Source organism: Oncorhynchus kisutch, linkage group LG24, assembly GCF_002021735.2.
Source record: "Oncorhynchus kisutch isolate 150728-3 linkage group LG24, Okis_V2, whole genome shotgun sequence".
Classification (NCBI taxonomy): Eukaryota; Metazoa; Chordata; class Actinopteri; order Salmoniformes; family Salmonidae; genus Oncorhynchus; species Oncorhynchus kisutch.
In genome coordinates, this window is record NC_034197.2 from 20,757,387 (window position 1) to 20,824,766 (window position 67,380).

The following is a 67,380-nucleotide window of genomic DNA, read 5'->3' on the forward strand; positions in this document are numbered from 1 at the left end:
AAATTACAGAAAGATGGAGGTGGTTGAGCAAGCATGAAGGACGCATAACTTTTTTCCTTCGTACTCTTCCTGCTGCTGCTTCCCCATCTCCTTTGTCATAGGCTAGGTCTGTAATTTCAGAGAGCAGGGTAGGAGGGGGGGACAAAGTGAGGAGAGGAACAGCATCTTGAGTTTCCCCTTTGCTCTCTGTGTTCTCTCTTCACACTGTGTTCCACCATCTCTGCTTCTTCTCATGCTGGGCCTCAATTAACATTCCTTGTCTTAGCCTGTCGAGGCACTATAAATCGCTTGCCCTCTTTTCCATGGTCACACTCCCTTCTTCCTCCTGTAATGAAAAGAGAAGGAGAGGAGAGGCGTGATGTGTCTTTGATGAGTTCCAGCATGATCCTCTTTCCCTCCCTCAGATATCCAGTGGCCTCGCAGTTTGAAAACCTTTATTTTCACAACTTCTCTTTGTAGCTGTTTTCTCTCTGATATAAATACTGTTATGAAAAATGCTACATTATTGCATTAAGCATGTGGGATGAGTGTTTAAATAAGCGAAAACCACAGTTGACATTTCAGGAAGAAGCCACCATTTTGGAACTCTAGAACATCCTTTGATGGCTGAAATTGAGGGTTATAAAACCATAATGTACAGTTGGGGTACTTGGGGTCTCTTCGCTGCAGGCAGTCCCCGTTTGAGGACATTCATTTTAGCCTTTTCAGTACCTCCAAATGTGATGAGAATCCACACAGGCTTGTCCGCCAAACATTCCTCACCAATAGAGGATTCTTCGGTGTGCTTTTGAATGTAACAGGAGCAGCAGGACACCCTAATGTTCAGGCATTAGTCTTAACATTTTTAAACTATAGAGCCCTATAGCCTCGGGGAGGATAAGTACAAAAGTGCAACTTTAATTGCCCTTCCCTTGTGCCGATCCCAGTTTTAGACATACTTCTCCATAGTCACTTATCTTCAGACTGCTTCACATAAATGCAAAATATGGGCACATACTATCAGATAAATGTCTGACTTTCTTTGGAAGACCAACAATGCAAGGCCATTGTTGGAGAAATCAACTTCTCTTCTCTTTGGATTTTCACTGCAGTTGCTATGTTTATGAATTAGTGGTATTTTTTCCAAAACTCATGAGAGCTATTTGTCTACATAAACTAGGATTGTCAACTAATAGTGCAGTTAGAGGACTCTGTAACTCAAAAAATAAAAACATAAAATGAGCATGGTAGCCATCAGACTGTTAAACAGCCACCACTAACATTGAGTGGATGCTGCCAACACACTGACTCAACTCCAGCCACTTTAATAATGGGAATTGATGGAAATTGATGTAAAATATATCACTAGCCACTCTAAACAATGCTACTTAATATGTTTACATACCCTACATTACTCATCTCATATGTATATGTATATACTGTACCCTATATCATCTACTGCATCTTTATGTAATACATGTATCACTAGCCACTTTAAACTGTGCCACTTTGTTTACATACCCTACATTACTCATCTCATATGTATATACTGTACTCGATACCATCTACTGCATCTTGCCTGTGCCGTTCTGTACCATCACTCATTCATATATCTTTATGTACACATTTTTTTATCCCTTTACACTTGTGTGTATAAGGTAGTAGTTTTGGAATTGTTAGGTTACTCGTTGGTTATTACTGCATTGTCGGAACTAGAAGCACAAGCATTTCGCTACACTCACATTAACATCTGCTAACCATGTGTATGTGACAAACACATTTGATTTGATTTGTAAGCTTTAGGCTACAGGCACTTATAGAAGTACAAACAGAAATTTAAAACAACAACAATTGTGTAATGACATTAAATTAATTTGGAAAACTGATTGGATTTGCAAAAGTCATCAACGTAAAGGAGTTGTCTTTTCACCCAATGTTAAACCTAAATCCAATGACAGGTTGATTACATGTTTAATTCACATTAGTTGATAACTCAGAAAAATGGAAATCAAAACTAAACATTGAACTGATGTCTGTGCCCAGTGGGTATTATCCTATGCTGACATCTTGTGACTTCAAGGTGAACTGCAACATATTTCATAACAAGTAGTAACCTGAAGACGCTGGATATTTTCACAACAAGTAGTAACCTGAAAACAATGTTCTGCATAATCGGAGTAACAACTAGATAATACTGTTGGTAATATATCATACAGTAATGTATCTGCAGTGGAACAAGGCATACCAAGACAACGGGCAAAAGCAAGCAAACACAAATCAAGAGTGACGGACCATTTAATGATCTGTAGATGTTAAACAACCATTTATTTTACAGTTTAAAAATGTCCTCATGGAGGAACAGCAAAATACACTGAAAATTATGAAATAAGATTGATCAAAAGACAGTTTAAGATAAATAATTTTGTTTTTGGGGTATTTTCTTGTAATTTGTATACAAAAATTATAAGTGCCTTCAACATCACCATGAAAGTATTCAGCCTGCAGTCATAGAAATATTTACACCACAAAAACTGAGAATCAGGGTTTACTTCCTGCATCGGTTCACAACTAGCTTCGTCTTTCGGACTGCTTTGTTTTGTCACACAAACATGAGGACCCTGAACAGAGACAGTAATAAGGGAAAGTACACAAGAGCACATATTGAGAACATGAGTATTTACAAAATTGGCTCAGGGAGACACTAGTTCAGGGAAAGGAAAGAGACAGTTTACACATCCATTCCCAGCATTGTTTAAAGTTTTAGTCACATTCGTTGCCTTACGGATTCTATTTACCCTTTACTTATTCAAGTTATGCATGCTACAGCTGTCATTGAGTAATTTGCTTTTTGACTTTGGGAGCACATATTGGTATCCAGGATTATTTTCAGAGGAATGGTAGAGGGCAGTGGAGGACACAAGGAGAGAGACAGAAGGACTATGTTCACCATCATCAAATAGAACAGTTTATGGCACTCCATGGAAATGAGGACAGGATTTCACAATGGAGTAGTAGTATGTATGCTGTAACAGGTTGGGCTGATGACGAAAATATATTTAAAAAATATATTTAAAAAACCAAGTACAAACAGAGGCTGGTACAGTAGATCTGAGTGACAAATACAAAATCAAGTATGAAAATAGGTTCTGGGGGTTCATTGAAAGAGATTTTGGCACAGAATCAATTCTAATAACAAAAGTTTGTAAATGTCACTCCTAGGAGTTTTGTAGGGGTCCTTGCCAGTTGCCACCCCCAAAAGGTTGATAGTGATGAGTTGTCATATAATCCACTTGGCCTCCTTACATATTTTTAATCTTTAAATATTTATAATATTTACAGTTTTGCAATTGTCTACGACACCTTGACTTGTAAATAAGACAAACAAAAATAAACAAATGATATATATATATATATATATATATATATAGGTCGCCTGTTGAGGCATTAAGTGCAAACTGTACAACTCAAATAGTAACCTCTGAGGATAGAGTTGACTCTGGAAATGAAGTAGAAGGAAATCAAGTTGGCCGATGGTAGAAGAGTAAAAGCAGTACAGAAGATTGATGAAGCAGACATTATTCCTTTTCTATTTTTCTCTTGCACAAGTAAAGCTGGTCACTGGTGCATGTCTATTATAATAGGTAGCATTTTATTCTCTAATCGGTACAAAGATAATGTTTTTTTTTCTCAACATAGTGCAATGACTGATTTGATCTGTTTTCTAAGAAAATTCCCAAAAGATGTAAATAAAATCACAATCATTATTTCAATGAGAGTAGAAACATCCCTTAGCAGTCTTTCTCTTTTCATTCCTTCGTCTCATCGAATGCTTTCAAAATCAAGACACAATCCGGTTTACTTCCAACGATTGCAAAAGTGAAACGTATGATCATAGAATTGATCATGAAACCCCCAATCCACCCTTCCGTATGCTCTCCGTAAAGACAGGGAGTTGCGGAATAAGAGGTGGAAGGATGACTTAAGGACTTGGTGAAGAGAAGTAAGAGTGAGTGCATGTTTTAAAAACAACAAAAAGAGGTCAAACCCATCCAAACTGAGGCATTTCCAGTTTTCTAACCTGGATGAAAGTCCAAAAAGGCTGGTGTTGGCTTGATTCTGTTGGGTTCTAGAGAATGGAGTTTTTCTATTGGAGGTATTACACGGAGGCAATGACAATCATGATGTGAGGGGAGATGCTGGAGATACTGTTGAGAAGGTCGGGGGCGAGCCGCGACAGGTGGCTCTCAGAGAAATCACATGGCGGAAAAATCTGCACCACGTATGCCGGCTGGGGAAGGAAGAGACCAGACACGTGTCAGTTGGGTTTCCAACCTCATTGTTTGAAATCAGTTCAGTACCATACTCCCATCTCCACCTAATATTTACTTGAATACAGAAGGGCCATCATTACAGGTCCATTTGAAATGGATGCTGATATGGCTTAACAGTCAGAACGCACCACATACCTGATTGGAGCCGGGGTTGGGGACATTGATGATCCCAGCTGCCTGTTTTTGCTGTAGGTAGGTGATGAAGCCTCCTTTCAGGAGAAGGGTCTGACTGAGAACATCCTCCTGATCCCGTCCACATGGCAGAGCTAGCAGGAGGCAGTAGTCACTCTCCACCTATAAACAACAATCATCAAATCGGTTGTGCTTTCACCTGAAATGTTACTGAAATATTAAGCATGTTTACATTCAACTAGTTGCCTGCAAAGAAAACATTACCAAAGAGTGTCTTAGTTTGAAAACATTCTACAAGAACCGTGCTAAAATGCATAATTTCAATGATAGACAATTAGCAACTCACCATCATCCTGCGAGCCACGCCCTCAAGCTGGGATGCTTCCAACCTCATCCTCTGTGCGATGCGGAGCGGGGCCCCTCCCTCCAATGGCGGCAGTGAACGGTGGGCCAGAACGTTGTTGCCAGAGACAAAGTGGAGCTGCACGGCAGCCAAGTCATTCTTCAGTGCCAGCAGGCCTTGCCATATGATGGGGTATTTCTGCACAAACAAAAGTGGAGCAAAGACAGATCAGAGAAATATTATCTAAACTGATTTCGAATTCTAATCTATCCTTACTAATGATGACTTAAAGTCTTCAGGATTGTTTTAATTCCCATGATCAGCTTCCTTACCATTAAAAGCTGCACCATATCGACGGACCGGTATCCTGAGTGCCCCAGTTTACTCTCAGGGTGCCACTGTGAGGAACTTGCGAGGGGTGCTACTGGAGGGCTCGGCATGAAGACTGGTGGTGGGCCCTTCTGCAGAGCTAGCTCTTGCTTGTGGGAGAGAGCCATGGGAGAAGTATAAGAGGGTGAAATGGTGTCCCTCTGCATCCGGGGCATGTGGGATACGTCCATGGAGGCTGTGTGACGGAGGTGGGAGTTGTCCGATTTGGTTTCACTTCCTCCACCAAGTGACCCAGCAGAGAGTGACTGAGATAGCTTGCCCCTGTGGCTGAGATCACCATCCTGAGGAAATAAATAAGACTTCAGTGCTATCTACATAGAAGTAATGTACTGTAGGAGAGAAACACGAAAATAATTGTCAAAGTCAATATCAACTGAAAACACTGGCAAAACCACTAAAAAGCTGATAAACTAATGAACTAAATGTAAACATGAATGCATAGTTCTCTGACCTGTGAAGGTGTGATGCCGCGGGGAGCCAAGTTCAATCCCATCGAAGAGTGACGGGAAAACTGGGAGTGGAAGCCCTGCATATCCCGGTACAATGGGAAGGAGCCAGTGCCACCTGGATGAATCATCTGAACACCTTGAGGATGATGAGGAGACACCATAACAGGGACAGATGGATGGACCCCCATGATCCTGCTGCTCTCAGTATGAGGTGGGTGAGACATCTTTGCCTCCAATGTTTTAGGAATCTCCTTCCGGATCTGCGTCATTCCTTTTGGACTCTTGGAGGCAGCAGAGAGGTTGGTGATTGAGGTTGCTCCTGCCTCAGGAGTTTGTGACCGACGTCCCTCTGCAATGGTGTGCTCTCCTAGTTGATGGTGCATCAGGATGCGCATGTCCCGTATGTCGCGCATGTCTCTGATGTCTCGGGAGGCCATGCTGTACTGGTCCAGACGTAGGCCTGCATGATGCAGCCCTCTGTGCTGCTCTGCCTGCATCATCATCACATCTGACTGGAGCTGGGGTGCAGAGGGTCTGCACAGCCCCTGGTGGTAGTTCTTCATGTTCTCTTCAGCACAGCTGTCTGAGGCTCCCCGAGTGGGGCCTGCATGTGACTGCAGCACCATTTCTCTGATGGTGTTGGCGTGCTGAGGAGGTCCAGTGCGGGGAGATGGCAGGGAATTCGCCCGTCTTCCATGACTCATTCCAGAGAGCTGTGGGGTATTCATCCTGACATCACTGTGCGAGAGGTGACATATAGACACTGACTGGGTGACGCTGTGTGACACCGGGGTCATTATAACAGACTGCTCTGGGTGGGGGTGGTGCATACTGGCAACATATGGAGACATCTCAGGCATGCCAGGATGCAAAACCATAGAGCCGGCATGGGGGGACATTGAGTTTCTGGGAGAGCAAACTTTCGCAAAGGGTAAAGGTGAGTGGCCCGTTGCTCGAGGGGAATGAGGCTCTTGCTTGAGGTGTGGGACTGACCGATCAGAAGGGGTACTGGGACTAGGACTCATGCGGTTTCCAGTCAAAGATGGGTAATGTGGATTCATGATTGGGCTGAGGTTGGATGTCTGGTGTGCCTTTGCCATATCCACCATCATTGGTTTGGATTCTGCTCCAGGCTCTTTCTTTACATGCTGCTGCATCACAGCCCGATTGTACATCAATATTTGAGGACTAGTGACTGGTTGTTGAAACATCTTTACTGCGCTACCCTGGGGTCCAGTGTGATATGACGACTCTGACTTTTCAGAACCAGGACTCTCCTGCTTAATGGTGGAGATGACAGGCTGAGAATTGTATGTATGGCCAGTTAAGAGTACCCCCGGGTGTCCGTACCCTGTGGGTGTCAGGGGTCCCTTGGGGGTGCAAAGCTGGGATGGGGCAAATGGTTCTTGCTTAATCTGAGATTTAGACACAGACTGCTGAAACTCTATGTCAACTGCACTGGCCGGTGGGATCTGGCTAATTTTGGCGCTGATCCGTTGAGGTCCCTCTGTTTTTTGCCCTGAGTAACTTAGTACTACCACACCCTCTGATGTATTTACCCTGAGGCCACGACTGGAGCCTGTGATGTAGGGTGTGCTCTCAACTACAGACCGTCCTCTGCAGTTTACATCTTCTGCCACATCCACTCCATGGTAACAGTTGTTCTCGTTCATACTTGATCTGGATTTCTGTTTGGTTAGAGATAGGCCAGCATTACGGTTACTTAGGGAGATTCGAGGTGCTTCCTCAGTGTCAAAGGGCATTGGAATCCGGCTGATGACAGAGGTAGTAGGAGAAGAAATGACTGAATGCACCATCTTCTCTCCAAAGTTCTGCTGGGTCTCGGTGAGCGGGGACGGTTTTTGAAGAGTGAAAGGCAAGGGTCTGTCTTCAGGATGCATGTGCCGAGCAGCCATTGTGTCAGATGAGTTTTCATTCTCTGACATGCGAGGATCTGCCTGCGTTGTGGTTAGCACTGTAGTAGGAATGGCATTGCTGTTTGATGCCGACACATATTTGGGATCCATGAGGATCTTTCTGAGAGTGCTGGAGCTAGGGTCAATATCCGATGCCTTAGTATCAGGAGGCATAAGTGGATTTTCCGACTGGCTTCCAAGCGCTGTTACTGCTGGTGCAGAGGGAGTCAATACAGAAACTAGAGTTGCAGGAGTAGCATGTATTATACTTTCTTCAGATCTGTGAAGCCAGTCTGGTGAAACAGGCATCTTGCCTTGGCAGGGTAGAGGGACATTCAATTGGGTTGGAGAAGGTGTGAGAGCAGGGGATGGAGAGAGAGCAGGGGCTACTGCGGATATTTGAAACTTTTTGAAATGAGGAAGTCTCTTGGTGCTAGAGTGAAAGGCTGATTCTTCAGGTACGGGTTGTTCCACAGCAGGTTGTTCTGCCTCCTTGGGAGTGTTCACAGTCATGGTGCATGTGATATCACATTTGCAGGTAGCAGCTGAGGTGACAACAGTGGCTGTTGCTGTAGCAGTAGCTGCCTTAGAGTTGATGACTTCAATTTCTTCAGGAATGGACTCTGGTAGCTTGAAGGGGGAGGTCTCAGCTTCTGATACCTCTTCAGCAGTCTCTCCCTTCCGGTTGACAGCCTTTCGTCCTCTGGACCTCTTTGGAGTCTTAAGTCTGACTGCTTTCCCTTTTTTTGTGTGTGTTTCTGATGGAAGAGACTCATCTTCGGCAGAGGCCCCAGAGACTGTTGATTCAGAGGCTTTAGCATCTGTCATCAGGGGTTTGGCACTGGGAATCAAAACTCCCATCTCTGGGTCTGGGTCAATAATGTTGCTGATAGCCATGTGTGTTTCTGGTTCCAAGACATCATTGGCAGAGGGTAAGACCAGAGGCTCTGGGGTAGGAACAATTGCAGTATAAGTGGAAGGAGCTGTGAAACCATCTGTATCAGTAGATACGTCTTCCGCAGTAATGGAATCTATAGCAGCAGCTAGTTCGGTTTCACTGGCAGGAATAGCTGACTTCACCCCCTCCATTTCATTCTCTGGTTCTATAGTGACAGGGGGCAGCAGGGTAGGTGGCTCTGCAGGTGGTTCCTTATAGGGTTGAAGAGGTTGCACAACTGTAAGTTTGGCAATATTCTCCACTGCCCGTTCCAGTTCCATCTGACGTGCCAAAATAGCGGCTGCTGGGTCTACCGTTTGTTCAGGGTCTAACAGAGCATCTTCCCTTTCCTCTGGGCTGAACTCTGCAGCATCTTTCAGATAACACTGAGTCCTTGCTTCTTCTTTATCTGGTACTCCTGGTTTGGCATTTTTAGCAGTGGTCTCAAAAGATACAGCCTCATCCTCCTCAGAGCAAAGCAACCCTTTCACATCATCTAAGCTTACACGAATCTCAAGGTTTCTCAAGCCAAGCGATTTATCCTCCGTCACCAATTTGGCATTTCGTGTAAACCTTGGTGCTTTTACTTTCCCACTCTTTTCAGATTGTTGTCTTTTCTCCACATGGGTAGATTCTAGCCTCTCAATGTCCCCTTCAGAATACTTTTTCTCAATTTGATCAGTTAGCACTTTGTCTCCTTCGTCTTTCTGTGTTGGCAAGCATTGCATTGCTTCCTCTAATAATTTCCCTGCTTCTTCGGACTCATCTTTTATTTTGGGCTCAGGCTCTTCAGTAGTTGTACTATCAACTGACTTCTCTCCTGATGATGTTTCACTCTTGGATTGTTTGTCTAGTCTACTTGCTTTCCTACCAATTGAAGCCCCAGTAAGTGAAGACACTTTAGCTGTCTGCACGTTCTGCATAAGGGGTGAACACCACCCCTCAGACATTCTAGAACCCTGTCCAGTGTTCGCAGGCTCTTTTATGTCACCGTCTTCCTCTGATGATTTTTGCGAGTCCCCTTTCACTGGTGACACATCTTGCCCTCGCCTGCGTGACTTGGGTGGGCGACCTCGCCTTGTGTAGGTAGATGTGTTCAATGCATCCTGCTGCAGCACTAGATCCTTATCGACACCACACTTACGGGTGGAGCAGGAGGACTCCACCACCTCTTTACATGGTGGCTGGGCATCCCCTTCAGACTGTGTGGCATAAACTGACCGAATATTTCGTCGTCTGCTCCTTCCGTGGATTAGGATTGATTCATTCTCAGAGTCAGGGACATTAACTGGTGACTTGGCTGTGGTTTTAGGTTCTGATGATGCCTTTAATACTTCTCCTCGTGGAGATGAAGACCTTTTCAGCTTCTCTCTGTCAATTCGCTCACTCTTTCGAGTTACTGGTTTCTCAGAGACAGCGGTTTTGGGGGGCTCCAGGATTTGTGTTACTGACACATTTGGCTTAGCTCTTTTACTCTTGGGTTGTTTGCGAATTGGCTTTGCTGGTTTGATTCCAGCCTCTGAAACTGGTACGTGAACCTCTTGGGAATCGTCAGATTTCTGAGGTTTGTCAAAGTCCTTCGAATATGGTTTCTCTGGTTGGGTCTCTATCTTTACCATTTCTATATTTTCGTCAACCTTGGGGGAAGCAGAACTGGTGAATTCAGCAGCATTTGCCTCAAAACTACTTAATGAGGCACCAGGAGTGGGAGGCATATTATCAAGGAAAGATGTATGATCCACTGTAAGATTGCCTTCAGTTGTAACTCTGGGTTCACATAATACCTCTTTAGGTTCAACTTTAACCTCAGCATCTGAAAGGAAAGGTGATAAGGGTGTGATTAAAATTGAGGCAGGGGGTTGGATCTCTACTAGAGGAGATTGGGGTGGGAAAACTTCCAGATTATGTTCTACTTTTTCCTCTTCAATCAGTGAAAGAGTCTGTTCAGAGGATGAAGTAGTTAAAACAACCTCTTTCTCCTGCTGTGGAGAAATCTCTCTGGGTGAAGAAAGAAACTGTGAAATTGGCAAGATGAGAGCAGGGCTGACTGATTTAATATCGGCCTTCTGCAGGAACTCTAAAACCTTGGGAGACACTTCTTGTTCACTCTCATCAACACTTTCAATTTCTTGTGGAAAGTGGCCCCATGAGGTCTCCTTCTGTTGTTGAAGCTCCAGAAAGCGGCTATGAAAAAGAACTATGGGCTCTTGAAGGTCCCCTCCCCATGGCCCAGGTTGTCCTTTGACAGCATCCTGTTTGGCAGGATGTCTGCCAACTCCCAACTCAGGATCTTTGCGCTCAAGATGTTGTAGACGCCGTGAATCTTGCTCAAAGATTGAACTATGAAGAAAACGAGATGCAAACAGCTCCTGCCGTTCCAGATCCTCTGCTTTGGGGTCTTTCTTATTGTCATCCAGTTTACCTTCAGAGTCAGTACGAATCTTCTTCTTTTTCATGTACCAAGACGGGATAGGTCGTGGTACAGACTCTACCTTTTCTTTGTCTGAGCCACCGCGAAGACTGGCAAAGCGAGAGTCTCTGTCAAGAAAAGACCAATTATCCTCCCTTGCGGAGGACAATGACTTGGCTCGCTCAAGAAGTGCTTGTGTGTCTGGAGTGATAGTCTTGTCTAATGCAAAAGAATAGAACTTGTTCTTCTCCAGGGAGCATGAGAGCTTGAGGCCTGTCAACCTTTCTTCACGTTCCCCGAGGATAGAGGACAGTGAGGTGTTGGGCTTAGGGGAGTGGTTTTTGTTCTCACCATCATCATCTGAATCTGACGATACTTCTCCAGGCTCTAGTTCACACACAAGACGTTTGCAAATGCTTTCTTGTTTCACAATGCTACTGGGGAAGGTCATGTCCATTCTGAGGCAGTCAGATTTGATTCTACTCTCCCATCGTTGAAGTAACTGCTCGTTACACCCAAGCAATGCTGTTTTAAGCTTAGGAAATTCTGTGATAGGGGAACGGAAACAATTAGGTGTCATGTCCAAGCTGTATTTCAATGAATCTACATGCGAGTAGACTTTGTCCTCTTCTTTTGGAGAGTCTTTAATCTCTTTATTGGCAACTGATTGTGCTAACCGGGAGGCACACTCTTCTTCATTTGAAGGAAAGGAAGACCTGTAGTTGCGGTCTCTCTTACCACTTAGCAAGTCAAAGTCAAAACTCTCGGATTTCTTACGTTTGCTAGATGGATAATCGTCTGTAACATCTTGAGGTGTTTTTCCTACCTCATGCACCAGACTGCACCGTTCAAAGTCCTCTGTGTCGCCATCTTGTGGGCTTTCTGATTTATGTGATTTGTCAGGCTCTTGTCGGCTCTGTTCCATTTGTTTTCTGCAGGTCTGAGAGAGGTCAAGGTCAGACTTAAGTCGTTCCTCAGTCTCCCCTCTACTTTTATATAGTCCTACACCCTGCTCGCCATTGTCTTGTTGCGGCAGTTGTGTGAATGCGTCCTGGTCAAGACTCCCATCAGAGATTTTCGTGAGACTTGATCCCCAAAACTGAATTTTCAGACAGGTTGGGTCTAATGGATCTGTTGCCTCTTCTGTTGGTTCTCCAAGTCGTGACTGAAGTTCCAAACTGAGTCCAAGCCCCATTCCCATGGAGACTATTTCAGACTCTTGTTCATCTTTAGGACTGCAAACAGTAACAAGTCTCTCAGATTTAGCCTTGCAATGCTCCATCTTATGCACCACTTTGCGCAATAGGCTCTTTTCACCCTCATTCTCCTTTGCCATAGCACTGTCAGGTGTCTTCCTAAGTCCCAGTCTACTGACCTCTTCCGGACTCTCCCTCTTCAGTTGATCGGTCTTCCCCATGGAGTCTTCAAAACGCCTCTTTCGTGCAGCTAGACGGTCAACATCCACAGAGTTAGAACCATCATACCTAGGGTCAGCTTTCATATGTTTTTTGGCTTTCATTTTACCATCCTTGTCAACAACTTCAAGGTGGTTGTCTTTTGGCACCTTCCCATGCTTGACTATATCTCCTTTTTGGTGATCTATGCGGAAGGGAGGACTTTTCTGATCCCTTGAAGGTGATGCAAGCCGGATACTGTCATTCCCACCTCTAACTCTTTGTTTTTCTAGGACAGCATGACCAAGCAAGTTCACTTCCTTCTCCTTCACACGTGTTAGCTGCACCACACAAGGTGGTAGGTCTAGCCGTCCTTTGCCTGAGCCTTCTTTTTCCTTAAGGGGAAACTTGCTAACTTTGCTTCGAAGGACTGCATCTGGACTAACTTCTCTTTCCAGTTTAGGCACCGTCTCAGGCGATGGAACGCTGGGAGATTGCAATTTAAGCTTTCGCAGCCTCTGTTTCTCACCCTTCTCCTTGCGCCCAGACCACTTTTCCTTATCACCCCCAGTACCATGTTCAGTTTCAAATGGTCTATCCTTCTCTGGCTTATCACTCTTATTATACCGATCAGTTCGTGCCTTGTCAAATCTTGGAGGTGAGAGTGAACTGCAGCTGGCACTTCGCTCTGAGGATCTACAGCAAATGCGGCGATCAGAGTCATTTGGTAGACGCTCAGAGAGGGAGTGGGACGCTGTAGGACTGGCAGGGCGATGAGGGTGAGAAGGGCTCTGGCTGTGTTCCATTGTTCTCCGCCCATGGTCACGGTCTGTTTCAAAGCGCTCACGCTCACGTTCCCTCTGCAAGTAACTGTATTTGCGGATGTCCTGCTCATAGGGGTCTCTGTAATCTCTGTACTCACGCGGGTCATCAAAGTAACGCGGGTCATAGAAATCCCCCTGGTATGAGTCCCATTCTGTGTAGAACTCGCGGCCTCTGTCAGGTAACTTGCGACGGGGATCTTCTGTGAAGGTTCCTCCAGGTGTTCGTACACTATTGTCAAAGAATGGCCGTTCAGCTGTAAACTCAAATTGCGGCCTGCGCTCATCCCTGATAAACACAAAAAAAAGAGGAACCAAATTCATATTATTCAATGTCATTGGAATTTTGCAAATGGGGATATGTGACAAAATTCACCTAGAAAAAATGATCCAAACCTTCGCTCAGATAGGATTTCATAGAAGTCGCGAATGTCCTGCCCAGATGCCTGCATTGAGTGATAGAAAGCCATCTGACTTTCCTGATTGGCAAAGTCCACCTGCAAGCAAAAACACATGGAAGTTGATAAATCAGAGACAAATATCATTGTTTGGACTATGGTCTTCAATCACCCGGCCTATTTCCCCAACCAACAGGGATTCTAATTCATAAGACATTTTTTTGCTACCTTAATTTTGTTGCCACCAATCTTCCACCCCTTGGTCTCCTTAACAGCTGCCTGTGCATATTCTATGTTATTATACAGTATAAGGGCCATTCCTTTGGGTCTGTCAAATACAACCTGTGGTGGGAGGGGAGAGAAGAGAAGAAAGAAACATATTTAGTAAAAACCAAAATTATCTTTCTTATATACAGTGCATTCGGAAAGTATTTGACCCCTTGAATTATTCCACATTTGGTTAAATTACAGCCTTATTCTAAAATGGATTAAATAGTCCCCTCCACACAATACCACATAACTACTAAGGGAAAAACAGAACATTTACTGTAAGTATTCAGATCCTCTCAAGCTCTGTCAGGTTGGATGGGGAGCATCACAACACAGCTATTTTCCAGTCAGGTTCAAGTCCAGGCTCAGGCTAGGCCACTCAAGGACATTCGTAGACTTGTCCCGAAGCCATTCCTGTGTTGTCTTGGCTCTGTGCTTAGGGTCATTGTCCTGTTGGAAGGTGAACCTTTGCCTCAGTCTGAGCAGGTTTTCATCAAGGATCTCTGTACTTCGCTCCGTTAATCTTTCCCTTCATCTTGACTAGTCTCCCAGTCCCTGCTGCTGAAAACCATCACCGCAGCATGATGCTGCCACCATGCTTCACCATAGGGATGGTGGCAGGTTTCTTTCAGACGTGATACTTGGCATGCAGGCCAAATAGTTCAATCTTGGTTTCATCAGGCCAGAGAATCTTGTTTCTCATGGGCTGACAGCCAAAAGGAACCTAAAGGACTAACTCCAATGTGCCTTTTACTGAGGAGTGGCTTCCGTCTGGCCACTCTACCGTAAATGACCTGAATGGTGGAGTGCTGCAGAAATGGTGATCCTTCTAGAAGGTTCTCCCATCTCTGCAGAGGAACTCTGGAGCGCGGTCAGAGTGACCATCGGGTTCTTTGTCAGGGAGGTGACCAAGATCATTCTCCCCCGATTGCCGAGTATGGCTGAGCAGCCAGCTCTAGGAACAGGATCGGTAGTGCCAAACTTTTTCCATTTAAGAATGATGGAGGCCACTGTGTTCTTGGGGACCTTCATTACTGCAGAAATGTTTTGGTACCCTTATCCAGATATGTGCCTCGATACAATCCTGTCTAGGAGCTCTACGGACAATTCCTTCGACCTCTTGGCTTGGTTTTTGCTCTGACATGCACAGTCAACTGTGGGACCTTCTTGTAGATAGGCGTGTGCCGTTGCAAATCATGTCCAATCAATTGAATTTACCACAGGTGGACTCCAATCAAGTTGTAGATACATCAAGGATGATCAATGGAAACTGGATGAACCGGAGCTCAATTTTGAGTCAGTATTACAACTGAATGCATTACATTGAAATGTGTCTTCTGCATTTAACTCAACCCCTCTGAATATGAGATGTGCGGGGAGCTGCCCTAAATCAACATCTATGTCATCGGTGCACGGGGAACAGTGGGCTGACTGCCTTGCTCATGGGCAGAACGGGGCATTCAGTTGTAACCTTGTCAGCTTGGGGATTTGATTCAGCAACCTTTCGGTTATTGGCCCAGGGTCTGAATACTTAAGTAAATACGATGTTTTTAATCATTGGTAGTAAATTTACAAAAATTTCTAAAAACCTTTTTTTGTTTTGTCATTATAGGGTATTGAGTGCAGGTTGAGATAAAAAAAAAAGAGTAATCCATTTTACAATAAGGCTGTAAACTTAACAAAAAAATGAAAGCGGAATGGGTCTGACAACATTCTGAAGCCACTGTACGAATACACACACACACACAGTACCAGTGAAAAGTTAGGACACCTACTCATTCAAGGGTTTTAATTTATTTATTTAAATTTTCTACATTTTAGAATAGTGAAGACATCAAAACTATGAAATAACACTTATGGAATCATCTAGTAACCGAAAAAGTGTTAAAGAAATCCAAATGTATTTTATATTTGAGATTCCTCAAAGTAGCCTCCCTTTGCCTTGACAGCTTTGCACATGCTTGGCATTTTCTCAACCAGCTTCATGAGGTAGTCACCTGGAATGCATTTCAATTAAGAGGTATGTCTTGTTAAAAGTTAATTTGTGGAATTTATTTCATTTGATCCAATCATTTGTGCTGTGAAAAGTTAGGGGTGGTATACAGAAGATTCTTTTTCCAAATAGGGCTAAGTACATAGTGTGGCAAAAACACCTCAAATAAGCAAAGAGAAATGACAGTCCATCATTACTTTAAGACATGAAGGTCAGTCAATGCGGAAAATTAAAATAACTTTCAATAAAAAAAGTTTCCTCATGTACAGTCGGAAAAACCATCAAATGCTATGATGAAACTGGCACTCATGAGGAGCGCCACAGGAAAGGAAGACCCAGAGTTACCTCTGCTGCAGAGGATAAGTTCATTAGAGTTAACAGCTTCAGAAATTGCAGCCCAAATAAATGCTTCACAGTTCAAATAACAGACACATCTCAACATCAACTGTTCAGAGGAGACTGCATACATTAGGCCTTCATGGTCAAATTGCTACAAAGAAACCACTACTAAAGGACACCAATAAGAAGAGATCTGCTTGGGCCAAGAAACACAAGCAATTAACATTAGAACGGTGGAAATCGGTCCTCTGGTCTGATGAGTCCAAATATGAGATTTTTGGTAACAACGGATGACCTCCGTTGTTACTCCGGTGGTTCCCATCGTGAAGCATGGAGGAGTTGTGGGGTTGTTTTGCTGGGTGACACAGTCTGTGACTTATTTAAAATTCAAGGCACACTTAACCAGCATGGCTACCACCTTTAGTCTGACTATAATTTGTTTTCAACAGGACAATCATTTGTTTTCAACAGGACAATAAATCAACACACCTCCAGGCTGTGTAAGGGTTATGGAATGCTGCATCAGACAACCACAATCACCCGACCTCAACCCAATTGAGATGTTTTGGGATGAGTTGGACTGCAGAGTGAAGGAAAAGCAGCCAACAAGTGCTCAGCATATGTGGGAACTCCTAGACTGTTGGAAAAGCATTCCAGGTGAAGCTGGTTGACAGAATGCCAAGAGTGTGCAAAGCTGACAGCAAGGCAGAGGAGCTACTTTGAAGTATCTAAGTTTGTTTTACTCACTGCTTTAGCACACTCTTTAGCACACTCTGCTAACCCTGATGTCCTTGCTGTGTCTGAATCCTGGCTCAGGAAGGCCACCAACAATTCAGAGATTTCCATACCCAACTATAACATCTTCCGTCAAGATAGAACTGCCAAAGGGGGCGGAGTTGCAGTTTACTGCAGAGATAGCCTGCAAAGTAATGTCATACTTTCCAGGTCCATACCCAAACAGTTTGAACTACTAATTTTGAAAATTACTCTCTCCAGAAATAAGTCTCTCACGGTTGCCGCCTGCTACCGACCCCCCTCAGCTCCCAGCTGTGCCCTGGACACCATTTGTGAATTGATCGCCCCCCATCTAGCTTCAGAGTTTGTTCTGTTAGGTGACCTAAACTGGGATATGCTTAACACCTCGCCAGTCCTACAATCTAAGCTAGATGCCCTCAATCTCACACAAATCATCAAGGAACCCACCAGGTACAATCCTAACTCTGTAAACAAGGGCACCCTCATAGACGTCATCCTGACCAACTGGCCCTCCAAATACACCTCCGCTGTCTTCAACCAGGATCTCAGCGATCACTGCCTCATTGCCTGTATCCGCTACGGAGCCGCAGTCAAACGACCACCCCTCATCACTGTCAAACGCTCCCTAGAACACTTCTGTGAGCAGGCCTTTCTAATCGACCTGGCCCGGGTATCCTGGAAGGACATTGACCTCATCCCGTCAGTTGAGGATGCCTGGTCATTCTTTAAAAGTAACTTCCTCACCATTTTAGATAAGCATGATCCGTTCAAAAAATGCAGAACTAAGAACAGATACAGCCCTTGGTTCACCCCAGACCTGACTGCCCTCGACCAGCACAAAAACATCCTGTGGCGGACTGCAATAGCATCGAATAGTCCCCGTGATATGCAACTGTTCAGGGAAGTCCGGAACCAATACACGCAGTCAGTCAGGAAAGCTAAGGCCAGCTTCTTCAGGCAGAAGTTTGCATCCTGTAGCTCCAACTCCAAAAAGTTCTGGGACACCGTGAAGTCCATGGAGAACAAGAGCACCTCCTCCCAGCTGCCCACTGCACTGAGGCTAGGTAACACGGTCACCACTGATAAATCCATGATTATCGAAAACTTCAATAAGCATTTCTCAACGGCTGGCCATGCCTTCCGCCTGGCTACTTCAACCTCGGCCAACAGCTCCGCCCCCCCCGCAGCTCCTCGCCCAAGCCTCTCCAGGTTCTCCTTTAACCAAATCCAGATAGCAGATGTTCTGAAAGAGCTGCAAAACCTGGACCCGTACAAATCAGCTGGGCTTGACAATCTGGACCCTCTATTTCTGAAACTATCTGCCACCATTGTCGCAACCCCTATTACCAGCCTGTTCAACCTCTCTTTCATATCGTCTGAGATCCCCAAGGATTGGAAAGCTGCCGTAGTCATCCCCCTCTTCAAAGGGGGAGACACCCTGGACCCAAACGGTTACAGACCTATATCCATCCTGCCCTGCCTATCTAAGGTCTTCGAAAGCCAAGTCAACAAACAGGTCACTGACCATCTCGAATCCCACCGCACCTTCTCCGCTGTGCAATCTGGTTTCCGAGCCGGTCACGGGTGCACCTCAGCCACACTCAAGGTACTCAACGATATCATAACCGCCATCGATAAAAGACAGTACTGTGCAGCCGTCTTCATCGACCTTGCCAAGGCTTTCGACTCTGTCAATCACCATATTCTTATCGGCAGACTCAGGAGCCTCGGTTTTTCGGATGACTGCCTTGCCTGGTTCACCAATTACTTTGCAGACAGAGTTCAGTGCGTCAAATCGGAGGGCATGCTGTCTGGTCCTCTGGCAATCTCTATGGGGGTGCCACAGGGTTCAATTCTCGGGCCGACTCTTTTCTCTGTGTATATCAATGATGTTGCTCTTGCTGCAGGCGATTCCCTGATCCACCTCTACGCAGACGACACCATTCTATATACCTTCGGCCCTTCTTTGGACACTGTGCTATCTAACCTCCAAACAAGCTTCAATGCCATACAACACTCCTTCCGTGGCCTCCAACTGCTCTTAAACGCTAGTAAAACCAAATGCATGCTTTTCAACCGGTCGCTGCCTGCACCCGCATACCCGACTAGCATCACCACCCTGGATGGTTCCGACCTAGAATATGTGGACGTCTATAAGTACCTAGGTGTCTGGCTAGACTGCAAACTCTCCTTCCAGACTCATATCAAACATCTCCAATCGAAAATCAAATCTAGAATCAGCTTTCTATTTCGCAACAAAGCCTCCTTCACTCAAGCCGCCAAACTTACCCTAGTAAAACTGACTATCCTACCGATCCTCGACTTCGATGTCATCTACAAAATGGCTTCCAACACTCTACTCAGCAAACTGGATGCAGTCTATCACAGTGCCATCCGTTTCGTCACTAAAGCACCTTATACCACCCACCACTGCGACTTGTATGCTCTAGTCGGCTGGCCCTCGCTACATATTCGTCGCCAGACCCACTGGCTCCAGGTCATCTACAAGTCCATGCTAGGTAAAGCTCCGCCTTATCTCAGCTCACTGGTCACGATGGCAACACCCATCCGTAGCACGCGCTCCAGCAGGTGTATCTCACTGATCATCCCTAAAGCCAACACCTCATTTGGCCGCCTTTCGTTCCAGTACTCTGCTGCCTGTGACTGGAACGAATTGCAAAATCGCTGAAGTTGGAGACTTTTATCTCCCTCACCAACTTCAAACATCAGCTATCTGAGCAGCTAACCGATCGCTGCAGCTGTACATAGTCTATTGGTAAATAGCCCACCCTTTTTCACCTACCTCATCTCCATACTGTTTTTATTTATTTACTTTTCTGCTCTTTTGCACACCAATATCTACCTGTACATGACCATCTGATCATTCATCACTCCAGTGTTAATCTGCAAAATTGTAATTATTCACCAACCTCATGTCTTTTGCACACAATGTATATAGACTCCTTTTTTTCTACTGTGTTATTGACTTGTTTATTGCTTACTCCATGTGTAACTCTGTGTTGCGGTCTGTTCACACTGCTATGCTTTATCTTGGCCAGGTCGCAGTTGTAAATGAGAACTTGTTCTCAACTAGCCTACCTGGTTAAATAAAGGTGAAATAAAATGTAAAAAATAAAAGCTGCTATTTGAGTTGTGAGGTGTCTGTTTCTCAAACTAGACACTAATGTACTTGTCCTCTTGCTCAGTTGTGCACCAGGGCTTCCCACTCCTCTTTCTATTCTGGTTAGCGCCAGTTTGCGCTTTTCTGTGAAGGGAGTAGTACACAGCGTTGTACGAGATCTTCAGTTTCTTGGCAATTTCTCACATGGTATAGCCTTCATTTCTCAGAACAAGAATAGGCTGATGAGTTTCAGAAGAAAGTTATTTGTTTCTGACCATTTTGAGCCTGTAATTGAACCGACAAATGCTGATGCTCCAGACACTCAACTAGTCTAAAGAAGGCCAGTTTTAGTGGTTCTTTTCAGCTGTGCTAACAATTGCAAAATGGTTTTCTAATGATCAATTTGCCTTTTAAAATGATAAACTTGAATTAGCTAACACAACGTGCCACTGGAACACAGGAGTGATGGTCGCTGATAATGGGCCTCTGTCCACCTATATAGATATTTCATGATTAAAAATAAATAAAAATCAGCCGTTTCCAGTTACAATAGTCATTTCCAACATTAACAATGTCTACACTGTATTTTTGATCAATTTGATGATATTTAAAAAATGGACCAAAAAAAGTGCTTTTCTTTCAAAAACAAGGACATTTCTAAGTGACCCCAAACATTTGAACGGTACTGTATGCATGTATACATGTATGTATGTATGTATGTATGTGGCAAGCAAAAGTATGTGAACCCTTTGGAAATACCTGTACTTCTGCATAAATTGGTCATCAAATTTTATCTGATCTTCATCTAAGTCACAACAATAAACTGTCTGCTTAAACTAATAACACACAAACAATTATACGTTTTCGTGTCTTTATTGAAAACACCGTGTAAACATTCACAGTGCAGGGTGGAAAAAGTATGTGAACCCTTGGATTTAATAACTGGTTGACCCTCTGTCAGCAATAACCTCAACCCCAAACATTTTCTGTAGTTGCGGATCAAACCTGCACAATGGTCAGGAGGAATTTTGGACCATTCCTCTTTACAAAACTGTTTCAGTTCAGCAATATTCTTGGGATGTCTGGTGTGAACTGCTCGAGGTCATACCACAGCATCTCAAATCGGGTTGAGGTCAGGACTCTGACTGGGCCACACCAGAAGGCGTATCTTCATCTGTTGAAGCTATTCTGTTGTTGATTTACTTCTGTTTTGAGTTGTTGTCCGGTTGCATTATCCAACTTCTGTTGAGCTTCAATTGGCAGACAGATAGCCCTACATTCTCCAGCAAAATGTCTAGATAAACTTGGGAATACATTTTTTGGGCGATGATAGCAAGCTGTCCAGGCATTGAGGCAGTAAAGCAGCTCCAAACCACGATGCTCCCTCCACCATACTTTACATTTGAGATGAGGTTGGTGTGTTGTGCCTTTTTTTCTCCACACAGTGTTGTTTGTTCCTTCCAAACAACTGAACTGTAGTTTCATCTGTACACAGATTATTTTGCCAGTAGCACTGTGGAATATCTAGATGCTCTTTTGTGAACTTCAGACGTACAGCAATGTTTTCTTCCGTGATGTCCTCCCATGAACACCATTCTTGTTTAGTGTTTTACGTATCATAGACTTGTCAACAGAGATGTTAACATGTTCCAGAAATGTCTGCAAGTCTATGGCTGACACTCTAGGATTCTTCTTAACTTCATTGAGCATTCCGCTCTGTGCTCTTGCAGTCATCTTTGCAGGACGGCCACTCCTAGGGAGAGTAGCAACAGTGCTGAACTTTCTCTATTTATAGACAATTTGTCTTATCGTGGACTGATGAACACAAAGGCTTTTAGATATACTTTTGAAACCCTTTCCAGCTTTATGCAAGTCAACAATTCCTAATCTTGGGTCTTCTGATATCTCTTTTGCTAGAGGCATGGTTCAACATTAGGCAATGCTTCTTGTAAATAGCAAACTCAAAGGGCAGGGCAGCTCTAACCAACATATCCACTCTCGTCTCAATGATTGTACTCCAGGTTAGCTGACTCCAATTAGCTTTTGGATAAGTCATAAGCCTAGGGGTTAACATACTTTTTCCAACCTACACTGAATGTGTTCAATAAAGACAAGAAAAATACAATCATGTGTTTTATTAGTTTAAGCAGTCTGTTGTTGTGACTTAGATGAAGATCAGATGTATGTAGAAATCCAGATGATTCCAAATGGTTCACATACTTTTTCTTGCCACTGTATGTATGTACATAGAGTTGAATTTGGAAGTTTACTTACACCGTAGCCAAATACATTTAATCAGTTTCACAATTCCTGACATTTAATCCTAGTAAAAATTCCCTGTCTTAGGTGAGTTAGGATCACCACTTTATTTTCTGAATGTGAAGTCAGAATAACAGTAGAGATAATTATTTATTTCAGCTTTTATTTCTTTCATCACATTCTCAGTGCGTCAGAAGTTTACATACACTCAATAAGTAATTTGTAGCATTGCCTTCAAATTGTGTAACTTGGGTCCAACGTTTTGGGTAGCCTTCCACAACCTTCCCACAATAAGTTGGGTGAATTTTGGCCCATTCCTCCTGACAGAGCTGGTGTAACTGAGTCAGGTTTGTAGGCCTCCTTGCTTGCACACGCTTTTTCAGTTCTGACCACAAATTTTCTATAGGATTGAGGTCAGGGCTTTGTGATGGCCACTCCAATACCTTGACTTTGTTGTCCTTAAGTCATTTTGCCACAACTTTGGAAGTGTGCTTGTGGTCATTGTCCATTTGGAAGACCCATTTGCAATCAAGCTTTAACTTCCTGACTGATGTCTTGAGATGTTGCTTCAATATGTCCACATAATTTTCACTTCTCATGATGCCATCTATTTTGTGAAGTGCACCAGTCCCTCCTGCAGCAAAACACCCCCACAACATGATGCTGCCACCCCCGTGCTTCATGGTTGGGATGGTGTTCTTTGCCTTGCAAGCCTCCCCCTTTTCCTCCAAACATAACGATGATCATTATGTGCAAACAGTCCTATTGTTGTTTCATCAGACCAGAGGACATTTCTCCAAAAAGTACGATCTTTGTCCCCATGTGCAGCAAACGTTAGCCTGGCTTTTATAATGGCGGTTTTGTGGGGCAGTGGCTTCTTCCTTGCTGAACGGCCTTTCAGATTATGTCGATATAGGACTCGTTTTACTGTGGATATAGATACTTTGGTATCGGTTTCCTCCAGCATCTTCACAAGGTCCTTTACTGTTGTTCTGGGATTGAGTTGCACTTTTCGCACCAAAGTACGTTCTTCTCTAGGAGACAGAACACGTCTTCTTCCTGAGTGGTATGACAGCTGCGTGGTCCCATGGTGTTTATACTTGCGTACTATTGTTTGTTTGTACAGATGAAAGTGGAACCTTCAGGCATTTGGAAATTGCTCCCAAGGATGAACCAGACTTGAGGTCTACAATTTAATTTTCTGAGGTCTTGGCTGATTTCTTTTGATTTTCCCATGATGTCAAGCAAAGAGGCACTGAGTTTGAAGGTAGGCCTTGAAATTCATCCACAGGTACACCTCCAATTGACTCGAATTATGTCAATTAGCCTATCAGAAGCTTCTAAAGCCATGACATTTTCTGGAATTTTCCAAGCTGTTTAAAAGGCACAGTCAACTTAGTTTATGTAAACTTCTGACCCACTGGAATTGTGATACAGTGAATTATAAGTGAAATAATCTGTGCGTAAATAATTAATGGAAAATTACTTTTGTCTTGCACAAAGTAGATGTCCTAAACGATTTGCCAAAACCATAGTTTCTTTACAAGAAATTTGTGTAGTGGTTGCAAAACGAGTTTTAATGACTCCAACTATGCATATAGATATATACAAAATAATGACATGGGGATGTGTCACAAGAGAAAGGCTTAAACATGAATAAGGAGCGTGCTTACCTTGATAACATGTCCATAACGACAGAAATGTCGAGTGAGATACTGCTCTGTGATGTTGGAGGCTAAACCATCCAACCAAACACAAGTTGTGGGCATACTTTTTCCAAATCCAAGCTGTAGAAAGATGGAAAATTAACATACCAACAATATTATCCTGTTGACATCACTCCAGTCAACATCAAAAAAATCTCAGTTGTACATTCAAAAGATGTGTTTCGTGAAATTCTAGTTTTATGCTCTTCTCACCTTTAGCCTATTGTTGCCGAGGTACTCTCCATCCATCTTCTTTATGGCCTTACAGACACTGGTAATGTCACTGTACTGTAGAAAGGCATACTGAGGGGCACCATTAACTTTCTTGATGTCAATATCCTATGTGAATGGAAAGAAAGGCAAAACTGAATTAAGAGAGGCAGTTTCGAATTAGGAAATGTGTTCCTCATAAAATCTCATTTGCAGCATGCAGATTCATAATGTATTTCACTTACCACTATCTCCCCAAAGCGCTGAAAGATATTGAGCAGATCATGGTAGCTGGTGGTCTTTTCCAGGTTGCCAATAAACAGAGTCCGTGTGGCTTTGGGGTGAAACTCATCTATCCTCTCATCCAGAGGCCGGAACTCATTCTCGCTTTCAGTCTCTGAAAAGAGAAATATATGTTTTCATGAACCTGTACAAATCATTAAAAAAATATATAAAATAAATATATATTTTTTTTTTTACATAATCTTAATAGAACCCAGAGATTTTCCTGGTCAGGTTACATGGTTAGGAAAAACTCAAGCCCCTTTATATACCAGTTGTGGACGCACCAGGGCCGTTCCAGGCAATGACCTCAATTTGCATGCCAAAAAACAGCTTCCCCTTTGATGCAGCCAGGGCCTTTTCCTGGTCCTCCTGCTGGCGAAAGAACACTAGTCCATAGCGCTCCTCTAAAGCTCCATGGATTTGCACAGACGTCACCTTCCCATACTTCTTGAACTCATGGAACAGGCCATCTTTTAGACTTGTATCTGAAAGCAGAGGGAACAAATACTAAAATAAATGTTGACTAAATACCTTCTAGTGCATACAGAGTGACTCATTCTTATCTGCAGTACAAAAATCATCAACAATGTAATTAACTCAACAAATTATATTATTACCAAAACCTAGCAGTGTATTGCCCACATGTAGCGTGGAGTAGATAATATATGGTATATACACAGCAGCAGTGGTGTAAACTACTAAAGTAAAAATACTTTAAAGTACTTTGGGGGGTATCTTGCCTAGTTAAATAAAATATTAAATAAAAATAAGTCATTTTTGGGGGTATTTGTACTTCACTATTTATATAATTTGACAACTTTTACATTCCTAAAGAAAATAATGTAGTTTTACTCCAAACATTTTTCTGACACACAAAAGTATCTGGTACATTTTGAATGCTTAGCAGAACAGGAAAATGGTCCAATTGACGCACTTATCAAGAGAACATCTCTGGTCAGCCCAACTACCTCTGATCTGGCGGACTCACTAAACACAAATGCTTCATTTATAAATGATGTCTGAGTGTGGCCCTGGCTATCCGTACATTTATAAAACAAGAAAATGAAGCTGTCTGGTTTGCTTAATATAAGGAATTTTAAATGATTTATACTTTTGATACTTAAGTATATTTAAAACCAAATACTTTTAGACAAGTAGTATTTTACTGGGTGCCTTAAATTTTACTTTAGTCATTTTCTATTAAGGTAACTTTACTTTTACTCAAGTATGACCTTTGGGTAATTATTCCCTCCGCTGCACAGCTTAAGGGATCAAATCCTCACCTGTCGAACGCACAGGAAGATTCTGGACCTTGACACCAAAGCTTTTTCGAGGCTCATCCTTGTCAAGGGCAGATAAAGGCAGAGATAAAGGTGCAGGGACGGCAGCAGACTGAACTGAACGTGCTGGGGAGCCATCACTTGAACTACTGCTGGAATCACTGCTGCCAAAGAGGAACACAGAGGCTTAATGAGAAATAGATTAGTGTGCATGTCACAGAATCTCATATATCCGTCATAAGAAGAGGAGTAAATCACTGTAAAGAACTGATGACTCAGATATTGTGTGATTTTGTCTGAAATGTTACTTTTAAAAGACATCTCTATGCACAAAGATATAGCTCACAGATGTGATATATATCAGAATCATCGTCAATCCATTATAAGGGTGATTCTCATGAAACCAGTTTTAACCATGGCAGTAACAAATTGATGCATCTGCAACAATCAACTATCATTATGAAGACTAAGATGCCTAGTTTATGGCAGTGTCTTATTTTAAATAAATTGTACATTTTTTACTGAAATTAGTCCAATTAAATTCTCAGGTTACTTTATAAAATGTTGAATAAAAACTAAATATGTTGCTGTAGTTTGTTCATAAATCCTACAAGTTATATGTATTACTTAAAACAGTGTCTGTGGATGTTTCTCATTACAGTAACACTTTTCAAGTTGCTATAAAATAAAGTTTAATTCACCCATGATGCATCATCTAGAGGAGTAGTCCTTAGATGAGCACAAGTTATTTAAATTTATATGCCTTCAGAATGAGGATCTTCTTCTCAAACATCCCTTTAAGACACTTGACCTTTCACCGAAATGACAAAAAAGCTCCAATTGGGTAAAACTTAGAAAACCATTACCTTACCAACATGGAGGCATGAATGGGCTTTAGTGATGGTCAATTGTTTGCTGACTCAATGTCTGTGTCTCCTATTACTTGCAGATTGAGCTTTCATTACCGAAACACACATCTCATTATTGAATAATTTCAGGTCTTTTTCGGTAATGACAATAATTAAATTCTAATGTATAGCCAATGGGTGTTTCTTATTTACTAGGACCACTGTTACAACTATTGATTATATATTTTTGTAAAACATCAAATTTTATTAGTCACATGCGCCGAATCTAACAGGTGTAAATTTGACAGTGAAATGCTTACTTACGATCCCCTAACCAACAATGCAGTTTAAAAAAATACAGATAAGAATAATAAACAAAAGTCATTAAAGAGCAGCAGCTAAATAACAATAGCAAGACTATATACAGGGTGGTACTGGTACAAAGTCAATGTGTGTGGGCACCGGTTAGTTGAGGTAGTATGTACATGTAGGTAGAGTTATTGAAGTGACTATGCATAGATAACAACAGAGAGAAGAGGCGGTGTAAAAAAAGAGGGGAAGGGGGGCAATGCAAATAGTCTGGGTAGTCATTTGATTAGGTGTTCAGGAATTTTATGGCTTGGGGTTAGAAGCTGTTTAGAAGCCTCTTGGACCTAGACTTGGCACTCCGGTACCACTTGCCGTGCGGTAGCAGAGAGAACAGTCTATGACTGGAGTGGCTGGAGTCTTAGACAATTTTTAGGACCTTCTTCTGAGACCGCCTGATAGAGGTTCTGGGTGGCAGGAAGCTTGGCCCCAGAATGTTACCTACCCTTAGTACCTGGGGGCGGCCCGTTAGGAAGGCCAGGATCCAGTTGCAGAGGGAGGTGTTTAGTCCCAGGGTCCTTAGCTTATTGATGAGCTTTGAGGGCACTATGGCGTTGAACGCTGAGCTGTAGTCAATGAAGAGCATTCTCACATAGGTGTTCCTTTTGTCTAGGTGTGAAAGGGCAGTGTGAAGTGCAATAGAGATGGCATCATCTGTGGATCTGTTGGGCGGTATGCAAATTGGAGTGGGTCTTGGGTTTCTGGGATAATGGCATTGATGTGAGCCATGACCAGCCTTTCAAAGCACTTCATGGCTACAGACGTGAGTGCTACAGGTCGTTAGTCATTTAGGTAGGTTGCATTAGTGTTCTTGGGCACAGGCACTATGGCAGTCTGCTTAAAACATGTTGGTATTACAGACTCGGACAGGGAGGGGTTGAAAATATGTCAGTGAAGACAATTGCCAGTTGGTCAGCGCATGTTCGCAGTACACATCCTGGTAATCCGTCTGAATGTTGACCTGTTTAAAGGTCTTACATCGGCTGTGGAGAGCGTGGTGCTCTCATGCATGTTTCAGTGTTATTTGCCTTGACGCGAGCATTGAAGTAGTTTAGCTGGTCTGATAGGCTCGTGTCACTGGGCAGCTCTCTGCTGTGCTTCCCTTTGTAGTCTAATGGTTTGCAAGCCCTGCCACATCCGACGAGCATCAGAGGTGTAGTACGATTCGATCTTTGTCCTGTATTGACGCTTTGTCTATTTGATGGTTCGTCAGAGGGCATAGTGGGATTTCTTATAAGCTTCCGGGTTGGAGTCCCACTCCTTGAAAGCGGCAGCTCCTCCCTTTAACTCAGTGCGGCTGGTTCTGGTATGTACGTACGGCCACTGTGGGGATGACTTCGTCGATGCACTTACTGATGAAGCCAATGACTGATGTGGTGTATTCCTCAATGCTATCGGCGGAATTCCGGAACATATTCCAGTCTGTGATAGCAAAACAGTCCTGTAGCTTAACATCTGCTTCATCTAACCACTTTTATATTGATCTAGTCACTGGTGTTTCCTGCTTTAAGTTTTGCTTGTAAGCAGGAATCAGGAGGATAGAATTATGGTCAGAATTGTCAAATGGAGGGCAAGGGAGAGCTTTGCATGTGTCTCTGTTTGTGGAGTAAAGGTGGTTCAGAGGTCTTTTTCCTCTTGTTGCAAATGTAACATGCCGATAGAAATTTGGTAAAACGGATTTAAGTTTCCCTGCATTAAAGTTCCCGGCTACTAGGAGCGCCACCTCTGGTGAGCGTTTTCTTGTTTGCTTATGGCGGAATACAGCTCATTCAATGCGGTTTTAGTGCCAGCCTCTGACTGTGGTGGTATGTAAAAAAAAGGTGGTATGTCAATGTAGAAATGCATCTAAAATACCTTAGAATCACACATATCCACATCCTAAAGACCTTGGAGAAATTACAAGTTTTTTTTTTACCTTATACTTAAGTCCACTTTTGAAAACACATGCACATAATTACAGTACTTATAATTATGCTAAAGGGTTATTTTACACAATTGCATTAAGATCATTGATTTTACTATTACGTAAAGCATTTGGGATTTACAAATGTACAGTTTTTCCAATGGCAAACAATGCAACACTAATTTCCGAAAACTGCTCATCATTACCATAATGCAGCAATATTTAATAAATATCACGAAAAGTAAAACGTATACTTTAGGAATTTTTGATAAATCTGATAAAGAACAAAAGGGACACTATCAAAAATGCGTACATAAAAATAGCATACATACAGTTGAAGTCGGAAGTTTACATACACCTGATCAAAATTTATACTCCGTTTCGCAGTTCCTGACATTTAATCCTAGTAAAAAATCCCTGTCTTAGGTCAGTTAGGATCACCACTTTATTTTAAGAATGTGAAATGTCAGAATAACAGTAGAGAGAATGATTTCAGCTTTTATTTACAAATGTAATACACTCAATTAGTATTTGGTAGATTTGCCTTTAAATTGTTTAACTTGGGTCAAACGTTTTTTGACCCAAGTTCCTTCCACAAGCTTCCCACAGTAAGTTGGGTGAATTTTGGCCCATTCCTCCTGACAGAGCTGGTGTAACTGAGTCAGGTTTGTAGGCCTCCTAGCTCGCACATGCCTTTTCAGTTCAGACCACACATTTCCTATAGGATTGAGGTCAGGGCTTTGTGATGGCCACTCTAATACCTTGACGTTGTGGTCCTTAAGCCATTTTGTTCCAACTTTGGAAGTTTGCTGGCCATTTGGAAGACCCATTTGTGACCAAGCTTTAACTTCCTGACTGTCTTGAGATGTTTCTTCAATATATCCATATAACTTTCCTTCCTCATGACGCCATCTATTTTGTGAAGGGCACAAGTCCCTCTTGTAGCAAAGCACCCCTACAACAGGATGCTGCCACCCCCATGCTTCACGGATGGGATGGTGTTCCCTCGGCTTGCAAGCCTCCCCCTTTTTCCTCCAAACATAACGATGGTCATTACGGCCAAACAGTTCCATTTTTGTTTCATCAGACCAGAGGACATATCTCCAAAAAGTACGATCTTTGTCCCCATGTGCAGTTGCAAACCGTAGTCTGGCTTTTTTATGGTGATTTTGGGGCAGTGGCTTCTTCCTTGCTGAGCGGCCTTTCAGGTTATGTCGATATAGGACTTGTTTTACTGTGGATATAGATACTTTTGTACCCGTTTCCTCCAGCATCTTCACAAGGTCCTTTGCTTTTGTTCTGGGATTGATTTGCACTTTTCACACCAAAGTATATTAATCTCTAGGAGGCAGAAAGTGTCTCCTTCCTGAGCGGTATGATGGCTGTGTGGTCCCATGGTGTTTATACTTGTGTACGATTGTTTGTACAGATGAACGTGGTACCTTCAGGCATTTGGAAATTGCTCCCAAGGATGAACCAGATGTGTGGAGGTCGACAATTGTTTTTCTGAGGTCTTGGCTGATTTCTTTTGATTTTCCCATGAGGTCAAGCAAAGAGGCACTGAGTTTGAAGGTAGGCCTTGAAATACATCCACAGGTACACCTACAATTGACTCAAATTATGTCAATTAGCCTATCAGAAGCTTCTAAAGCCATGACATAATTTTCTGGAATTTTTCAAGCTGTTTAAAAGGCACAGTCAACTTAGTGCATGTGTAACCAATGTGAAATGGCTAGCTATTTAGCAGGGTGCGCGCTAATAGCGTTTCAATCGGTGACGTCACTCGCTCTGAGAACTTGAAGTAGTTGTTCCCCTTGCTCTGCAAGGGCCGCGACTTTTGTGGAGCGTTTGGTAACAATGCTTCGTTGGGTGTCAGTTGTTGATGTGTGTAGAGGGTCCCTGGTCGAGCCCAGGCTGGGGCGAGGAGAGGGGCGGAAGCTATACTGTTACACATGTAAACTTCTGACCAACTGGAATTGTGATACAGTGAATTATAAGATAAATAATCTGTTTGTAAATAAACAAATTGTTGGAAAGATTCCTTGTGTCATGCAAAGTATATGTCATAACGGACTTCCCGTTAATTAACAAGACATTTGTGGTGTCGTTGAAAAATTAGATTTAATGACTCCAAACTAAGTGTATGTAAACTTCCGACTTCAACTTTACATACACAAGTAATTATGACAAAAAACAAGATTCAGAAGAAGGTTGTGTTGCGGTAATGAGATATATTACAAAATACATTCACTTAAGCCTTTTCATTAGGTGAACAATGTTAAATATTACAAATAGATTTGTTTCCCACTTTTTTGGACTTCGACAACTGTTGTGGTAATGAGAGTTTTTGTATTGATAGTTGTGGAAATTGTGGTTAAATGCATGATATCTGATCAATAAACATAACAATAATTATGAAATAGATAACTACAGAAGCTAATCTTATTGATCCAAGAGGAATTATGGTGTAGAATCTATTTTTTTGGTAAAACATTGTCACATGCCAGTTTTGTGAGAATCACCCAGTACACTCAACAATCATGTTGAACAAACTTCTATATGAAGTTGGAAATAATGAAGGTTACCCTAGCATAAAGGAATATGTAATACCATTATCTGTCTTTGAGTGGCACTGTTCTCACAATTCATACAAATGGAATCAAATCTGTTGAGATTGTTTTTTCCTATTTATTTGTTGAAGCAGAATATTCTGTACATCTGTTCACCGTGTTTGTGAATATATATGAGTTATCCATGAGTCCATTCAGCAGATCGTGCCCATATGGATTTGAATCAAATCACCATGACTAACAACCAAGGTTGGAGAGCCGCTGAGAACTACAATAGATCACAAGTGCATAGATTCCAATTTTAGAAAACAGTGACTCACCAGGTAGATGACAAAACGGAAAGACACTGGCTTTTATAGAGCAAATAGAGAGCAGTTTTGAAATTATACTGCTTGTGTTAGATGGAATAATATATTTTACAACAGAAGTAACAAAGGGAGCAAAAAAAGGAAATGTTTTAGAAAATAAATATATGAGCCGCAACCCTCATATGGCATAAAAATGAAACAATTACCTTCGTATTTTCATTGTACAGTTCTACCATTCCACTTCAATCTCTTGTGAGATGGTAATTTAGTTTGCTTTGCTAAATTATGCTCAAATAGTTTTTAATATCACAGTATACTGTCCCACAGTAGTAAACATGACCAGATATGTTCACACTTGCAATAGACATTTCATAAGCCGTGCATCCCTTTAGTAGTACACCCCACTATTCTCATGCCCTTCTCAATTTTCCAGCCTTCCCTTTGCTATTTGTTTGCCTCTGCTCCTCCTCCTTCCCTCAGACACTCCCATAAGTGCTGCTTATGGAGCCTGGCCTGTGGGAGTGGGCAGGGAGCCAGCAGTGGCTAGAAATGTCCAGTTCTAACTGGATCTCAGGGTGGGAGGGAGTGGGGGGGGCATTACCCATACACAGAGGTGGGCAGTGAGAAAATACATCAGCAGTCTCCAAAAAATTCCCTGTAGCATTTCTTCCTGAAACCACCAAGCATGTCAAGCTGCACAGTCTGGTGTGTCAGATCGCAATGCTCTCAAATAACCAATGAAACTGCTTAAATTATATAACCTACTTATTCTTGCTGTGCTAAAGAAGTCTCCTTGCATATTTTCACTGTCATACCATATCAATTTCCTTTTCGAAGCCGGTTTTTGGAATTTGTTAGCACATTTATACCAGATTTCCAAGGAGTTACTTCGGCTCAAGATTAGTGGGGCTTTAAATTCTAGTACCCTCAAATTCAAAGCTGGACCTCGAAGCCAGTTCCACTGCTTTTTAATTTGTCACCTCTAATCAGGGACTGATTTAGACATAGGACAGCAGGGGGGTGCAATAATTATCAGGTAGAACAGAAAACCAGCAGTACTCTGGACCTCCCAGGGTAAGATTTGAATAACCTTGTTTTAGCATTTCACACCCAAATCTTTAAGGAATTTAGTGGTTCTGAGAAATTCACACCGAATAAGCAAGTGGAAATAGTATTGTACAATAAAAAAAATAAAAAAAATTAGAACCATTTTCTACTATCGAGTTCACTGCATTACATTCGTCAAAGCCAAGTTGGTGCACACTGAACAGGAGTTCCGATGCTAATAACGCTAACTAGCTTTAATTTCACTCAGACGTTTGTGAGCCAGAGGCGCTTAAACTACTATCAATTTGAGTTGAGTGAAATCAAATCATATGACATAAGCAAGATGAATAAGCTAGCCCTTTTAAGTTCTTGCGGGGGCATGCTTTTCATAACAATTGGTTATCATAAAGCATTACATAAGGGTGATTCCTCACAACTCTAGAACAAAACACCACCATGATTTTGGGAATTTTCACAATTTTATCTATAGAATGGTCTTTTGGAGGAACGATTGTATCTTAAAGGGATACTTCGAGATTTTGGCAAATTAGGCCCTTTATCTACCTTAAATGAACTTATGGATACCATTTATATGTCTCTGCATCCAGTATGAAGGAAGTTGGAGGTAGTTTCTTTATAGCAGATACTATAGACTTCCAGCCCTAGCGCTAGTGAGCATTTGCCCTAGCGCTAGTGAGCATTTGCCCTAGCGCTAGTGAGCATTTGCCCTAGCGCTAGTGAGCATTTGCCCTAGCGCTAGTGAGCATTTGCCCTAGCGCTAGTGAGCATTTGCCCTAGCGCTAGTGAGCATTTGCCCTAGCGCTAGTGAGCATTTGCCCTAGCGCTAGTGAGCATTTGCCCTAGCGCTAGTGAGCATTTGCCCTAGCGCTAGTGAGCATTTGCCCTAGCGCTAGTGAGCATTTGCCCTAGTGCTAGTGAGCATTTGCCCTAGTGCTAGTTGGCAACTTCCTTCCATCTGCACAATACACATAAAAATGGTATCCACGAGTTCATCTGACTCTGGGAAAGTAGGGCCTCATAGCCAAAATCCTGAAGTATCCCTTTAACCTCCAAGGGATATGATTAGCATGAAGTTGTAAGTAACAAAAACATTTCCCAAGACATATACATATCTGATATGGGCAGAAAGTTTAAATTCTTGTTAGTCAAACTGCACTGTCCAAATTACACTAGCTATTACAGTGAAAAGAATGCCATGCTATTGTTTGAGAGTGCACAATTATGAACTAGAAAATGTATTAATAAACCAATTAGGCACATTTGGAGAGTCTTGATAGAACATTTTGAACAGATATGCAATGGTTCATTGGCGCAGTATGTAGCCTAGTGGTGAGTGTTGGACTAGTAACGGAAAAGTTGCAAGATCGAATCCCCGAGCTGACAAGGTAAGAATCTGTCGTTCTGCCCCTGAACAAGGCAGTTAACCCATTGTTCCTAGGCAGTTATTGAAAATAAGAATTTGTTCATAATACAAAAATCAGTCTAAAACTTTGCACACACTGCTGCCAAAATCAAAATTTCACCTGGGCTGGAATAATTCATTATGGCCTTACTTACATTTCAAAGAAATTACATTTAAAATACACATTTTTTTCTTTGTATTATCTTTTACTAGATCTAAATGTGTTATATTCAACTACATTAACTTCGTGTTTCCACAAACTTCAACGTGTTTCCTTTCAAATGGTATCAAGAATATGCATATGCTTGCTTCAGGTCCTGAGCTACAGGCAGTTAGAGTCGGGTGTCATATTAGGTGAAAATTGGGGGGGGGGTAAAGGGTCCGATCCTTAACATAATTGAGAAATAATTAAATGAAGCTGGAATAATTGTACTATTTTGGACGCACCCAGGCCTCCTTTAAGACTCAATAATGTTTCATCTGTAAGTGCTACAAAGCACAAGTTGGTGTCATATAAAGCTTTACTGCTTGCTCTGTAATATGACTAGTATTTTGATTTCAATTTATTTATTTATTTTTCACCTTTATTTAACCAGGTAGGCTAGTTGAGAACAAGTTCTCATTTACAACTGCGACCTGGCCAAGAATAAAGCAAAGCAGTTCGACACATACAACAACACAGAGTTACACATGGAATAAACAAAACATACAGTCAATAACACAGTTGAAGAAAATCTATATACAGTGTGTGCAAATGAGGTAAGATAAGGGAGGTAAGGCAATAAATAGGCCATGGTGGCGAAGTAATTACAATATACCAATTAGACACTGGAGTGATTGATGTGCAGAAGACGAATGTGCAAGTAGAGATACTGGGGTGCAACTCACAGATCACTGCACCTGTACAAAGGCCATCCAACTACCTCATCCCCATACTGTATTTATTTATTCGTCTTGAGGGAGATATGAGTCTCCAGCTCCAGTGATTTTTGCAGTTCGTTCCAGTCATTGGCAGCAGAGATCTGGAAGGAAAGACGGCCGAAGGAGGGAGGAATTGGCTTTGAGGGTGACGAGTGAGATATACCTGCTGGAGCGCGGGTGGGAGTGCGTGCTACGGGTGGGTGCTGCTATGGTGACCAGTGAGCTGAGATAAGGCGGGGCTTTACCAAGCAAAGACTTATAAATGACCTGGATCCAGTGGGTTTGGCGACGAGTATGAAGCTAGGGCCAGCCAGCGAGAGCATACAGGTCGCAGTGGTGGGTAGTATACTGGGCTTTGGTGACAAAACGGATGGCACTGTGATAGCAAATTGGATGCAGTCTGAGTAGAGTGTTGGAGACTACTTTGTTAATGACATCGCCGAAGTCGAGGATCTGCAGGATGGTCAGTTTTACGAGAATATGTTTGGCAGCATGAGTGAAGGATGATTTGTTGTGAAATAGGAAGCCGATTCTAGATTTAATTTTGGATTGGAGATGCTTAATGTGAGTCTGGAAGGAGAGTTTACAGTCTAACCAGACACCTAGGTATTTGTAGTATTTGTATATTCTAAGTCAGAACCGTCCAGAGTAATGATGCTGGACAGGCGGGCAGGTTGAAGAGCATGCATTTAGTTTTACTTGCATTAAAGAGCAGTTGGAGGCCACGGAAGGAGAGTTGTATGGCATTGAAGCTGGTCTGGAGGCTAGTTAACACAGTGTCCAAAGAAGGGACAGAAGTATACAGAATGGTGTCGCTTGCGTAGAGGTGGATCAGAGAATCACCAGCAGCAAGAGCAACATCATTGATGTATACAGAGAAGAGAGTCGGCCCGAGAATTGAACCCTGTGGCCCCCCCATAGAGACTGACAGAGTTTTGGACAACAGGCCCTCCGATTTGACACACTGAACTCTATCAGAGAAGTAGTTGGTGAACCAGGCAGGGCAGTATTTTGAGAAACCAAGGCTGTTTAGTTTGCCGATAACAATGCGGTGATTGACAGAGTCGAAAGCCTTGACCAGGTCGATGAATACGGCTGCACAGTAATGTCTCTTATCGATGGCGGTTATGATATCGTTTAGGACCTTGAGCATGGCTGAGGTGCACCCATGTCCAGCTCTGAAATCAGATTGCATAGCGGAGAGGGTACAGTGGGATTCGAAATGGTTGGTAATCTGTTTGTTAACTTGGCTTTCGATGACCTTAGAAAGGCAGGGTAGGATAGATATAGGTCTGTAGCAGTTTGGGTATAGAGTGTCTCCTCCTTTGAAGAGGGGGATGATCGCGGCAGCCTTCCAATCTTTGGGAATCTCAGACAAAGAGGTTGAACCGGCTAGTATTAGGGGTTGCAACAATTTTGGCTGATCATTTTAGAGAGAGTCCAGATGCTTTAAGATACAAACGTCAAATATATGTAAACAATCCTTTCTCTAAATGTCACTTCTATAGATAATATTATATGAAAATCAAAAAATGTATGGTCTTGTTCTGTTCTAGTTTCATAAGGAATCACCCATAACTAAACATAACTAAACTAAAAATAAAAATGAACATCCCTTTATCAGGACCCTGTCTTTCAAAGATAATTAGTAAAAATCCAAATAACTTCAGATCTTCATTGTAAAGGGGTTAAACACTGTTTCCCATGCTAGTTCAATGAACCATAAACAATTAATGAACATGCACCTGTGGAACGGTCGTTAAGACACTAACAGCTTACAGACGGTAGGCAATTAAGGTCATGGTCATGAAAACTTAGGACACTAAAGAGGCCTTTCTACTGACTCTGAAAAGACCAAAAGAAAGACGCCCAGGGTCCCTGCTCATCTGCGTGAATGTGCCTTAGGCATGCTGCAAGGAGGCATGAGGACTGCAGATGTGGCCAGGGCAATAAATTGCAATGTTTGTACTGTGAGACGCCTAAGACAGTGCCACAGGGAGACAGGATGGACAGCTGATCGTCCTCGCAGTGGCAGACCACGTATAACACCTGCACAGGGTCCATCCGAGCATCACACCTGCGGGACAGGTACAGGACAGCAACAACAACTGCCCAAGTTACACCAGGAACGCACAATCCCTCCATCTGTGCTCAGACTGTCCTCAATAGGCTGAGAGAGGCTGGACTGAGGGTTTGTAGGTCTGTTGTAAGAAATGGTCCTCACCAGAGATCACCGGCAACAACGTCACCTATGGGCACAATCCCACCGTTGCTGGACCAGACAACTAGCACAAAGTGCTCTTCACTGACGAGTCACAGTTGTCTCACCAGGGGTGATGGTCGGATTCGTGTTTATCGTCGAAGGAATGAGCGTTACACCGAGGCCTGTACTCTGGAGCGGGATCGATTTGGAGGAGGAGGGTCGTCATTGTCTGGGGCGGTGTGTCACAGCATCATCGTATTGAGCTTGATGTCATTGCAGGCAATCTCAAAGCTGTGCGTTACAGGGAAGACATCCTCCTTCCTCATGTGGTACCCTTCCTGTAGGCTCATCCTGACATGACCCTCCAGCATGACAATGCCATCAGCCATACTGCTCATTCTGTGAGTAATTTCCTGAAAGACAGGGATGTCAGTGTTCTGCCATGGCCAGCGAAGAGCCCGGATCTCAATCCCATTGAGCACGTCTGGGACCTGTTGGATCGGAGGGTGAGGTCTAGGGCCATTCCCCCCAGAAATGTCTGGGAACTTGCAGGTGCCTTGGTGGAAGAGTGGGGTAACATCTCACAGCAAGAACTGGAAAATCTGGTGCAGTCCATGAGGTGGAGATGCACTGCAGTACTTAATGAAGCTGGTGGCCACACTAGATACTGTTACGTTTGATTTTGACCCCCCATTTGTTCCCGGGACACATTATTCAATTTCTGTTAGTCACGTGTCTGTGGAACTTGTTCAGTTTAATATCTCAGTTGTTGAATCTTATGTTCATACAAATATTTACACGTTAAGTTTGTTGAAAATAAATGCAGTTGACAGTGAAAGGACGTTTCTTTTTTTGCTGAGCTTGGGTTGCATTTTGAGATTAACATAACTTTGAATGTGGGTGGCTAAGTACTAAATTTGGGTGGCTAACTATGCTTCTGGTTTAAGAAACATTTTAGATTCATTATTTCATTGAGCAAGTTGTACTCTGAGTAAAGCAGAAGGATGGGCACAGACACCATGTGATAACTGCAGGGGACGGAATGCATGAAAGTGAAACTAATGAGCACTCGCTCTACCTACCTGCCACTGGTGCTGCTGCTGGTACTGCTGACTGAGTCGGAACTGGAGGAACGGCTGCGAGAGCCAGAGCCACTGTGGGAGCGGGGAGGCCGGGATGCCTGAGTCGACAACCTTTGTGGAGAGGGGTTACGTGAATGTGTAGAGTGTGGAGATCGGCTGCGACTGTCGTGGTAAGACCGATCTCTACGCCGACCTCCCTCTTCTTGGTACAAATCCCTGTGAACTACGCTGGCCAGTATAAATGGTTCTCTGGCACGAGGCTCATATCGAGGTTCTGGTGTATCAAAGTGGCTAGGGCTTCGGCTATGTGAACGATAGTATCCCACACCAACAGATGAAGATCCTCCACTTCCTCCAGCCACAGCCCCACCACCTGTTCCACTGATGCCAGCACCTACAACCCCTCCACTGATCCCTGCAGAGACAGCCCCACCACCTCCACAGGCAGTTCCAGTCACAGAGTTAAGCATTCTCTCCCTGGTATCTCGGTAATAGTCTGTGTCGTAGTGACGCTGCCGGTCAAAGCTGCTGCTAGCACGCTCGTGATGACCATAGGCACTGTGATCATATGCTCGATCCCGAATTTCAGCAGTCCTGAGTGACAGGGATAGGGATGGAAGGAGAAAATGGTGAGAGAGAAAGAGATACACATTATGCTTTTTGACACTAAATACAAAACTAGTTGAGCTTCACATGGTGGTAAATAAAAGTATATCAGGTTATCAAATAACTAAGACAGCAGTCAAGTTGAGTGTTCAAATGGGGTATCTGTTTGAAACGATATACAGTAAACATTTCAATTGACATATCATACTTTACATTAGCAATATATTTAGTTTAAAATATTTGTAAAATGTTCTAATGAATTCATATCGCTCATTAATTTCTGCAGAATTTGTCACCTATATTTGTCTAGATACTTTCAGATTATCTAAATGAAAATGTTTAACTGCTACTAACTAGGCATGGCAATTTATATAAAATATTTGGAAATGTATTGAAAACTGGTAAGAACCTAAATTAAAAGGAGTAGATATTTTAGACACTGTATTACATGTACTCGACTGAAACGCAGAAAGAAAGTTGATATATTTCTTATGGCCCATAATATAGAGCACACCCTGATCTGGAAAAACAAGAGTCTGGGGCATTCCCAATGGATTTAATGCTAAAACCTAAACGCAAAAAATGTATACACTACCGTTCAAAAGTTTGGGGTCACTTAGAAACTAAGGAAATTTCATTTTTTGTCCATTAAAATAACAACATTGATCAGACATACAGTGTTGACATTGTTAACGGGGTAAATGACTATTGTAGCTGGAAACGGCAGATTTTTTATGGAATATCTACATAGGCGTACAGAGGCCCATTATCAGCAACCATCACTCCGGTGTTCCAAATTTTAAAAGGTGTTTAAAATGGCCAGAAAAAAATTAAAAAATATTTTAAAAAGATGCTGGAGGAGTGCTTGACGCCATCTGGCAAGCATGGTGGAGGCAATGTGATGGTCTGGGGGTGCTTTGGTGGTGTTAAAGTGGGAGATTTGTACAGGGTAAGAGGGATCTTGAAGAAGGCCATCACTCCATTTTGCAATGCCATACCCTGTGGACATTGCTTAATTGAAGCCAATTTCCTCCTACAACAGAACAATGACCCAAAGCACAACTCCAAACTATGCAATAACTATTTATGGAAGAAGCAGTTAGCTGGTATTCTGTCTATAATGGAGTGGCCAGCACACACCAGATCTCAACCCTACTGAGCTGTTGTGGAAGCAGCTTGACCATATGGTACGTAACTAGTGCCCATCAAGCCAATCCAATTTGCGGGAGGTGCTTCAGGAAGCATGGGGTGAAATCTCTTCAGATTACCTCAACAAATCGACAACTAGAATGCCAAAGGCCTGCAAGACTAATTGCTGCAAATGGAGGATTCTTTGACGAAAGCTCAATAATAATAATCTATTGAGCTTGCCATTAGGGATGTCGAGAATAAGATTTTGATATTATGATAACTGTGTAATTGCAATTATTTTTTGGGGTTTTCACTGTATTGTGCAAATAAAATCATAATGTTGTTGCACAACTAGTTATTTGAGCTTTTAGGGAATTGCGCAGCGGTAGCTGCTAGCGAGAAATATACTGCACTGATCCATATTCAATTGCTGGAATCATTACAAAAATGCAGCAGTTTCTAAAGATTAGATAGCAAGTTATCAACTACAAAAATCACCAGACCTCCTAACTGGTAGATTGTCAAGGTGCGAGAGCCTTCATCTGTCGGAATGCCTAAAACAGTAAAAACACCATTCCAATTTTAAAGATTTTATGTACACTGAAATGTAATCATATGCTCTGCTGATGAATACACTTATACTAATGTATGTTCTTACAGCAGGTACACCACCACTTCAATAAAGAGGCTGTTGGGGTCTATCAAAAATGTGTGAGTTAACGAGGTAGCGATTTAGCAACAAATATTAGAGGGGGAGGAATACATTTAAAAAAAAATGTCATGCCTACTTAAAAATTGAACACAAAACAAGTCGTCTCCACTGAGAATAAAATGTAAGAATCACACTAACATGCTGACCAGACCGCGCGCATGTTGATTTTGTCCACCCACACCAGACAACAATCAGGACACGCTGGCTGAATTATCAAAAAGAACTTTGAACCAATTATATTAATTTGGAGACAGGTTGAAAAGATTTAGCTAGCTAACTTGCTGTTGCTAGCTAATTTGTCCTGGGATATAAACTTTGGGTTGTTATTTTACCTGAAATGCACAAGGTCCTCTACACCGACAATTAAATCACAAATAAAAGGGTAAACAGAGTTTGTTTCCAGTAATCTCTCCTCCTTCAGAATTCTTCTTCTTTGGACTTTATATAGAGGTTGGCAACCAACTTTAAGGTGCATTACCGCCACCAACTGGACTGGAGTTGGGACCTCAGCTTATCTTTCAATCACCTGTGTGGATATTTGCGCTGAAAAACCAATGAGGGGATGGGAGAAGCAGGACTTGCAGCGCGTCACAAATAGAAGCAAGTTCTATTTCAGTGCCTGGCTAAACAGACACTTGTTGACGCGCGCGAGCAGTGTCGGTGCAATGATAGAATAACGTGTACATTTATTTTGTAATGCCCGCGCACGTGACACGAGCGGTGTGGCCAGCATGTTAGATGATTAGTTACCCATTTCATAAGTATGAGATGAATCAGACTTATTGAGATGCAGTTTAGAATGTGCTGGATCTAACTTCGGTAACACTTTATACAGCCTAGTTTAAGATGGTACCTTTAAAAAAAACTGTGGTAACAATGGGATACGGTCTTTCTAGTACTTTTTGCACCTGAAGGAATAAAACAATTGGTAACTGCCTGGTACTAAATGGTAGATAGTGACACTTAAGTCCATGAATCTCAAAGAAACCAAATTATAACGACTAAAATAACTACCTGGTACATAAGCCATCTGTAAAATAAACCTTTACCATAACTTCCTTTCTGAATACAGTGATGAGTATGATGGAAGTTTAATGATACGTTTCAAAACCACACCTATTGTAGGGCACTATAAAATCTGTATTATTTATTGCGTAACTCTATTGATTTTTTCCCCAAATTCCATTTAGTTTTTTCAGGTTCTCTCTAGAAATCACTTTAATAGAACAATAACAAAATTGGATGTCCTAAGTCCACAACAACGCTCAAACGACATCAGGAGACCACTTTAGAGGTCTGGGAAAAATCTAAGAAAAATGTACATTTTTTGGAGATGTGGAGATGATACCCTTTAATTCAAGTCTGCACCAGCAAGAGACTTGTTTGGTTTGGGGTGTTTCTGTAGTGCACGTTATTACGGAGTTTGCTAAAAGCAACAAACAAAAAGATTGCCACTGGATTGATGCAAATAATCATGTAATTCTACAAGGCAGGCATAGGCTACTTTGTAGTTAACATTTAATTGAGAAAGCTTTTCCATCTACCAGAAGACTGTTATCATTAGCATTATCCCTAACAGCTACACAAAGTGGTAAACAAACAGAAGGGGGCATTCCCGCTTTGCCTCTTCAGAAAGTTTAAGGAAAATACAACTCACTGAAGCATTTTGTTCACGTCTTGTGATAATCTTGGGCAAAGCATGCTAGCAGATTGCCCAATGACTGGAAGTCTATGGGTAACGCCAGCTAGCATTGGCTTGTAAAACTACCTCTAACTTCCGTCATACTGGACATGGAGACATGAAAATGGTATGCACAAGTTAATCTGTTCCTGGAGATATCCTACTCTTTGGCTCAGAAGAAAAAGGTTCAGCCACTGACAAAACGAGACATTGCCATAGCCTTCTAAACATTGTCATAAACCCTTTAGTCATGACAAATCTGACAGTGAAATGTAATATACAGTAGCAATTCAAAGTAGGTTGAATCTAAATCTTATTTTTGTTAACACACACAACTATTAAATATGATGTAATCGTTCATTGTTTTTTAAAAAACATTCGAGGTGCATCCCTCTGTTTAGAACATTTGATCTGTGTCAATTTTTCACTCTCATTTCACTTAATGTGAAAAATGCCTAAGTAACAAGGTACTATTGACTAGGGGATTAGGAGCTGGGAAGTGGGTCGAGTAGGTTCAGGGTGAGCGGGACTGCCGGAAAAAGGTACATAATCTGCAAATAACAACAAGAAGCAATTTCTGTTAGTAGGAAATATGGAGAGAGACAGGGGTTCAAACTAGGGGTTAGAGAGAACAGCTAAAATACACAAGGCAGGATATACCAACCTTTTGAAACAGCGGTAACCCGATCTACAATTCCAAATACAATCTAGGGAGACAGAACTTTGTGAGCAAAAAGGAAAACTGTAGGGTTAGTATAAAAAATTATATATCCCGGGCAGGTTTATGTTCAAAATAGTCATCCTCATCAGTATGGTGGGAATCGTCACTTGCTTTGAGGGACTGGAATATCAACTAATCCAAAAATCTAATCCAATTGTAACAAGATTTTGCTGTGGTGGAAAATAGTCATAGGAAGTCAGACTAAACTATTCTTTCAAAAATGGTTACATAAAACATAACAGATCCATTTTTAAATGTTCATGGAAAATAGGCAACATAGTCCAGTCAAATCAATAATCTATATACAATTGTCCAGCTTCTGTAAACAGTGCTCTATTGATTCCCCATGAGCAATGAGTCTGGAACATCATGGCACACTAGTGGGAAAAAAGTATTTAATCTTTAATAGTCCGCCACATTCTATGTGCAAAATTGAGAAATTGTCCAACTAGATCCATTGAAGCAAAAATGATATTGTAATAACAGTTTATTTGTCAGTAGTAATCCATGTCTTAAACTCCATGATTCTCCCTCATAGGTACAGTTGCCTGAAAGGCAGTAGGCTAATTATTTGATGTTGACAGGATGTTTTCTTTTCTGATTATGAGAATAATTGTATCCAAGGATGGACAGATGTAGTTCCACATTCAGAAGGGAGGTAATCCACTGACAGAAAGCAGGTATCTCCACTGACATCCAGTCCCATGTTCTTCAGCCCCATATTTCCATGTAATTGTATTGATTTGTATGATTCCAAAATAATCCAATCCTCTACTACGCGATTCTGTTTAATGCTTCCCCCTACATCCATTGGAAAGTCTCACTCTTTCAAGAGCAAAATATAACAAATTATTTGAACCAACAACAAAAATTTGTTTGGATAAAAAAAAAAAAGTGTATAATTTGCTCACCCTTTGTCGTTTCTCTACAAAGTTGATCAACAGTTGAGGTCTCCCAGCATTTAATTCTTAAACCCTGATATCAAACATAATCCCATCACAAAACCGGAAAACCCATACCTTTATCGAATGATAGAATATCCTTTCGTGATTGGCCAGTTTTAATCCAATAGGGGAATACATATCCGGGTTAGGTTATCCACATGACTCCGGACCACAAGGAAAGCGCTGCACTTGAAAACACCACTGGAAGGGTTGCAGAATGATCGAGAACCCAATTTCTATTCATCCAAAAACTAGTTAATGAGTCTTAAAATGTGTAAATATGTATTCTTGGTCGTTATACGAAAATAGGGTGACCCATTAATCCACCAAGGAGGGCACGGTACTCCAGATCAGGGAGATCCCAGGGAAGGCCGCTGGAACAAACTCTCCCCAGCATCCATTAATCCCAGGAATGTTACGATATCCAATATGCCCCGTACTCTCCGCAAATGGGATATCCACCTCACAGGAATGTTTAAACTCACAAAGATAATCCCCAACAGTCAATACGCTATTTACCACACACATAGAAGTACAATTGTGTGCATAATGTACATACATGCCCATTTACAGTGTAGCTTGGTGTCTACCATATCAATCCATGAGCGATGGCAACGCTCTGAGGACTTTAGAAGGGATGCCTACTGATTTAATCCTGTTTATGAACCTGCTTATAAATTAATAGATGGAAAAATGCTTGGGGGTAAGGAGTTATCAGAAACCAAGTTCCCCCTGCCTTCAGAGAAACTTTGTCCACTTACCCGTCTAGTCTGCGCTCATAGCGTCCCTCTCTGCTGTGGAGAGATGCAGGGGGCCCATACACCGGGCCCCCTGCCACCCTTATGAACCCTGTAACATCCCGTCCACGAGAGCCTAAGGACAGGCTATCGTCCAGCCCTCTCACGGCACTAGGGATTGTGCCTGGCTCATTGTAATCAGTGCGCAGGTCTCTGTCCCCCATCTTGTTGATTGAATTATGTGCCTTCTGAGCACTTTTAATGTCCACAAAATCCACAAAGGCTGCAACTCCACCTTCTGACCCCCGCTTTGGAAGGACCTTGACACTCTCCACCCGTCCATATCTAGGGAGGAAATGGAGAATGAAAAGAAAACGGTTTATTTATTGATTTAAGTTGTATACCAATTGGAATGTCTTATTGGAAATGGAAACAAGTCAATAGGTAAAGTAGACCTATGAATTTTATAAAATTGAGACAAGGTGTGTATGTGCGTGCAGGGGGGTCCACAAAGGGGGGTCCTTACAAAATATTTATTAGGCCACTATCATTTCCTAACCTCACCAGGCAACAGTAACCAAGCAACTACAAATCTTGGCACATAGCACGATATACAGGTAACTGCCAAAATAAAGGAAACACCAACATAGTGTCTAAATAGGATGTTGGGCCTCATTTGCTTTGAGATCTGGTGACAAGCACACGTAGTTTAAACTTCCTATGCTCTTCGAGGCCCTCTTTCAAAGTCACTGAGATGTTTTCTTCTAGCCATGGTAGCCAAAGTAATGGGCAACTGGTCATTTTTATTCATGACCTTAACATCATGCTTATGTTAATTGCTTAAGGGCATTTCCATCCAAAACACATCTAAAACTCATTCTACGGAGGGCCGAGTGTTTGCGGGTTTCTACTCCTCCCTTGTACTTGTTTGATGAAATAAGGTCACTAATTGGTAAGGAACTTCCCTAACCTGGTTGTCTGTCTTCATTGAAAGGAAAACCCCAAAACCCACAGACACTAGGCTCTTTCATAGAATGCGTTTGACCCATGAGCACTAACATGTGAAGTTCATAGGAGAATGTCAAACGAAAGCTAAGAGTATGTTTTACAAATATATGTGATTTGTTATACAACAACCAACAGCTTTCATTTCTGGTCAAACAGATGGAAAAGGGGTCTTTGACAACACCTACCAAAAAAAGTCTTACGGTATAAGAAATACATCAAAACACAATAAATGTTGAAGACCCCTGACAACTAATATCAACACTTCTATTTAGTTTGAGAAATTATTTGCCTTCTGTAAGTTTAAGAAACATTGCCTTGTGCACATATCTTTAAGATATTTTCTAATTTCTCTCCCTCATGGGGGAGGATAATGAAAGTTCATAGAAGCAACAAGTAAAGGTAGACTGCCGATTAGTTATAATGATTTTACTGATAAAGTTTATGAATTATTAAGTGATTAAAACTCAGAATTGTTACCAAATCAGTATCGGAATTACTGCAATTTAATTGGCTACAATGGGAAATCATACTAGAGACAAACCACAGTTGGGTCACCTGCTACTGTACTCCCTTCCACTGGCATACTGTTATGTTCAAGTCATAACTGTTCTGTTTCTCTTTCTGTCTTCTGGTGGCCAAAGCAAGACTGTGAAAACCATCTGGACAATCTCTCCCTTCTTTCACTTTCAAGTTAAATGTTACCTCACCCAGCTCTTACTGGCACCTACCATGACACCTATCCTAGTTACATGTACTGTAACAAGCATCCTCAACTACTGAGCACCAACCAACGCTGGACTTCAAAAAGTAGTTTAGGTCAGTCCACCCTGGCCGGACCAAATCTGAACCAATCACAGACATTTATGTTTCACAAGTTTGGACAGCACCGTAGAGAACAGAACAGTAGAGCAGAGTTCAGTACAGTATAATGTAGATAGACTTTAAAAAGGTACTCTACTGTGATGTCCAAACTTGAGAAACATAGATGTCTATGATTGGTCCTGACCAGACCAAATCTGAAACTAACAAAAGTGTTCTTGTTTTGTGGCAGAACTCATTACAATAATAGCCAGCGTGTCAAATAATACCCAGATATGCAAAAGAAGAATATTGCATATTTATACCTTTGTGTACCATGATACATTACCATGAAGTAAGAGAATGATATTCATATCCGTAATTAGGCATTTCTGTATAATACAGATCAGAGACCCATGATGTAATTCCGTTACCGGATGTGAATCCACTTCACCTACCATAGTTCAATAGCCAAAAATAATAATCATGAAACACAAGGTGTCACGTCATAGCTGACACCCCATTCTTTCTGCAGACATCTCTGAATCTTAATTCGGGGCAGATACTTAAGAGTTTTTGGAAAACTTAGTCCCATAAACTGAGGGAGATTTTACTGTAATTCTGTTATCAAACTTTGCATCTGCAAAGTTCCTCCACTAAAAGTGTTTTTGTGAAATGTCCTGTTTAAATTGTTCAACGTAGTCCTTGTTCATCGAGTTGTATGGTTTGTTAAACTTTGTTTGACATAATTTTAAAGCTGAAATGTTTCAATTAACTCAGGAACCACACCTGTGTGGAAGCACCTGCATTCAATATACTTTGTAGGCCTATCCCTCATGTACTCAAGTGTTTCCTGTATTTTGGGAGTTACCTGTACATACAGTATATCAAAAGAGAGTACACCCCTCACATTTTTGTAAATATTTGAGTATATCTTTTCATGTGACAACACTGAAGAAAGGACACTTTGCTACAATGTAAAGTAGTGAGTGTACAGCTTGTATAACAGTGTAAATTTGCTGTCCCGTCAAAATAAACACACAGCCATTAATGTCTTAATCGCTGGCAACAAAAGTGAAAATGTCCAAATTGGGACCAATTAGCCATTTTCCCTCCCCGGTGTCATGTGACTCGTTAGTGTTACAAGGTCTCAGGTGTGAATGGGGAGCAGGTGTGTTAAATTTGGTGTCATCGCTCTCACACTCCCTCACTGGAAGTTCAACATGCCACCTCATGGCAAAGAACTCTCTGAGGATCTGAAAAAAATAATTGTTGCTCTACATAAAGATAGCCTGGGCTATAAGAAGATTGCCAAGACCCTGAAACTGAGCTGCAGCATGGTGGCCAAGACCATACAGCGGTTTAACTGGACAGGTTCCACTCAGAACAGGCCTCGCCATGGTCGACCAAAGAAGTTGAGTGCACTTGCTCAGTGTCATATCCAGAGGTTGTCTTTGTGAAATAGACGTATGAGTGCTGCCAGCATTGCTGCAGAGGTTGAAGGGGTGGGGGGGTCAGCCTGTCAGTGCTCAGACCATACGCCGTACACTGCATCAAATTGGTCTGCATGGCTGTCGTCCCAGAAGGAAGCCTCTTCTAAAGATGATGCACAAGAAAGCCCGCAAACAGTTTGCTGAAGACAAGCAGACTAAGGACATGGATTACTGGAACCAAGATAAACTTATGTGGTTCAGATGGTGTCAAGCGTGTGTGGCGGCAACCAGGTGAGGAGAACAAAGACAAGTGTGTCTTGCCTACAGTCAAGCGTGGTGGTGGGAGTGTCATGGTCTGGGGCTGCATGAGTGTTGCCGGCACTGGGGAGATAGTTAATTTAGGGAACCATGAATGCCAACATGTACTGTGACATACTGAGGGCAGTATTCCAACATGATAATGACCCCAAACACACCTCCAAGACGACCACTGCCTTGCTAAAGAAGCTGAGGGTAAAGGTGATGGACTGGCCAAGCATGTCTCCAGACCTAAACCCAATTGAGCACCTGTGGGGATTCCTCAAACGGAAGGTGGAGGAGTGCAAGGTCTCTAACATCCACCAGCTCCGTGATGTCATCATGGAGGAGTGGAAGAGGACTCCAGTGGCAACCTGTGAAGCTCTGGTGAACACCATGCCCAAGAGGGTTAAGGCAGTGCTGGAAAATTATGGTGGCCACACAAAATATTGACACTTTGGGCCATATCTGGACATCTTCCACTTAGGGGTGTACTCACTTTTGTTGCCAGCGGTTTAGACATTAATGGCTGTGTGTCGAGTTATTTTGAGGGGACAGCAAATGTACTGTTATACAAGCTGTACACTCACTACTTTACATTGTAGCAAAGTGTAATTTCTTCAGTGTTGTCACATGAAAAGATACTCAAATATTTACAAAAATGTGAGGGGTGTACTCGCTTTTGATATACTGTACATTCAATTTCATGTATTCTAGTTATGAGAAAGGTCCCTTAAGTTATTCAAAGATGGAACTCTGAGGTCTGCACAATGCAGCATATATACACACACGTGAAATTTCCTGGTTTGCTCTTCCGGGGCCTCATTTATAAATATTGGGTACGCACAAAATATGCCCCAAAATATGTGTGCGCCTGTTTTCACGCAAAAGTTGGCATTTATACGTTTATACGTTTCAAGTTAACGCTGAGGCGTATTTCTGTCTGTAATAAAGTACTTTTGTGGTGGGAAAAAAACTGATTGGCTGTGTCTGGCTCCCCAGTGGGTGGGCCTATGCCCTCCCAGGCTCACCCATGGCTGTGCACCTGCCCAGTTATGTAAAATCCATAGAAAAGGCCCCAGTTAATTTAAAATTGACCGATTTCCTTATATGAACTGTAACTCAGTAAAATCTTTGAAATTGTTGCATGCTGCATTTATATTCTTGTTCAGTATACAGTACCAGTCAAAAGTTTGGTCACCGACACATTTTTCAGTTTTTCTTTATTTTTTTACATGGTAGAATAATAGTGAAGACATCAGAACTATGAAATAACACACATGTAATAACCAAAAAAAGGTGTTACAATATATTTCATATTAGAGATTCTTCAAAGTAGACACCCTTTGCCTTGACACGCTTGGCAAGTCAAATCTCTCGAGTAGACAATATTTAATTTAAAAACATATACATTTTTCATAACCATTGCAGAATAAATTCCTCACCTTTTCTGGCCATGTTGAGACAGCAGAGTTCAAATTCCCGAAGTAGCCATACAACAAATGACCATGTCCATCTCTCATTTAAATTGGGCCTATTAGAAAGGATATTATAATTTCAAGCTTTTGCTCTATGCATCGGGCAGGGAGCACAGTTTATAGTATACAGTAGAATGTAATAGGTGAACAGATAGTGGTAGCCTACACACTTCAATGCAAACTAACTAGGTCTACCGTAGTTTTCTTCAAAGCAGAAAATGTTTCAGAATTCTCAGACAGTGCAGCATATTTAGGTTAGGGAAAAAGTGAATGCAAACATTGCTGCATTCAAACGATTTGTTAACAGGTCCACAACAATTTGCAATCAGTATTTATGCTGCAATAGTTTGTGTCAGGGGACTAGGGTCAGTCTGTTATATCTGGAGTATTTCTCCTTTCTTATCCGATGTGAATTTATGTGTCTATCCCTCTCCCCACTACCTGGCCTGATGACTCCTTGCTGTCCCCCAGTCCACCTGGTTGTGCTGCTGCTCGTTTCAACTGTTCTGCCTGCGGCTATGGAACCCTGACCTGTTCACCGAACGTGCTACCTTGTCTCAGACCTGCTGTTTTCAACTCTCTCGAGACAGCAGATGCGGTAGAGATACTATGAATGATGAGCTATGAAAAGCCAACTGACATTTACTCCTGAGGTGCACCCTCTACAACCACTGTGATGATTGTGATTATTATTTGACCCTGCTGGTCATCTATGAACGTTTGAGCATCTTGGCCATGTTCTGTTATAATCTCCACCCAGCACAGCCAGAAGAGGACTGGCCGCCCCTCATAGCCTGGTTCCTCTCTAGGTTTCTTCCTAGGTTCCAGCCTTTCTAGGGAGTTTTTCCTAGCCACCGTGCTTCTACACCTGCATTGCTCGCCGTTTGGGGTTTTAGGCTGGATTTCTGTACAGCACTTTGTGACATCAGCTGATGTAAAAAGCGCTTCATAAATACATTGGATTGATTAATTGAATACAGCAAATGTCACTGGAAAAAAAAAAACGTTCTGCCAACACCTCCAAATAAATTTTAATCAAGTTCGCCATTGCCTTTAGATACGGTCTTGGTCTAGTTCCAATACTTCCAAAGTATACAGGCTGGTTTTGTCACAACAAAATATTAATTATGGGCGTGTTTCAGGCAGCGTTATAATGCCCGTTAACGCACGCACTTTTTTTTATGACAGGTTTGATTTATAACGGGAAACATGGGGATGTATGGCGTGCGCCATGTAAACAATTCTCAATATTTTTGTGCTCAGATGTTTCGTGTTAATTTACTTAAAAGGTTATAAATGAGGACCTAGGGCTCTACACTGAGCTTTGTTGTTGTTACAAGGAGCACGTGTGCGCGTAAGTTGAAAAACTTAGCTGCACACAAATACATGCACAATAAAAAATGAATGCTTGAATCCTTCATTTGTCTAAGCGCACTGGTGCTCCTAAATTAAAATATCAGGTCTGAAAGCTATATATTTTGGCGCATATAAGAGTAAAATGGTCGCACTGTGGAGCCCTCCTCTTGCTTGTGGGTGCAAACCCGATGCATTACGCAATATGGGATCATTTCACTGTCCTTCCAATAAGGCTTGCTAAAGAGAAAAATAGCTATATGGGCTTCTACATTTTAATACGGAAAGTGCAACTGTTTTATGCAAGGAAAATTAAAGTTTATTTCACAGAGGAAAAAGTGATTTCAATCGTTTCCCTGGATATAGCCTATAATTAAAATGGGTTATTGCCTTAAAATGTATTTCCATTGTAGCCTATGGCGTCTATAAAACAACTGAAATATTACAGTTACGATGTTATTTCTGATTCGAGTTATTTGTCAACGTCTTGGGGAGCTTAGGCTACTCAATACAACACTTTTTTATATTCAGGGAGAAAATGAAAACCACAGAACACACATCTATCTATTTCTGCTTATTGTCCGACCGACACCCAGAGAATGCCCATAAGTGTAGACTCTAAGGTATGCCAGTTCCCACATTGAATAGCCTCCGACGCCATTTTAGAAACCCGTTCACACTGCTTACTCATTCTGCCGTCCCCCATCTTCAATGACTCCTATCACACACTCAGCTGTCATGCACCTGCATACGCTGTCTGCTTCTTTGTTTGTTACAATATAACCAGAAGCTGCTTGACGAGCAGTGAGCACCCGAAATGTTTTTCCATGCGCACTCATTACCTCGATGAATGCCTCATCTTCAAAACAAAATCAAAATGTCTGATCAATTGTCAAATGTTTTAATAGTCTATGCATATTACATTTCTATGACATAATGCATTAAAGTCATAAGGATGACAAATGCACCGCAAGATTTGAAAAGCAGATAGGTTACCAGAATTCCTGCATGCATCTGAACATAACATCAAAGATTAAGGATTAAATTAAATGAAACTAGGCCTAAATGAGCATCCGTTTGAGATTAACCTACAAAATACAGTCAGAAATTGCCAGTCATAATGGTCTGATGAGAATACGCTGTTTGTCTCTATAGCAAAACCTGCGCTGGAAACCGTGGCAGAAATAGGCCACTTAGGACATACAGCCATAATGTTGTAAATTAAAAATGCAGCACTTCAGCTAACGGAAAGAAATAATACGGATATCGCGTATTTTAATTAGGCTACTCCTCCTGCCTAGGCTCGACAGATAGGCGGCCTGTTTTTTCTTTGACAGCCAGTAGGAACTAGAGCGCACAGTGTCAAGACAATAACCAAATTTAGCCCAATTCAGATGTTGGGAAATGTTTGTTAAATGCACAAAAGCAATATAGTTTACCATCCATCACACAGTCTGATTTGACAAAAAAAATTTAAATGTGAAGTAATAATAATGGAGCGATGGCAATAAAATCGCCCTTTACATTTCAGAAGTGAAACATAATGTTCCAATAGCCTATAGTTTATATAGGGTTAGCTATATCGACAATCATGTAGGCTAACAATAGGGAATATGATCAGTGCCTTATAATCACCGTGATTCTTATTCCTACGTTGACAGTTTAATTAGGGCTTATGGTCGTCATTATTGTCGTTTGTTTACACAATTTATGAATGCAACCAATGTAAAGAAGGGGACAATCTTGAAATTGTAGGCTGTTACCTATAGGCCTACGAAATGTTAGGCTATATTACTCATTTGAATAACAAATCATAGCAACCATACATGCATTCAATTAACATTTCAGTCTATTTTGAAAAACATGTTGATTGTCAACTGCTAACCACTGACATTTAATTCCATTATTTGGCTAATTGACGCCAATAGTCACACACAGTATGATGCTGCTGGCAAGGCAGCTCTGCATCACCTCAATATTTTTTTACGTTGCAGAGCCTCAGCGGAACTTGACACTTTGAAACTACTTGAAATTTGCAACAAATGTTGCGGTGGGGCCCAGCAATGGCAGTTGATCTCACAATGAACCATCACTTGGCTGAACAGCGAGCAGTTGCATCAAGGAAAAACATTGATGCGAAGTAGTGATTAACATGCTTGGAAGGTGTGAGTACATTGCACGTGGGCAGTATGTTTTGATTTTAGAACTATGATTGATTGCTGACAGACGTCTAGCCACTGCATGGCTCGTTACAATTCCATTGCTGGAGACACTCCACAACTGGCAAGTTTTAATTAGGCTATACCATGGCATAACTTTGAAACAAGCCAAGTCGCTCGGTCTTAACACACCGCAACCAGCAGGCTGCTACAGTGGCACGATTGTTCAGTGGCGCTAGCTAGCTGTTTTCTAAAGTAATTAACTAGCTACCTAAGCTATTTCTAAGTCCACCGCGTGTGAGAAGTGGCTTGCAAGACCTCGAAATCCAGGTAAATGGGCTATAAGATAGCAATTGGTAAGCTCATGTTATTTAGTTAGTTATAATATCTATCTTCCTCTTCACCCGAGTTGTTTGCATTGGGTTGCTGGTTTGTTGGCAGTGGGTTAGCCAGGCTGTCACTTGCCTGGGCAATTCGATCCAGAATTGATCTCCTTCTGATTTAAGGGGAATCAGGCAGACAGATGCTGACAGTTGTGGGATAACGTTACTCGGTGAAATATTTGGCGTTACTCACCGTTTGAAATGTTCAATGATCTTCTCCTCTCGTACATTTTCGGGTAAATTTCCCACCCATAAATGTCTGGTTTCCCGGACCATACTGTGCGCTCCTGTCCCCCGATCATACAGATGAGTTTGATGTCCTTATCTTCTCCGATACAAAGTAAAATACGTTGTGAAATTGAGCGCAGCGAAGTATTGTGCGTAGATCATCGACTGCATGTTCTGACCCAATGTAACCATTGGGGTTCAATTCTTGCACGCTGTTTGATTCCCTTTGCTGTCTAAGCGCGATCCGGGCTTACGAGCACGCGCTGTATTACTGTTCCCGTGACTAGGCGCGTCCCTGACACCATGCGACCCTTTGGCTGTCGAAAGAACGCTTGTAGCTACCTAAAAAAGATGCAGCAACCTTGCTCGTAATGAGGCGCACACAGCGCACGCGTGGCACTGTGTGAGAACTATTTTTTTCGCTTTCAGACGAGATCGCCTTTCGTCTTGCGCATGCGTGGGTATCGATGTGTGAGTTTGGGGTTTGGGTAGGAGGGTGTGAATAGAATGTTTCACAGAGACAGATAGCACCTGGCAAGCAGTCCTACAACAGGCCACTGAAGAATGTTTTACTTTGTGACATTGAACTGTGTCACAAAGTATACATAAGAAGTGGTATTAGAAGAAAAAAAATAACTGTAGGCTTCAGTTGCTATTCAAAGACCCAAATGAGAAAAACAAACAATGGAGAATAAAACATTTATTAGACATTTGTACTAAGCTCATACGGTATTTATAAGTTTATAGAAATGTATTATTTTCAAGAATGACAAATTCTTGAAAATAATAAATAAATGACCAGCCTAGAGCTGGTCTTTCGACCAAACTGAGCAACCGGGCAAGAAGGACCTTGGTCAGGGAGGTGACCAAGAACCAAATGACCACTCTGACAGAACTACAGAGTTCATTAACAGTCTGTACAGCATTCCACCAATCTTGACTTTATGGGAGAGTGGCCAGACGGAAGCCACTCCTGAGAAAAGGGCACATGACAGCATGCCTGGAGTTTGCAAAAAGGCATGTGAAAGACTCAGAGCATAAGGCAAAAGATTATGTGTTCTGATGAGACAAAAATGTAACTCTGGCCTGAATGTAAAGCGCTATGTCTGGAGAAAACCAGGCACAGCTCATCACCCATCTAATACCATCCCTACTGTGAAGCATGGTAGTGGCATGCTATGGGGATGCTTTTCAGCGGCAGGGACTGAGAGACTGGTAAGAATAGAGGGAACAATGAATGGAGCCAAATACAGGCAAATCCTTAATGAGAACCTGCTTCAGAGTGCAAATGACCTTAGACTAGGGTGAACATTTACATTCCAACAGGACAATGACCCCAAGCATACAGCCAAAGCAAAGCTGGAATGGCTTCAGAACAAGAATGTGAAAGTAAAAGACTTTGAGTGCCCAAAGTCCAGACTTGAATCCCATTGAAAATCTGTGGAAAGACTTGAAGATTGCTGTTCACTGAAAATCTGCAAGGAAGAATGCAAGAAAATCCCCAAAGCTGATAGATATACCCAAGACAACCCAATGATGTAATTGCCACCAAAGGTGCTTTTACAAAGTATTCTCAGGGATGTGAATACTTATGTAAATGAGATATTTCTGTATTGCATTTTCAATAAATGTGCAAAGATTTCTAAAAACATGTTTTCACTATGTCATTATGGGGTATTATGTGTAGATGGGTGAGAATAGTTGTATTTAATCCATTTTGAAAATCAGGCTGTAACACAACAACATTTCAAATAAGTCAAGGGGTATGAATACTTTCTGAAGGCACTGTACCTTCGCTCTGAGAGAAGATGAGACAGGATGTCGAATGGTGACAGAGAGGATGATGCATTACCACCAACAGCATCGGTGTGCAATTACATTTCAAATTAAAAGTAGCGCAGACAAGAGGTTAGTTGTCTATTTTTGCTAGTAGTACTAGCTATCCAGTGTAGCTCATTTATCAAGGTGACAGCTAAAGTACAAGCAACAGTGGTTGCATGGTTGTAGTGATTTTTTTGCATTAATAATAACATTGTATCCAAAAATTATAAAAACAATATATTCATCCTGAAAAAAGCTAGCTGGCTAACTCTCCCAACTTCAACCACTATGCTACTTAACACACTAACATAATGCCCTGGATCAGATCTAGTGTGCCGACTGGTACAGTTGAAGTCGGAAGTTTACATACACTTAGGTTGGAGTCATTAAAACTTGTTTTTCAACCACTCCACAAATGTCTTGTTAACAAACTATAGTTTTGGCAAGCCGGTTAGGACATCTACTTTGTGCACGATACAACTAATTTTCCCAACAATTGTTTATAGACAGATTATTTCACTTATAATTCACTGTATCACAATTCCAGTGGGTCAGAAGTTTACATACACTAAGTTGACTATGCCTTTCAAACAGCTTGGAAAATTCCAGAAAATTATGTCATGGCTTTAGAAGTTTCTGTCAAGCTACTTGACACAATTTGAGTCAATTGGGGGTGTACCTCCACAAGTCTGGTTCATCCTTGGGAGCAATTTCCAACACCTGAAGGTACAACGTTCATCTGAACAAACAATAGTACGCAAGTATAAACACTATGGGACCACGCAGCTGTCATACCGCTCAGGAAAGAGACACGTTCTGTCTCCTAGAGATGAACGTACTTTGGTGCAAATAGTGCAAATCAATCCCAGAACAACAGCAATGGACCTTGTGAAGATACTGGAGGAAACGGGTACAAAAGTATCTATATCCACAGTAAAACGAGTCCTAAGAAGCCACAGCTCCAAAACCGCCATAAAAAAGCCTGACTATGGTTTGCAACTGCACATGGGGACGAAGATCTTACTTTCTGGAGAAATGTCCTCTGATCTGATGAAACAAAAATAGAACTGTTTGGCCATAATGACCATTGTTATGTTTGGAGGAAAAAGGGGGATGCTTGCAAGCTGAAGGACACCATCCCAACCGTGAAGCACGGGGTGGCAGCATCATGTTCTAGGGGTGCTTTGCTGCAGGAGGGACTGGTGCACTTCATGAGGGGGGACATTTTTTGTTGATATACTGAAGCAACATCTCAAGACATCATTCAAGAAGTTAAAGCTTGGTCGCAAATGGGTCTGAAAGAAATAAAAGCTGAAATAAATCATTCTCTCTACTGTTATTCTGACATTTCACATTCTTAAAATAAAGTGGTGATCCTAACTCACATAAAACAGGGATTTTTTACTCAGATTAAATGTCAGGAATTGTGAAAAACTGAGTTTAAATGTATTTGGCTAAGGTGTATGTAAACTTCCGACTTCAAATGTTTGTGTTAATACTGATGCCCTGGAACACGTCACAAGATAAGGTTGCACACATAGCAACTGAGACACAAAGATACCCTCTGAGACACGTGCATGCGCATGGCGGTAAATTTGTTAAAAACCCACAAAGAGAGTAAAACCTTTCTACCAATAACAGCTAGTTTACAGTTGTCCCCTTCCCACTCAGACCATTCCCAGACAGTCCTAGCAAAATTCTTGCTTGAGAAATTGCTCTTTGCTAAGAAGCTTTTTTTAACTAACTTAACTAACTTCTGTTCTTCTGAATGAGCAGAACATAGTTTGAAATCCACATGAGTAACACAGAGTGAAAACAAGAGAATAATATCACACAATTGTCACGAGAGAGAATGGTTAACCGATACCTCTATAACAGTGATCATTGTACTGCTCAACTGCCCCTCAAGGATCATAACTTATGACAACCAATTATATAGTGGAGGGTGAACTTCATCCAGCACCTTTGTATTTAGTGAATATGGTGTCCCCACCTATTTTTAAGTTGTTGTTTCCATGTTTTTTAACATTGAATCTATAACATACCTAGCAGTGCATTACCTGTACAAAATACATCTTTGCCCTTTTGAATAAGTAAACGAGTTGCAATGCCATTTCAATTTAGTGCCTATACCACAATTTCAGTAATTAAACACTTTTGCCAGCAGAAATCAGGCACAAGTCCAAAAAACCAAGTATACAATGTGATAAGATATGATAGCCTATAGGTCAACGTCCATGGTGTTGCAAGTGCAGTAGGCTAGTTAAATATCAAATTACTTGAAGGAATGATACAGTTTACAGTGAAGGTTTCATGAAATCTAATGGACAGTTTGAATAAAGATTGATAACGAATTTTGAAAACGAGTTGGCCTACGTAGGCATGCGCTGCAATGCGGTAAAAAAAGGATCTGCATTTTGGAACAAGGACGCATGCGTATGGCATGCTACCAAGGGGTCAATAGAGACATTTCTAGAAATAAGCTACAGTAGAGTCCAGCCGTCAGAGGAGGTACAGGAAAATTATAATTCCCACAGTTTATTTTTATTTTAAGAAATCCATACTTGAGCGCTGTTGGAAATAATCGTGTCCTTCCAGTAAACTCAACGAATTCATCGTTCTGATGTAAAAAGGAACAGCTTAATAAAGTCTACCAATAACATCGTGGATTGTAAAATGTTCGTATTGCCTAAAAACATTGTGGTGGAACTACCGAACCTATACCATGCCAATGTCCTTTACAACTTCGGTCTTGGTCGACCCTGGATTATTTTGAAAATGCGGCACCGTTTTATTATCCACATTTCTTCAACAGATCATGGAATAAATTAACGGAATAAACAAAGCCCCATTTTGGATGCAGGCAAATAAATCACCCACTGTCAATTAAAATCGGCGCATATAAACAGTTTCTCAAAACTGCTATCAAAAGATAAAGGACTGATAAAAATCTGGTTTGTGGGTGCTATAAATTTCGGATTTAAACGAGAACTGCATACAACAAGGAAAACAGCGCCGAATAGGCTTTTTGTGAGAGGCATAATTGACATTTGAGTGTTTCGGTATATTCGATGTAATTATTGTCAATTTATTCATACACGTAATATACTTGAGTGTCTGAAGACACTCAAAACAATCAGAATTCAAACTATTAGATTTGACACTTTCTATGCAGTGAATTATGGGATTGGTTTGTTCCTCTTTTCTGAAAATAGCCTGAAGAGTCATTTTGTATAACGCCATTTTGTGTGATTTACAAGTGCCAACATTATGCTTCAGCCATTTTGTACAAGTTTATTTTCAAGATGAGTTGGCATGGTTCACATTAATATACAGTGGCAAGAAAAAGTATGTGAACCCTTTGGAATTACCTGGATTTCTGAATAAATTTGTCATCAAATTTCATATGATTTTCATCTAAGTCACAACAATAGACAAACAGTGTGCTTAAACTAATAAACACACAATGTATCGTATTTTTGTATATGTTGAATACATAATTTAAACATTCACAGTGTACAATTGTGGCCAAAAGTTTTGAGAATGACACAAATATTCATTTTCACAAAGTCTGCTGCCTCAGTTTATATGATGGCAATTTGCATATACTCCAGAATGTTATGAAGAGTGATCAGCTGAATTGCAATTAATTGCAAAGTCCCTCTTTTCCATGCAAATGAACTGAATAACAACAACAAAAAATCTGCTGCATTTCAGCCCTGCCACAAAAGGACCAGCTGATATCATGTCAGTGATTCTCTTGTTAACACAGGTGTGAGTGTTGATGAGGACAAGGTTAGAGATCACTCTGTCATGCTGATTGAGTTCAAATAACAGACTGGAAGCTTCAAAAGGAGGGTGGTGATTGGAATCATTGTTCTTCCTCTGTCAACCGTGGTTACCTGCAAGGAAACACGTGTCGTCATCATTGCTTTGCACAAAAAGGGCTTCACAGGCAAGGATATTGCTGCCAGTAAAATTGCACCTGAATCAACCATTTATCGGATCATCAAGCACTTCAAGGAAAGCGGTTCAGTTGTTGTGAAGAAGGTGTCAGGGCGCCCAAGAAAGTCCAGCAAACGCCAGGACCGTCTCCTAAAATTGATTCAGCTTCGGGATCAGGGCACCACCAGTAAAGAGCTTTCTCAGGAATGGCAGCAGGCAGGTGTGAGTGCATCTGCATGCACAGTGAGGCGAAGACTTTTGGAGGATGGCCTGGTGTCAAGAAGGGCAGCAAAGAAGCCACTACTCTCCAGGAAAAACATCAGGGACAGACTGATATTCTGCAAAAGGTACAGGGATTGGACTGCTGAGGACTGGGGTAAAGTCATTTTCTCTGGTGAATCCCCTTTCCTATTGTTTTGGGCATTTCGGAGAAAACCTTGTCCGGAGAAGACAAGGTGAGGGCTACCATCAGTCCTGCGTCATGCCAACAGTAAAGCACCCTGAGACCATTCATGTGTTGGGTTGCTTCTCAGCTCACTCACAATTTTGCCTAAGAACACAGCCATGAATAAAGAATGGTACCAGCACATCCTCCAAGAGCAACTTCTCCCAACCATTCAGGAACAGTTTGGTGACGGACAATGCCTTTTCCAGCATGATGGAGCACCTTGCCATAAGGCAAAAGTGATAACTAAGTGGCTCGGGGAACAAAACATTGATATATTGGGTCCATGGCCAGGAAACTCCCCAGACCTTAATCCCATTAAGAACTTGTGGTCAATCCTCAAGAGGCGGGTGGACAAACAAAAACCCACAAATTCTGACAAACTCCAAACATTGATTATGCAAGAATGGGCTGCCATCAGTCAGGATGTGGCCCAGAAGTTCATTGACAGCATGCCAGGGCGGATTGCAGAGGTCTTGAAAAAGAAGAGTCAATACTGCAAATATTGACTCTTTGCATCAACTTCATGTAATTGTCAATAAAACACTTTGACATTTATGAAATGCTTGAAATTATACTTCAGTATTCCATAGTAACATCTGACGAAAATATCTAAAGACACTGAGGCAGCAGACTTTGTGAAAATTAATATCTGTGTCATTCTCAACTTTTGGCAACGACTGTAGGTTGAAAAAAAGTATGTGAACCCCTAGGCTAATTACTTCTCCAAAAGCTAATTGGAGTCAGCTAACCTGGTCCAATCAACGAGACAAGATTGGAGATGTTGGTTAGAGCTGCCTTGACCTAAAAAACAGTCACAAAATTTGAGTTGGCTATTCACAAGAAGCATTGCCTGATGTGAACAATGCCTTGAACAAAAGAGATCTCAGAAGACCAAAGATTAAGAATTGTTGACATTCATGAAGCTGGAAAGGGTTGCAAAAGTATATCTAAAAGCCTTGATGTTCATCAGTCCATGGTAAGGAAAATTGCCTATAAATAGAGAAAGTTCAGCACTGTTGCTACTCTCCCTAGGAGTGGCCGTCCTGCAAAGATGACTGCAAGAGCACAGCGCAGAATGCTCAGTGAGTTTAAGAAGAATCCTACAGTGTCAGCTAAAGACTTACAGAAATCTATGGAACATGCTAACATCTCTGTTGACGAGTCTACGATACGTAAAACACTAAACAAGGATGGTGTTCATGGGAGGACATCACGGAAGAAGCCGCTTCTGTCCAAAAAAAACATTGCTGTACGTCTGAAGTTTACAAAAGTGCACCTGGATGTTCCACATCGCTACTTGCAAAATATTCTGTGTACAGATGAAACTACAATTGAGTTGTTTGGAAGGAACACAACACTGTGTGTGGAGAAAAAAAGGCACAGCAACACCAACCTCATCTCAACTGTAAAGTATGGTGGAGGGAGCATCATGGTTTGGAGCTGCTTTTCTGCCTCAGGGCCTGGACAGCTTGCTATCATCGCTGGAAAAATGAATTCCCAAGTTTATCTAGACATTTTGCAGGAGAATGTAAGGCTATCTGTTCGCCATTTAAAGCTCAACAGAAGTTGGATGATGCAACAGGACAACGACCTAAAACACAGAAGTAAATCAACAACAGATGGCTTCAACAGAAGAAGATACGCCTTCTGGAGTGGCCCAGTCAGAGTCCTGATTGAGATGCTGGGGCATGACCTCAAGAGAGCAGTTCACACCAGACACCCCAAGAATATTGCTGAACTGAAACAGTGTTGTAAAGAGGAATGGTCCAAAATTCCTCCTGACCGTTGTGCAGGTCTGATCCGCAACTACAGAAAACGTTTGGTTAAGGTTGTTGCTGCCAAAGGAGGGTCAACCAGTTATTAAATCCAAGGGTTCACATACTTGAATGTTTACACGGTTACACCGTGAATGTTTACACGGTGTTCAATAAAGACATGAAAACGTATAATTGTTTGTGTGTTTAGTTTAAGCAGACTGTATTTGTCTATTGTTGTGACCTAGATGAAGATCAGATAACATTTTATGACCAATTCATGCAGAAGTCCAGGTATTTCCAAAGGGTTCACATACTTTTCCTTGACACTGTAACATAATATGACATAGCTTGCGCTGGAGAGCCTGCCTGTGATGAAATACAATCTACCCAAAGAAAGTAGAGGAAATTGTATACCATAAACATCCTGTGTTCAGGGGATTATGATCACATCTCTGGTGTGAAGTGATACTGTTACAGCAGCTGCTACTATTACATGATATGATGTAGCCTTAACCAATGCTTTACACTAAAGCAGTATTTGTTAGATTACTTCAGGGCTGATAAGGTCCATTCTGTGCATTCTAAACAGCTTCTGGCTTAATTTAATGGCAGTGATATTTGAAAACAAAGGCAAGAGCATCATTCCTATCTCCCAAAAGCTCTGCATTTCTATGTGAAAATAACATTATTGCAAGGTACCTTATTCAAAAGGTTAGTAGATGTGTCATAATACAATTTTATTATTATTTTCATTATATCCTTCCTAGGTATAAAAGGCAACACTTGTCAATTCATATGATTATAATAATAGAATATAATAGACTATTGCTAAGAAAGATTCCTAGCACGAATAGTTTCTTCCCATGACTTAACTCTGGTGGTCTTTGCCAGGTGTCAGGTGTTTCCTACAGTTCTCACTACCCTGGGAATGTCTGGGAACTTCCTCCATATCCTGCATACAAACACACATTTATATCATGTTAGATAAATTGAAATGACAGTAATATTTACATCGATTGATGGATGCAGGGCAACCTGCAACAGCACGGTAAATTGAAGGAGAAGCATTCTCACCTGTGTTGTAGCATCCAACAGGTCTCTGGAGGGTATCAGACAGCCAGCCTCACCCAGGAAGCACAGAAGGATATGGAGCACATCTGCCCAGCGGCCGACAGTCAGCATCAGGACCATGAGCCCCCCCAGACGCACCACCACTGTGTTTATAACAGCTTGGCCACTTGGCTGGCGATGTTGCTCCTCTGAGTAGAAAATAATTATCATCAGTTGAACGCTTTCTCAATGAGAATGACAACACTATGCTTGTAATTTACTTGTTTTGTGGTATTTACAAAATAGCCAAATAGTATCTGACAATCTGCTGCTTAAATGTTTCCCCATACAGGATACAGTATGTTCAGTCTCTCACCCTGCATATACACCACCAGCAGTGTGTAGCAGATTGTCAGTGGAGTCCAGAACCTGAGGGCTTCTGTAGCTGAGAGGAAGTGTTTGTTTATTATAGATATGGAGGAAATGGCAGCCACTGCAAAGCTGAGCATAAGGGCCCTGGTCAGGTGTGGTAACAAAGAGCAACCTGATGTGAGCAGTGCAATGCACACTCCACAGTAGCGCTGGGAACTGTGTAGTTTGTACAGTGCAGTGACATGGAGCCGCAGGCGCCCAGTCTGGCTGGCAAGGAACCAGCTCAGTCCTGCAGCTAGGAGGAGGCAGAGCCAGCGCTGCGGCGCCCCCTCGTGGAGGAAATGGAGACTGCAGCTGAGGGCACAACCCAGGGAGAACTGGCACTGGACCAGCAGCTGCTGTAGGAACCTACTGGACTCCTGCAGATTCAGAGAGCAGATGGATCAAGGCTGATGAATGGGTGACGTGAGAGAGATTTTCATATAATTATAAGTGACATTTATGTTATTATCTTGCAAGTGCCTCACTGGTCCAGCTGTGACCCAAGCTGACACTGCTCTGAGGGAGAACTCTAGAACCACCAGGGAGGCAACCCGAGAGCCCACTACAGCCAGCATCACTGACAGGAACAAGAACTGGAGAGTTCCACTCAGCCCAAATGTAGCACTGGCTTGATGCCTTGATTTCTTCTGCATAGATGTCTCTTTACTGCTGCTTTTGTTGCTTGAACTGAGTAGAGAAAGTATTAATTTCAAAGCAGTGAAATACAAATCAATGATTTCTAAGGATACATTGATTACTATTGACAATGTAAATCACATTACAGTCTTTGTTCATAGTGACGAAATCAAGCACAATATTCAATAGCACAAATTATTAAACTACATCAAGAGGCCTTAGTAGGTATGAGGTTAGTTATCTACATCCACATCTTCTATATGGTTTGGTCCTGTGTCTCACGTGTTTTTAAATGTCCCTGTCTATAATATGGTAATTGCATCCAGATTCTAATTATAGGGAAACAGGTATAGCAACAATCAGTTTGTTTATTTATCAAACGCTATTACAACTAACAATGTAGCCTAACCTATATACTGAAGTTGCCTAACTACAATGTAATTAAAAAGGTATAATAACAAGAAGTGTAGCCTGAGACCCAAGTGAAATCATATCTTCCAATGTCATATTTTGGGAGTTGTCCATAGTTGTATACGTTTCTCACCTTTCAGCCTCTAAGAATACGTGTACTCTCAACAGGTTACAGAGAACAGAGATCCCACATGCGCCGATAAGTCCTGTGTCACACAAAACATGTCATCAACATAATTGTATTATAAAATATCGGTTCTTAAAATAAACGTACAGCATGAGTAGCAACCTGCAAAAAGGCATTCGGCACAAACCAAGCAAGGAGAAGGCCCTTTACCCGGAGTAGCCTAGAACGATACAAACATCTCACCTTGGAGTAGACTGTCCAGGGGGGTTGCATCGAGCGTCAGCCATCCAGGTAAACTCGGAAGAAACGATGTAATTAAAGATAACATTTTCGTTAAATCGCTAGAATTTTGGACTAATGATTCCCTAAAGCTATAGCTAGTTTCGATATCAAACCTATTGCCGGTTTACACCCTATCGTGTGCACATGACCAATACACTTTGAATTGAAAAATAGGCTAATTTCAGAAATGGGTCATTTAATTGCAACAGTTATATTTCGATAAAAGATAAGACCATGCCAGTTGGTCAATTGACAAAATACTTGAATCATTTCAAAAGTTTAAATTACTATCTCTGTCTATTTCTCTGATTAAATAACAACGCTTTGCTCAGTCATTGTGCCGTTCAAAGGTCAGTCGTGGGCAGTCATTGTGCCGTTCAAAGGTCAGTCGTGGGCAGTCATTGTGAGACAAAAATATATGTGAAATTCATTTTTAAAAAAGGTGTCTTTAAATAAACAACGTTTAATTGTTGTAGAAACAACCAATGTAATTACTCTACAACCAAAAATGTGTGGTAAAAATACCTTAAATGTAAAAGTTATATTTTAATAAAATAAACCTTCACTAGAGAAAATAGTGTAAATAATGTGTTTGGAAGTACAACAAAAATTCACTACTGTATATTCACTCTGTATAAGAGTATCAAAAATCCGGTGATTGTCCCAGTAGCATAACTAAGTCACCTATATCAAACAGGCAAAGCCTACTACACCGGCTCTGACGCTCAATGGATGTGGCAGGGCATGCAAACTATCACAGATTACAAAGGGATACCCAGCCATGAGCTGCCCAGTGACACAAGCCTACCAGATGAGCTAAATGCCTTCTATGAGCTCACATCTGTAGACATGAAATGCTTTGAGAGGCTGGTTGGTAATGGCTCACATTACCGTCATCCCAGACACCATGGACCCACTCCAATTCGCTTACTGCCTCAACAGATCCACAGATGACGCAATTTATATGCACTCCACACTGCCCTTTCCCACTTGGACAAAAGGAACACCTATTGTACGTGAGAATGCTGTTCATTGACTAGAGCTCATTACTTGTTTTACTTTTCTATTATTTTTCTATTTCCGTTCTCTCTGCATTGTTGGGAAGGGCCCATAAGTAAGTGTTCCACTGTTAGCCCAAACCTGTTGTTTTATGAAGCATGTGACGAAAACAATTTGATTTGATTTATATGTTGTGATATCATTGAGTTCACGACTTCAGAGGCATTTCGTGAGCGTTCAAATTTTCTTCTAAAACTTAAATAAATTCTAACTTAAATTCTAACAGTGTAGCTCATGTGTAATCATCAATGGGGTGGCAGGGTAGCCTAGTGGTTAGAGCGTTGGACTAGTAACCGAAAGGTTGCAAATTCAAATCCACAAGCTGACAAGGTACAAATCTTTTGTTCTGCCCCTGAACAGGCAGTTAACCCACTGTTCCTAGGCCGTCATTGAAAATAATATTTTTTTCTTAACTGACTTGCCTAGTTAAATAAAGGTTACATTTTTATATCATATTGTACAACAGTTGATGCAATTAACACTGTAAAAAGTAATTTGATCAGTGTTAATTCCTGATAGTTGTTGGTTGAAAATAGAATCTACACGACCTTCTAATCGGCACGTTTGCAGGGGCGAGAGTTTCAACATGGGTAAATTGGTGTCACGCCTTGGTCATTGTATTTTTGTGTTTTCGTTATATATTTGGTCAGGCCAGGGTGTGACAGGGGTTTATGTTATTGTATTTTCGTATTGGGGTTTGTAGTATTTGGGATCGCGGCTGATTAGGGGTGTTGTATAGGCTTGGCTGCCTGAGGCGGTTCTCAATCAGGAGTCAGGTGCTTCTCGTTGCCTCTGATTGGGAACCGTATTTAGGTAGCCTGAGTTCGCTTTGTTTTCGTGGGTGATTGTTCCTGTCTCTGTGTAGTGTTCACCAGATAGGCTGTAATAAGTTTCACGTTCCGTTTGTTGTTTTTTGTATTTATTATAGTTATTTCATGTATCGTCACTTTTCTTCATTAAAGACATGAGTAACCACCACGCTGCATTTCGGTCCGACTCTCTTTTGACAAACGAAGAACGCTGTTACAGAATCACCCACCACATACGGACCGAGCGGTGTGGTTACAGGCAGCGACCGCAGGAAAAGCGAAAGGAGGACGTTATGGACAGCAATGGCATGGAGTATACGAAGTGGGAAGAAATCGACAGGTGGGCGGCCGACCCAGAGAGAGTGCAGGAGCCCGCATGGGATTCGCTAAAGCAGTGCGAAGAAGGCTATAGGCGAATGGAGTTGGAGAAACAGACACGGCAGCGCAGAGCGAAACCCGAGAGTCACCCCAAAAAATGTATTGGGGGGGGGGGCTCAGAGGGAGAGTGGCTGAGTCAGGAGATGGACCTGAGCCAACTCTCCTTGTTTATCGTGAGGAGCCA

The 67,380-nt window shown here is 41.9% G+C and overlaps 2 protein-coding genes across 5 annotated transcripts; both read right to left on the reverse strand.

Moving 5' to 3' along the window:
* Positions 1 to 2,258: 2,258 nt before the first annotated feature.
* spen (spen family transcriptional repressor) lies at positions 2,259 to 54,395 on the reverse strand. 4 transcript variants are annotated; one of them, XM_020459554.2, is made up of 15 exons: positions 54,025 to 54,395; positions 44,947 to 45,267; positions 38,391 to 38,984; positions 25,723 to 25,883; positions 24,709 to 24,924; positions 24,400 to 24,551; positions 24,158 to 24,283; positions 23,912 to 24,025; positions 13,729 to 13,842; positions 13,499 to 13,599; positions 5,627 to 13,391; positions 5,118 to 5,456; positions 4,789 to 4,983; positions 4,446 to 4,604; positions 2,259 to 4,267 (listed from the first exon to the last, which is right to left on the reverse strand). In XM_020459554.2, exons 1-15 carry the CDS (start codon positions 54,105 to 54,107, stop codon positions 4,136 to 4,138), a joined length of 10,572 nt encoding a protein of 3,523 aa, XP_020315143.1. In that variant the 5' UTR covers positions 54,108 to 54,395; the 3' UTR covers positions 2,259 to 4,135. The 4 variants fall into 4 exon arrangements, with proteins under 4 accessions (XP_020315143.1, XP_020315144.1, XP_020315146.1 ...); XM_020459555.2 differs by having other exon boundaries at positions 2,279 to 4,267; positions 25,723 to 25,880; XM_020459557.2 differs by having other exon boundaries at positions 2,279 to 4,267; positions 24,724 to 24,924.
* An 8,351-nt stretch (positions 54,396 to 62,746) lies between these two features.
* tmem82 (transmembrane protein 82) lies at positions 62,747 to 65,333 on the reverse strand. The gene is made up of 6 exons (XM_020459781.2): positions 64,912 to 65,333; positions 64,675 to 64,747; positions 63,980 to 64,181; positions 63,457 to 63,871; positions 63,105 to 63,289; positions 62,747 to 62,982 (listed from the first exon to the last, which is right to left on the reverse strand). The coding sequence occupies exons 1-6, from the start codon at positions 64,994 to 64,996 to the stop codon at positions 62,899 to 62,901; spliced, it is 1,044 nt and encodes a 347-aa protein (XP_020315370.1). The 5' UTR covers positions 64,997 to 65,333; the 3' UTR covers positions 62,747 to 62,898.
* Between the last annotated feature and the right edge of the window lie 2,047 nt (positions 65,334 to 67,380).

What these genes read in the sequence shown, in the direction of transcription:
- tmem82 (XM_020459781.2), bottom strand. Translation starts at nt 64,996, where the DNA reads ATGTTATCTTTAATTACATCGTTTCTTCCGAGTTTACCTGGATGGCTG. An exon ending in CCTGGACAGTCTACTCCAAG is followed by an intron (nt 64,748 to 64,911) that starts GTGAGATGTTTG and finishes TGTGTGACACAG; the next exon opens with GACTTATCGGCGCATGTGGG. An exon ending in GCTGGTGGTGTATATGCAGG is followed by an intron (nt 63,290 to 63,456) that starts GTGAGAGACTGA and finishes TTTTCTACTCAG; the next exon opens with AGGAGCAACATCGCCAGCCA.
- spen (XM_020459554.2), bottom strand. Translation starts at nt 54,107, where the DNA reads ATGGTCCGGGAAACCAGACATTTATGGGTGGGAAATTTACCCGAAAAT. An exon ending in GCGGCATCACACCTTCACAG is followed by an intron (nt 5,457 to 5,626) that starts GTCAGAGAACTA and finishes TTATTTCCTCAG; the next exon opens with GATGGTGATCTCAGCCACAG. An exon ending in GCGTGGCTCGCAGGATGATG is followed by an intron (nt 4,605 to 4,788) that starts GTGAGTTGCTAA and finishes TGTTGTTTATAG; the next exon opens with GTGGAGAGTGACTACTGCCT.